At 41.5% G+C, this 69,590-nt stretch overlaps 1 protein-coding gene across 3 annotated transcripts; it reads left to right on the forward strand.

Annotated features, from left to right (window-relative positions):
- The first annotated feature begins 1,959 nt into the window (after positions 1-1,959).
- On the forward strand, positions 1,960-55,485 carry EEA1 (early endosome antigen 1). Of its 3 annotated transcripts, XM_075274479.1 has the most exons (30): positions 1,960-2,130; positions 11,495-11,581; positions 13,340-13,468; positions 22,854-22,981; positions 25,083-25,137; positions 25,672-25,737; positions 26,486-26,525; positions 27,818-27,931; positions 28,748-28,869; positions 30,895-31,050; positions 34,408-34,524; positions 34,981-35,319; positions 36,219-36,368; positions 37,223-37,342; positions 38,626-38,829; positions 39,223-39,423; positions 39,654-39,767; positions 39,883-40,038; positions 40,447-40,586; positions 40,839-41,157; positions 41,982-42,083; positions 42,893-43,078; positions 44,019-44,201; positions 46,755-46,940; positions 47,255-47,386; positions 47,803-47,988; positions 48,861-49,099; positions 50,336-50,456; positions 51,459-51,557; positions 53,047-55,485. In XM_075274479.1, exons 1-30 carry the CDS (start codon positions 2,107-2,109, stop codon positions 53,167-53,169), a joined length of 4,338 nt encoding a protein of 1,445 aa, XP_075130580.1. In that variant the 5' UTR covers positions 1,960-2,106; the 3' UTR covers positions 53,170-55,485. The 3 variants fall into 3 exon arrangements, with proteins under 3 accessions (XP_075130580.1, XP_075130578.1, XP_075130579.1); XM_075274477.1 differs by lacking the exon at positions 13,340-13,468; XM_075274478.1 differs by lacking the exons at positions 1,960-2,130; positions 11,495-11,581; positions 13,340-13,468; ... (5 more) ...; positions 28,748-28,869; positions 30,895-31,050 and adding an exon at positions 32,964-33,153.
- The last annotated feature ends 14,105 nt before the right edge of the window (positions 55,486-69,590 follow it).

Raw genomic sequence — 69,590 nt, forward strand, 5'->3', positions numbered from 1 at the left:
AGATGTGGGTTATGCAGGCGTCATTGTGCTTCAAGACGCCTGCCTGGCTCCAATATGGGTCTTCAGGCCTCTTCTGATCTTAGAGAGATCACGAATGACATTAGAGACCGCGAAGGCCTGTAATTGGGCCTCAGCAGTCACACTGGCATCATGACGCAAAAGACACTAATGTGACCCACATGGAATTACATTGGCATCGTTCAGGATGCTTCAAAGACATGAAAATGTCAGAAGAAGGAGGCCGGAGCCAGGAGGGGTAGGTAACACTAAACAGACCCCAGAGTATAATGATGGGTTATGGGTGGTGAACCCACATAAATTTGGGGTGAACGTCCGAAATTTTGGAACATTCATAAAGAAAACTGCATGGGCCACTATAGGACATTATAGGAGGTGCCATTATAGTGCATTATAGTTTGTGGAGGGGCCACTATAGGGCATTATAGTGTGTGGAGGGGACAAAATGGGACATTTTACTAAGTGGTGGGTTCACTATAAGACAATATACTGTGTGGAGGGGCCACAACGGGACCTTTTACTATGTGGAGGGGCCACTATGGGACATTATACTATGTGGAGGGGCCACTATGGGACTTTATACTGGGCCATGATAGGGCATTATAGTCTGTGTGGGGGCCACTATGAGACATTATACTGTGTGCAGGGGCTACCCTGAGACATTATATTGTGTGGAGGGGCCATTATGGGACATTATTTTGTGCAAAGGGGCCACAATAGAGCATTATAATGAGTAATGGGACATTATACTCCTCATCAGGAGCATGCCCAGGCATTGTAGGGAGGTCATACAGGCACATGGAGGCCACACACACTACTCAGCCTCATTTTGACATGTTTTAAGGACATTACTTCAAAGTTGGATCAGCCTGTAGTGTGTTTTTCCACTTTAATTTCGGGGGTGACTCCAAATCCAGGGCTCTATTGGTTAATAAACTTGATTTCCATTGATGATTTTTGTGGGATTTTGTTGTCATCAGATTCAATTTTGAACAGAACAAAGTATTCAATGAGAATATTTCATTCAATCAGATCTAAGATGTTATTTGAGTGTTCTCTGTACGGACCCTAACAGTTAATAATAATAATCATAATAATACATTTTATTTATATAGCACCAACATATTCCGCAGCGCTGTACAATGTGTAGGGTTCAAATACAGACAGAAAGATGCATTACAAAGAAAGTCATTTCACGTAATGGGACTGAGGGCCCTGCTCGCAAGAGCTTACAATCTACGAGGTAGAGGGGGTGACACAAGAGGTAGCAGGGGCGGCATTGCTTATGCAGTGGTCAGACACTTTTGTAATAGAGGTGATTGTGAGCTGTGTGAGCCGTCACCAGTCGTGTCCTTTAACATGTGGATGGAGCTTGGACCTATAAAGTTAGCCTGAGATGGCATCATATCATGTGTGGAAATGTGGGAGCGGGGACAGAGGAGGGTTACATTTTGGGGATTCTAATTATAGTACCTAGGAGGGGGGTTCTCAGTTAGACTGCCAGAAACGCCCTTCTGACACTGAAGAGCTACAGTAACGGCACCGATTGCTCTTCACCAGGGACACAAAGCCAATACTGCGCTGAATTCAGCGCACTGTCAGATTTCTAGTGGTATATAAAACCGCATGTGCCCGAGGACATGAAAGGACTCCTGCCTATGTGGTATGTTTTGTGTGTATTATCTGGGTTCTGTAACATAACAGTACTGTGCATTAGCAGGGAATATGAGCTTCAACCTTTGACAGGATTCATTTATTGGAAGTATTGCAGCAGGTTTATAGCTTTTGGCTTTGGACATTTAGTAGCTTTCCATTTGTGTATAGATAAGCTCACCCTCCCATTCCCTCCTAGACAATCCTGTATGTGAAGGAAGAGACGTGGAGGACTGCTAGGTGGCGCCAGAGAGCCCAGGCTCGGCGTTTGACAGAACAGCAGGTTTGGAGTGTAAACATTGTCGTTGGTTTGAATGATCGAGAAGAGGAGACGATCTCTATGCCTGTGCGACTTCTCCGGTAAAGAATAGAAGAGAGAAGGTCGGAGCTTGTGTCAGAGCCGCCTCCAGCCCTCGCAGTGCGCACACAGGAGCCATGTTCCGGAGGATACTGCAGCTGGTGAGGAGCTCTATGGCCGCTGCACGTGAATGACAGGCACTTCCTAGTGTTGGGTGTAGACGTGCGGCGGCTGTCCGTGTCATGTATGTGCTGGGCCCGGGTGTGGACTGTGCGGCTGTGCTACACTCAGGGTCACATGACCTGTGGGGCCTAACTCCTGTGGCCACATCTGCCTCATTGTGTGCCCACCGTGCAGGCCTTCACTCCTAGGTGGGCCCTAGGAAGCCTTTCACAGCTGATGTGCTTTGCTGGGGCCACTTTACGGCTCACTTTGCTTTGAAGTGACAGTGTTTAGTCCTAGCAAGTTTCTATTCTGGAACATGGATTACAATGTAGTGATCTGATGTCTGTATCTATAAGATTGCTGGAGAAACATGAGCTGACAACCCACTGATTGCTAGAAGAGTCCCCAGAAAATGAATGAAGCTAGGGGGAACTCCAACCGTAGGAACTAACCTTTACTTACAGTGTGCACTCTGTCTGTGCCATACACTATAGATGCATTAGGGCACATCAGTCTATAAGGCTCTGCTTTCCAAGTTTTGGATCAACAGCTGTTGTAGTTATAACTCTGCATGCTGGGAGTTGTAGTTCTGCAACAGATGGAACACCGCAGGGTGTCATCTACTGCTGTAAAGATGTAACCTAATAAAGCTAGACAGTAAATCCCACCAGTCACATTCACTGCAGGGTCTCCAAGTCTAAGGAAGTTCTGTCCAGGGTGTGAAGGACTCACATGTCACGTAGTGTACTAGGCCGTAACTTTTTACATTGATGGACTGATCATGTTGCAGGAAGAGGAAACGCAACATGGCTCCACTGATGATGATGATGATGGTGATTTTTTTCTTTTTTTACAAAGTCAGTCATAAAAGATATGCAGGATATAGAAATCTTTTCAGCTTTTTCTGTTAGTGATAAACGTTCTGCTTTGCATTTAAAGTACATTATGAAGCTCAACCATTATATCCTATCTAAAATGTGGAGTGACTGCTATTTCCTTATCTTGTGCTGACTGAGTTTTCTCCAGTCACATCTAAAGCTGGACTGGAAATTCTGGTGTCTTGTTGCTATAGACAGTCTGTGGGAATTAGTTGTTTGACATTTGACTGTAGTTTATCCTATCCCTTTTTTTTTTTTAACTAAATCTTGTCTGAAAAGCTCTCCAATAAACTGATATCAGATTCCTCAGCCAGCTACAACCTGGAAGCCGCACCTGGTTATACAAATGTAGTATTGTATGATGACCTGACATATGAGTGACTGATCTTATAAGACACAGATGTGGTGGGGCTGATTTAGGATTACTTTGACTGAGCCAGAAATGAGAGTTTATGTATTACATAAGATAAGATAATCGTTTAATAGTCCCACAGTGGGGGAATTTCAGCATGTTACAGCAGCATAGTAATACAGGTACAGGATAATACACAGTAATATAATACAGACGTAAGTAAAAGAGCTCCACACACAAAAATTGTGTTGAAATCAAACGATTTATTCGTAGGGTATGAGTAAGTACTTTCGGCCTTATTGACCTTCCTCAGACTCACCCGTCTGTCCGGGCCCGCAAAGAAAAGAATGCTGGAAACAGTTGATTTGCAGACAAATGGGCAGCAAAAGTATAAGCCACAGGCTGTGTGTATGGACAGATGGATGAGTCTGAGGAAGGTCAATAAGACCGAAAGTACTTACTCATACCCTACGAATAAATCGTTTGATTTCAACACAATTTTTGTGTGTGGAGCTCTTTTACTTACTTGTATGATGGGGTGGGACCCTATCTCCACGAAATAGAATATCTGCTGTATCCCTGAATCCATAATACAGACGTAGGCACGCATATGCTGAGAAGAGAAGATATACTAGGAGTCCATAGCATCTAAGGAACGGAAGAGAAAGAAGGAAGACTTCATAGTCATCGTCATAATCATTAGTTCTCTGTGCGAAGTGATCTTCGCTTGGTTTGATTATACAGCCTGGTTGCGGTTGGAAGGAAGGACCTGCGATAGCGCTCCTTCTCACACTTGGGGTGAAGCAGACGGTCATTCAATGGCTGACATGACATTTCTCATGCTATAGCTGGTTGTGGCTACCACATTGAGTATTGGCCTAAATCCAGAAGGGGGTGTCTATGATAAAATTGCCCCTACAAAAGATTAATTTCATTTCAATATAAAACCTACAGTTGTAGGTTAGTAGTGGATCAGTTCTGACAGTCAAGAATTAGAAGAAGGGACTTGAAAGATCGGACATGCTGTATTATACCTCTATAATATCTGCCAATTCACCTATACACAGCTCCCAGGTATTTGGGTTAGCAATCATATTTACAATATGCCTGGACAAACTGCAGGAGACGTGTAGTCGTGGAGGGAAGATTTACTATGTAATTTGCACCAAAAATGTTTAACATGCCTTGCATCACGTCCATGAAGTGTTTTTAGACCCTTACAACTTTTGTGTGTGGTTAGGGGAAAGACATTGTCTTGGTCACAACACCATATGCCAAATATGCCAAAATTTAGTTACACTCTGTTACACCTCTTATTAGCTGTCCAAGGCCAGGTTCAAATCTGTGTTTGGTATTACATTAGGGAAGTCTGCTTTTGGACCCACGAACGGAATACCGAATGAATTAAAAAGCGGTTAGCTAAGAAACCACATGGACCTCTTAGACTCTAATGGGATCCATATATTTTCCGCGTGGTGTCTGCACGAATCCTGCAGAGCAAAAAGTGCTGCTTGTAGTACTTTTCTCTTCGCATGATTCGTGCTGGAAACCATGCAGACCTCATTATAGTCTATGGCAGTGATTTTCAACCAGTGTGCCGCGGCACACTAGTGTGCCGTGACACATGGTCGGGTGTGCCGCGGGGAAAGTTCCCCAGACGCGTGCTAAGATTGGCACGGGAGACCTATTTTGCTGGCACAGCAGCCAGTGCCCTTGTAAATGTAGACGGAGCGTCCCTTCACTGCTCTGCTAGCTAGAGCTGAGGTGTAGGAGACGCCCCCTTCTCTCCCTGCCCACCAATCAGAGGTGAGCCTCTCACTGCACAGGATAAGGGCTCCCTGGACCTGCTGCTACATGTGAGGAGGAGCTCCTGCCGTCTGCAGCCCTGAATAGGAGAGGAGGAGAGGAAGCTGAACAAAGTGAAAGTAAAAGAAAACACCAGGTTAGTAACTATTCTTATGAATGTCAGGCATTTGGGGTTATTACTTTAGTTTTAGTAACTCCATGTGCCTCACATTAATAGCAATTAACCCCATCGTGTCCCTCATATTAACTCCTGTGTGGCTCACATAAGAGTTAATAACATGTGTGACATATGGGGGTACTATATAATGAAGATATTTACTTAATTATCACCTCCATATGTCTCACATATCAGTATCCCTTATGTAAAGCACACAGGGGTTAATGTGAGGGACATGATGGGGTTCACTGCTATTAATATGAGGCATATTGAGTTGTAACCTGTAATATACATGACCAGACTTTTTATATACAACTGTGGATAAAAGTACAGACCTATACATTTCTAAGGACCCATATATACAGCCATTCTTTTTGTGGCTGTGTATCTGGGCCAAATTGAAGAGCTGAAAATTATAGAGCAGGTCCTATATCTGTCCTATACCTACCCTATATCTGTCCTATATATACCCTATATCTGTCCTATACCTACCCTATATCTGTCCTATACCTACCCTATATCTGTCCTATACATACCCTATATCTGTCTGCATTTGTGGCCCTGTCAATTAATTTTTAATGTTTATATCAGTGAAAACCACATGCGTGCCACTTGTATGCAGAAGGCGTAAGGCTGAGGCCCCACGTTGCATAAACGCAGCGTTTTTGTTGCAGATTTTGCGGCAGTTTATTTCAACCAAAGAATCAACCATTTAGAATCTATATTATTAACTATATGTATAATATGTACTGTTTTAGTGTCATTTTGTGCCATTTTGGTTGGTGGTGTGCCCCAGGATTTTTTAAGTGTAAAAAGTGTGCCGCGGCTCAAAAAAGGTTGAAAATCACTGGTCTATGGGGTCCGTGTGGTTTCTTAACTAACCGCTTTTTAATTCATTCGGAATTTTCTTCGGGGGTCCCCAAACAGAATACTAAACGCATATGTGAACCAGGCCTTACTTTATTCCAGATAAGTAAAGTAAGCTGGCTAATAGGAGGTGTAACATTAGACTAGACAGGCTAATGTTCAGCATCAGACACATTTTAGGGTTATTTATTTAATTAATTTAGCAGTTTTATAAATGTGTAACAAAGATGAAGAAACAAATAACAACAAAATAAAGAAAACAGTTTCCCTCTTATGTTAAGTTCACACTAGCTTCTTTTAGCCCTTTGCACTGATGAGTTATAGGATCAGAACAATGGACCAAAAATCTGACAGGATGACAATTTCAGATGGAGTAGATTCTGTCTGCATTCATTATCATTCACTGTAATGTTTGTCCATTACAGTGAATGGAGACTGATGCAGTCAGAATGTGTCCTATATGTCACTTTTTTAGTAACGGGTTGACCTTTGTTCTGCACAGTGATGATGATTGACCCTGTATTTCTCCTATCTGTCCCTGTTACTCCCCAAAATAAGGCAGTTGTTACATGTTGGTATAAAATGGGTCTTCCAGCTTGGCAACCCCTCTCTTTAGGAATAGGAATTTATTGTATGATTCTCTCTATATTTCCACCTACCAGACCTTCTAGGAGTTCAGTATTTTCCCTTTGGAAAGCTTGGTAGAAATTGAATTTTGGGCTGTGTACTATGGGCTCCTATGATTCATGGTATTTTGTCCATTCCTCTTTTATATGCCAGTATAAAATTTGCTCTGTGATATATATTCACAGTATGTTGTTTATTCCTCTTTTGCATGCCAACTTTAAAATTTGGCTATTTTTTTGTCGTTATAAATTTTCATAAAAATGAATGAGAGTTTTGTGTTGGGACAGAATGACACTGCAGTGACATCATGAAATGGACAGTGAAGTGGAGTATACAGATTCCATCACTGGGATTGCTATTATTGAGGCTAATTTGTTGCGGTATATTTGTGGCAATTCCCTATTATTTTGTATAATAATTCTGCATAAAAGTCAGAGAGACTCATGCCTGGTGGATATGTAGTTTAAAGTGGAAGTCCTATTTCCTCCCATCCGTCCCTTAAATCTCACTAATATACATTTGGAAGGTTAAAAGTAAAGCTCACTTGTCGTCTCTTTTTTTTTTTTCCATCTACAGACCTACATCTAATTCATGAAACTAAAATAAAGTTCCCAGCTCTTATATTACTTTGTGTGCCTGTTTCTCTCCATTACAAAAATGAGAATATACAGAAACTTCCATACCACCCATGTGGCTTTCCCCTTTCCTAGTACATGTACTTGGTCACCTCTTAAGATTAGTGGGGATCCAGCCATGGAACTTGCGTTGTTCATGGCATATCTTAGCAATGTAATAAATCTCTTTGGTTTAAAAAAACAAACATTTAACTGTCCAGCAATTATTTTTACCTAGTCTGATCATCTGGAATTTAGTTTTTCCGCCTATTACTGGAATAATGGCATTGGTAACCACTTGGGGAATACCTCTTTTTAAAATGAAGGCCCTCTTATTCAGTACATTGAAGATAAATGCCCCGTGGACTCCTCATGTACACCTTGATAAAAACTGCAATGTATCCCTCTGTGTAAGTATACAGTGGGAAACGTCATCTCACTACTCAGGTCCGCTTTTGCCTGAGTCTTCTGTGTGTATATCGCTAAACATTCATGCCAGCATGGCCTCTACCAACTTGTACACCACCATAAACTAGGGAACTCTGGTCCCCGTCCTTGATGATGCTTTAGTAGCCAACTGGTGCAGTGGCATAGAGGGTCCTGCCTGTAAAGGCTTACTCCTAGCGTGAGAGAGAGTCTGTGGCAACGTGTCGGAGATGGCACAGAAGAATACCCAAAATTTTGGCTGTACCTCATCATTGTACATTCAGACCATTTGTTGCCAAGGAAGGTTGGGGTAACGCCTAACCCTCAGTAGTTGGTTCTGTTGAAATTCCTTTCTCACATCACTTACAACATTTGGCCGTCTCAGAGGTTGAATCAAATTCTGAACAACCCCTTTAATATTTATTTTAATATTATTGATACTTGATTAAAATCTTTTGCTTGCCAACCCCTCTGGCCACTAGAGATGAGCTAGTACTGTTCGGATCAGCCGATCTGAACAGCTCGCACCATAGAAATGAATGGAAGCACCTGGTACTTCCGCTTTGACGCCAGCCAGCCGCTTAACCCCCCCGCGTGCCGGCTACGTCCATTCATTTCTATGCGAGCGTGCTGTTCGGATCGGCTGATCAATACTGTGAAATGTAATTTTTTTTTTTTTTTTTTTTTTTTTTGAGAAACCCCAGATCTACTCTGAACTCTATCAAGATCCTAAATGAATAAGTCCCCTGCTCCCAGGATACAGAGTGTCTGTAGAGATGAGTGGTTCAGTAGAGGGCCACGCCTGTTTATGGCTGCTCTGTATTGTATGACTAACAAGTGGACTTTAGATGCTGGATTCTTGCAGGGAAATGCCATTCACTGCTTGAATTGCTGACTTGTTGCTGATCTCTGACCCAGCCTTTTTAGTTCGGCAAGATTTTGTACATTATTCCTGTTACACAATACATTTACACTTCCTAGAGCTACAACACAGTATCAAAATCCAAGTCCATGTGTCAGGAAAGATAAACAGTGGGTTGCATGTTTTTAAAAAAAAAAAAAAAAAATTAAAATAGGACAAATACTGGTATTGGGTGAGTCAGTTAGCGAGCATTGTAGCATTTTTATCTGCCATGGGTGGGGCGTTTCATATTAGTTAACTGATTTTCAGAGCTAAATCTGAAATGTTTCAATAGGAGGGATGGATTGCATTTACTACCATATCCCATTCTTTCCCTTTCATTTACCCCTAGCAGTTCATGCAGAGATGCTTGTTGGATTCTCATACTGGTGGCTACTGGGGGACTTGTGCTATTTGACCATCAAAATAGCAGAGCCATAATTTTGTTTGTCAGGGAAAGACATTTGTTGGTGACCACCATCATACTTACCGTATATGACAGCTCTACCAAACAGCTTCCTTTACTGGGATGAACTGCAGCAAATTAAGCCAGCACTCTTCCAAGCATGGCGGATTTAAGGGATTGTAATTGTCTGATGACAATGATCTGTCCATGGTCTGATGACCTGTTCTGTGGATAGGTAATCCATATGGAAATCCATCCTATGATGGGTGAGAGCAATAAACATCAAAGGGATTGTCCTGGAATTATCCTCTTCAGCCAGAGGGAGGAAGGGGGAAGACAAATACATCAAGTGAGAAGCAGACACTTTAGGTAGCGTACTGAGATGGGAAAACCCCTTTAATCAAAATTGACAGTTTCCTAATTTTAAACATGCCGTGAAAAAGATAATCTAATTTGTCGCACAATTTGAAAAAAAATGAGAGCTATGAAGGTAGTCAGAAGTTAACAGACTTCTCCTCAAGTGGAGCTGAGGAGGATTGAGCAAGCAAGGCATCAAGTGGCTCTTAGAGCAGGCGGATCATTAATGTCAACAACATGCTCATTATATGGCGTCCCTGCGAACTGCTGAGATGCTGGAACAATCACAGGCATGGCGCAAGGAACAAGTTCAGCAGCAGGACAGCTTGACATCTGCTGAAACACTGCAGCAGGCGAACCATTGACGGCAGCAATTTTCTGAATATAGGTGGATCATCGATGCCAACAACACACAGACAAAGTCGCGGCCAGAGACTAGTATCAAAAGTAAATCAATCCTACTTTCATGTCCCTGGAGCTCTTTACTTCCAATGTCCAATCTCGTGCCCTGCCCTTGTTGCTAGAAGTCTTGTTTCCCACATGAGCAGTGGCATCACGGTCTCTGGAGAGGGCTGATAAATTCACTCCTATAAGTTTCCAGTTTCTTACCAGTGACTGATGAGTCCTGAATTGCTGAGAATTACTGTTGGCCCAACATGCATATGTATTCACTCGTGGCTTCAAGGAAAGCCAAAAAGATTAGCTACAACCCTTGTTTCCCCAACTACTGCTGTAAGGTCTGGGTGAGGCCTTTCAGTAGACAGTGAGAGAAGTGCTAGTGTTTGGAGGGCGTCATTGGTTGAATATTCATGTCCATTGTGACAATGTATTGTTTCTCAGAGTTGTTTGTGAACTTGTGTGGTCCACATCTGCCAAAGATAACTCATGACTCGCTCTTCACTTTTTGCGACAGTGCCAGCAGCACATAACAACTCGAAAACTCGTCACATTTTTAGCATTTCTTGTTGGGGCTTTGTAAAGCTGAGTAGCCGATGTGATTAAAAGAATTTCGTTGCCCAATGCAGATACATTCTTGTGGAAATCAGTGGACGCTAATCCTTTAATCCAGAGAGTAAACCCTTGAATTATCCCACAGGCTTCTAGATTTGTCTAGTTCTCCTCTTAACTTCTAGTTTTGTCTGGCTTTTGGATTGCCAGATTAGGTGTGTTTTTTTTTTTTTTTTTCTTGTTTTGTTTTTTTTCTCCATTTTGAGGATATTTATTATTTGAAAAGAAGTTGTCTGGAGACTTACATACAGGCATTAATTATTTATTTTTTCTTTTTTTTAAGACACTGCCTGATACTTACCAAACTCACCAAATCTGGATGCTGTTACCATTCTTAGACCTGAGCTTATCCACGTTTTAAGCCGCATGTGCAAGATTTATTGTGTTTATGTCTATTTTGAAGGCTTTTACACAAGACTCAAAACTTTACTTTTTTGTTTGGGAAAGTGGGCGTGGTTTATCCTTAGTAACGTTTTAGGGTGCATTCGTGATATAACCTTTCTTAGTCATGGCGGGCCCCCTCTGACAGTATAGCGCTGCAGACAGAGCTACCAGTAAATGCAAAGATATTTCTTCTCCCGGGGCACATAACGGGAAAGCTGACAGTGCGCTGAATTCAGCGCACTGTTGGCTTTCTAGCGATATATAAAACCGTATGTGCCCGAAGACATGAAGGTCCTCTTCAAGGATTCTGGTAGCAGACAGCTTTCATATCTATGGTCCAATATGTAGTCTCTGATACTAAAAACAAATAACCCACACCTATCTGCAGACAGGGGAGCCCCCAACAACCCTTAACCCATCTGGGGAGCCCAGTTCCTTTCTTAACTGGCTTCTGTTTGTTACTTTATTCTGTTTGTTACTTTATTGTGTATAATTTAATTAAAAAAGTCCTCATTTGAATCTTTTTTTCATCTAATAATGTTACTATTTTCTTTTTTTTTAATCACCTTTATTTTAGACCCCTGGGAGAGTTGGAGCTCAGAATTCTGAATCCGAATCTTCTGCAACTCCTGGGAACACTGTTAACAATGAAAGTACTTCGGAGGTAAATTACAGATCTGTTATATGCTGATAGATGTTACTGTTAAAAATAAAAACCAATACAACTAAGGCAAAGTGTAAAAAGAGTTGTATAGTCATACATACCTTATCTTCCTAAACAGTGAAAATGGTGGGTGCCAAAACTTTTAGCAGACTTATTTAATGTCATTTAACTTACAAAATTCACTGACTTAAAGGGAGTCTGTCAGCAATAAAATAGTTATAATGCTAATCCCAGTACCTTGTAGAGGTGTTTCTAAAGTTTCCAAATATGCCTCTGTTATTCAGCCCTCAGAGCCCTATTTTCATGCAAATTGTTGCTTTATTTGTATACAAATGAGGTGAAAAGTGCTTTGTTTGAGAATCTAGAGCTGATCCTGGACAAGCTAAGACACACTCCCCTCATTTTTATAACCACTATTTACATGAAAATGGAGCTCCAGGGTTAAAGGGAGTCTACCATTAAAACCCTAAGACATCGGAATAGCCTTTAGAGAGGATATTCGTCTCTTACCTTTAGACGTGGTCTCCGCTGCGCCGTTCCTTAGAAATACCGTTTTTTACTGGTATGAAAATGAGTTCTCTTGCAGTGTTGGGGGCGGTCCTCAGCGCTCAAAAAGTGATGGGGGCGTCCCCACCGCTGCCAGAGAAGTGCCTCCTTCTTCGTCCGCCGCAGGCTCGTAACTTCTAGCAGAGCAGGCGCACAGGCCACGGGAAAATGGCCGCTAACAATACTGTACAAGCGGCCATTTTCCTGTGACCTGTGCGCCTGCGCAGTCTGCTCTGCTCAAGGCCAGAGGCCTAGGAGTTACGAGCCTACGTCGGAAGAAGACATTGAAGATGACGCTGCGGACGAAGGAGGAGGCAGCACTTGGAGACACTTCTCTGGCAGCGGTGGGGACGCCCCTATCGCTTTTTGAGCACTGGGGACTGCCCCCATCGCTGTGAGAGAACTCATTTGCATACCGGTAAAAACCGGTATTTATAAGGAACGGCGCAGCGGAGACCACGTCTACGGGTAAGAGACGAATAGCCTTTCTAAAGGCTATTCCGACGGCTTATCCACAAAAAAAAGGGTTTTAATGGTAGAATCCCTTTAAATAAAAAAGGCATACTTACTGTAGAATAACCAATTTACTGCTGACAGACTCCCTTGAACAAGAGCCATAGCGTTTATTTAAAGAGAATGTGTAGCCAAACTTTTTTTTTTTTTTTTTTTTAAATGAAGGATTAAAGTAGTTTTATGAAAGTAATTTCGCTTCCATCTGACTACTATGTAACTATTCACAGATGGTACTGCATATTCTTGCTTATGACTGATCACTGTTCAGTGACTTCCTATGGCGGGTATGCAGGACATTTGTAGCCCATGTTTTGTCACTCATTATGGATGTGGGGTGTTTTTCACAAATATGTCTTTACTTGGTGTCTGACTCTAGATTCCAAAGGCTGCCAAACAGTAAATGGTAGAAATTTGTCATTGTGCACAAAAATCATGAATGTGCGCCTGGTTATAATTCATGTATGTTATGAAATGTCTGGATAAGTTGTTCAGTACTCATATTTTTTCAGCTAAGGTTTAACTAAATTACTGTATTTCAGAATGTCTTTTTGCCCCCAAATCATGTGCTGTTTATTTGTGGTCCGCACCAACCTATAATTTCTTCCTGCTAATATATGCTCTTAGTATAAAATACGATCCCTTTTGGTATGAACAGTTTTATGTATTGAGTATGGAGTTTTATATATATGTATTTCACAGGGGTTCATCTGTCCTGTATGCATGAAAATGTATATTACGGCCCCTGAACTCGCTCAGCATTACCAGAGCGAGCATGAGGAGTCAGGAGCAAGGGGACAGCAGCCTTCCAGTCATCTTCCTGATACAACCGTGGGTCTTTATATTTCAGCATTTGTATAGCCCAGCTTCCTTGCTTTTGGTGTGTTTGGTTCCACTATTATTAAATCAAAGCTCCTTTAAAATCCCTAAGCTTTGTCCTTATAAAAATGATGAAAGCCTATCCAGTTTCTCCAGATCTGCATGTTGCAGTCTTGTACATCTCGCTGTATATTTCTTGGTGAGTTGCCTTTTACTCTCTTGCTCCTCTGAATATTCTAGCAGATATTTACTTTTGGTGCTGCATTGCAAAGTGTGATATCTAATGTTTTAATTGAGTTTGGAATAAAATATTTTATGGTTCATGGTTAATAAATTCCACTTTTGTCTGAGCTGTTGGGCCATTGAAGGCTAAATAGGTTACTGGAACATATGTACGCATACAGTATAGGTTTACTGGCTTCTTAAAAGCTCGAGTTTGTGAGTAGTTAAAGAACAACTCCTTTTCCTGAGGCCCCTGAATGAGTTGAATCGTCACATGGACACAAGTTTTGTACCACTAAAAACTGATAATTTTTTAGCACCACAGACAAAACTATCGTATAACATAAAATGGTTTCAATTGAAAATAACGTCTTGGGATAGGTCTTCAACCAGATTTATTAGAAAACAATAGACAATTCACTTTTATTTCACTTTGATTATAGTTTTCATCTAAATGTGACCATATAATTTGGTTATATCTATCAAAACGGTCTTTTGTGTTATGGACTTGTATTGTTAGAGAGGTCCACTGTATAGAACTGTGATGACAAACCTTTTAGAGACAGAGTTCCCAGACTGCAACGCAAAACCCACTAATTTATCGCAAAGTGCCAACACACCAATTTAATATTAATACTCTGCGGATCCACAGTTGCAGACCGTTATGGACCCGCAAATAGCTGTTGTGCGAATGGGGCTTTACAAAGTTTTCAATGATACAAGCAACTTTGTATTGAAAGATAAAAGTTAGCATTTGGTATAATTTTGAACAATTAATGTTCACTATTTATATTGCACAGGATCTGTTTTATAATAACCGTTCTATTTTATTACAGCCTGTACTAATATCACATGTCTGATATAAAACAAATATGGTGTGATATAAATAGTATAGGCCCCCATACAGTACAATCTGCTCAACAGTGGCCCCCACACAGTACAATCTTGTCTACAATAGCCTACACAGGGTACAATTTGCTCCATTGTGGTCCCATACAGTATAATTTGTTCCACAGAGGCCCACACACAGTACCATATGCTCCCCAGTGGCCCCTACACAGTATAATCTGCTTCACAGTAGTACCCACACAGCATAATATGCTCCCAAATGGTTCACACACAGTATAATCTGTTCCTCAGTGGTTCCCCCCCCCCCCCTGTATAATCTCTCACACAGTATAATCTGCTCCACAGATACCACCACACAGTATAATATACTCCACAGTGTCCCCCACACCGTATGATATGCTCCTGTTCGTACCTGCACTCCCACGAAGAGCTGCCAGATGACCTACTTGTTCCACTGCAGTGCAGGCACTGATAAATGACATCATTGCGCCTGCTTGGATGCTAAGGTCACAATCTGCTATCAGTGTAAGTCGGAAAACTGCAAACCTGTGGCCTACACTGACAGTTTTCAGTTGTACAGTATGAGCATTTACACATACACCTGAAAGAAGCGCTCACTTGCAGGGAGATATTGGACAGTTGTCCCAGATTCCCTGTTAGCGATTGTGGAGCCTGGCTGTGGTGACAGCACAAGTGACCAGAGAGAGAGCTCTCAGTGCCACAGGGTCATCACTGTAAGGCTATGTCTGTGAAGCAGACTACATGACTGAATAATAGTTGAAGAAACAACCATCAACCTACTTCTATACTATACAAGATGGCTGATGGTTGTTTCTTCAACTATTATTCAGTCATGTAGTCTGCTTTACAGACATAGCCTTACAGTCTGTATGGGAATGTTCTTTGCCACAAATATTGTTTTTGGGCCATCATTCTGTGACAGTCTGTCTGTTTTTGATGGCTGAGTGTTATCTAATTTGCATCTGTATTTATCTAGTAAATATTGGAGGCATTTCATTGGCAATTATTTTTAAGCCAACCAACTGATTCATTTTTAATGGTCTTAACCTCTGTTAAGAATGAGCCATTGCTATCCATATGTCCATCAGAGAAAAACAGACTTGTACATAAATACCGTACCATATTGATATTGTATTATTAATTATATGCATAGTTTGTTGTATATATTACCTTCATAGGGACTTAATTTAATGCATTAGAGGATCTTTACTGCTTCAGCCAGACCATGCCTGTCAAACGTTTATGAAAGAATTGGAGTAGTGGAGAAATAGAGGAGTTGGAGTTGATGGTTTGGCCTACTGACTCCAAAGACCTGGTCACAGGACTGTCGTACCAAAGATTTAGGCCTTATTCACACAGTCCTGGATTCATTGTATGATGGGCCACATTAACTTACAATATGGTCCAAAATATTTCACTGAGGCGTCTGTCTTGTGAAAGGAAAGTAGGCACAAATAAGTATTTTAACCCTTAATGAAAGTGGTTACTCTAAATTTGATGTTGATTCACTATGAAAGTCACATTTCGATCCATATATATATATATATATATATATATATATATATATATATATATATATATATATATATATATATTTGTATAAATCTCTTCGTTTGTCCTCTGGCACAGATCCCTGGAATATTACTAAGCTGGGTTTAGGCATCAACACCACAGTTTGGTTTCCAAGATTCTAATGCAGTATCATAGCAATAATGTGTTTTACATGCATACATTCTGTGAATAATTGACTTTCACGGCCAATTAAATGCATCCACTTTGATATTCAGTCATGCCTCTGAGCGCAGCATTCTTATCACTTCTTGTGGATGCAGTCATGTCACGTGAAATGTTCTTTTTTTGCCTTTGTGGAGTTCTAGATCTATTTCAGATCAAGTCTGTGGTGTTTATTAGGTTAAATAATAATGATTAAATATGTTGAATTGACTATTACATAGTATGTAGGATTAAAATCACCATTAAAGGGGTTGTGCAGGATTAGAGAGCATGACTGCAATGCTATAGATCAGTCCAATTAAAATGAATGAAAAGACTGAAAAGCATCATGGCCATGTGACCAATAGCCATGATGTTACTTACTGAGAAACAGAAATTAGCCAAGGGATTGTCCTTTTTTTTTTTTTTTTTTTTTTTTTCTATTGATGACCTAGGATAGGTTATCATTAAGAGAACAGTGGGGGTCTGGCAAATGTGACCCCTGCTTATTAATTGTGTGAAGAGGTCATGTCACTTACAGTGGGGCAAAAAAGTATTTAGTCAGTCACCAATAGTGCAAGTTCCACCACTTAAAAAGATGAGAGGGGTCTGTAATTTACATCATAGGTAGACCTCAACTATGGGAGACAAAATGAGAAAACAAATCCAGAAAATTACATTGTCTGATTTTGTAAGAATTTATTTCCAGATTATGGTGGAAAATAAGTATTTGGTCAGTAACAAAATTTCATCTCAATACTTTGTTATATATCCTTTGTTGGCAATGACAGAGGTCAAACGTTTTCTGTAAGTCTTCACAAGGTTGGCACACACTGTTGTTGGTATGTTGGCCCATTCCTCCATGCAGATCTCCTCTAGAGCAGTGATGTTTTGGGGCTGTCGCTAGGCAACACGGACTTTCAACTCCCTCCAAAGGTTTTCTATAGGGTTGAGATCTGGAGACTGGCTAGGCCACTCCAGGACCTTGAAATGCTTCTTACAAAGCCACTCCTTCGTTGCCCTGGCGGTGTGCTTTGGATCATTGTCATGTTGAAAGACCCAGCCACGTTTCATCTTCAATGCCCTTGCTGATGGAAGGAGGTTTGCACTCAAAATCTCACGATACATGGCCCCATTCATTCTTTCATGTACCCGGATCAGTCGTCCTGGCCCCTTTGCAGAGAAACAGCCCCAAAGCATGATGTTTCCACCCCCATGCTTTACAGTTGGTATGGTGTTTGATGGATGCAACTCAGTATTCTTTTTCCTCCAAACACGAAAAGTTGTGTTTCTACCAAACAGTTCCAGTTTGGTTTAATTAGATCATAGGACATTCTCCCAATACTCTTCTGGATCATCCAAATGCTCTCTAGCAAACTTCAGATGGGCCCGGACATGTACTAGCTTAAGCAGTGGGACATGTCTGGCACTGCAGGATCTGAGTCCCTGGCGGCGTAGTGTGTTACTGATGGTAGGCTTTGTTACATTGGTCCCAGCTCTCTGCAGTTCATTCACTAGGTCCCCCCGCGTGGTTCTGGGATTTTTGCTCACCGTTCTTGTGATCATTTTGACCCCACGGGGTGAGATTTTGCGTGGATCCCCAGATCGAGGGAGATTATCAGTGGTCTTGTATGTCTTCCATTTTCTAATTATTGCTCCCACAGTTGATTTCTTCAATCCAAGCTGGTTGCCTATTGCAGATTCAGTCTTCCCAGCCTGGTGCAGGGCTACAATTTTGTTTCTGGTGTCCTTTGACAGCTCTTTGGTCTTCACCATAGTGGAGTTTGGAGTCTGACTGTTTGAGGGTGTGCACAGGTGTCTTTTTATACTGATAACAAGTTTAAACAGGTGCCATTACTATAGGTAATGAGTGGAGGAAAGAGGAGACTCTTAAAGAAGAAGTTACAGGTCTATGAGAGCCAGAAATCTGGATTGTTTGTAGGTGACCAAATACTTATTTTACACCATAATTTGAAAATAAATTCTTACAAAATCAGACTGTCACGGGATGGTTAGAGTCTATACTATAGGCAATGTGTAATATATATTTCATGTGGAATGTATTCTCTAACCTGTTGTAAACATCAGTGTGTAGTTGGCTGATTCGGGTCTAGTGTGTTAGCACATTGTATGCAAATACCTCTAACTAGTGAGGACAATGGGTGGAGATAATCTGATCAGTGTCTCCAAGAAGATGTTGGATGGTGCATTGTCCATAGTAGACAGGGAGTCTGCTCTCCTTGGCATAGGTGAGGGGGGAAGGATCTGTGACTCAGCCCTTCCCACCCACAGATATAGGTGTAACAGTTTTAGTATATAGTTATAGCTAGCAGTTAGTATGTGTTAGCCGGCCTGTGCACAGCTCTGCAGAGAGCCAGAATTTAGTTACAGGACCAAGGAACCAAAGCTATCATTGGATTGTGACTTCTGTGGACTTATTGTTATTACGGTTGATGTGACCGCCGCCGGCTACTAACTTTGTGGATTACAATAAATTGCTGTTGTCTCCCGACCTCTTGCGTCCCTGTTGATTCAAAAGACCATCCGGAGGAAGACGTATACCTTTGCTCCGTGACAACTGGTTGGCAGCGGTGGGATCAACAGCGGACAGCGAGATGGACTACAGCAGCCCAGCGATTAATGGAGCCACAACCTCAGAATACAGGAACTGGACTATGGCAAGTCTACAAGTAAGGGCCCGGGAACTAAACCTGAGTTACCAGGGAAGAACGAAAGATCAACTGATCGAGGCACTGGAGGAGATGACCCTGCAAAGCGACCATGAGGAGGGCTGCCCCCAGGAGACAGTAGAGATACAGGAGTGGCAGGTACAGACCCAAAAGAGCAGATGGGTTGTTTTGTATGAGGAGGAGTTGGCAGTGCTGGGGCTAGGAGCAACTGCAGAGCAAAGGAGTAGAGCATTACAGAGGGCTCAGGAAACGGAGAAGGAGGAACAGAGAATGGCGCATGAAAAGGAAAGAATGGCGCATGAAATGCGAATGGCTGAGATAACTATGAGGAATTATAATCAAACGTCGACCCCCAGCCCAACAGTGAGAGAACCACCATATGTCTCCCATAAACACTTCAAGACCTTTGAGGAAGCGGCTGGGGATGTTGATGGATATTTTCAGGACTTCGAACACCAGTGCCGCCTGATGGAAGTCCCAGAGAAGGATTGGGTCCGGTATCTGGTGGGGCACCTACGGGATGGGGCTGCGGAAGCTCTCAGAGCCATGGACCCTAGTGATCAGCGGGACTATGAGGCCATTAAAAGAGCGGTGCAGAAGTATTATGCAGTCACTCCAGAGACCTACCGAGTTCAGTTCCGCTCTTTGTCTTACAATGGGGGAAGCTCCTTCCACATGTTCGCCCACAAGTTGAAGCAAGCATGCAAGCGCTGGCTAGAAGGAGAGGAGGCTGTCACAGTCGATAAGATCCTCCAAGTCATACTTAAGGAACAGTTCTTTTCCCAGTGCCCCGCTGAGATCCGTGAGTGGGTGCTGGAACGGAACCCAGCCACAGTTGAGCAAGCTGCTTCTCTTGCAGATGAGGGCCTGACCATCAAGCCGCAGTGGAAGAGGTTGTTTGCAGAGGAGCGGAAAACTACCACAGTCCGCCAGACACCCTTCAGCCAGCCAACCACCTTTCGTGCCCGGCCTCAGGATTACAATTCCCCCTCTACCCCTGCCCCAGCCCATCGGCCTCCAGCTATGAACAACCCTGTCCCTAGACAACGACCTACTGGAAGAATGCTAGAGCGCAGATGTTTTGGGTGCGGGCGGCCTGGACATTTGCAAGCTAGTTGCCCTGTTAACATGGGGGCACGGGCCACCGTGGCATCCCGGCCTATTCACTACCTGGGAACCACTCCTAGGACAGAAAGTTTGGCCCCATTTCCAGATGACTCCATGAATGACACATCTGTTCCACCTCCAGGGGTCTATGGGATTCAGCCTTCCGCCACACATCCCGCAAACCTTCAGAGGAAGCACTTGCAGGAGGTCCTACTGGATGGCCGAACAGTTGTTGGATTCCGGGACTCGGGAGCTTTCCTAACGGTAGCGGACCCCCGAGTTGTGCGACCCGAGGCCCTAGAGGAGGGTCCTGGCATTTCTATCAAGTTGGCAGGGGGTACTCAAAGACGTATTCCTAAAGCTACCGTGGAACTCGACTATGGTTATGGACCAAAACGATGCACAATTGGTGTGATGAGCGGGCTGCCGGCCGATGTTCTGTTAGGCAACGATGTTGGAAATCTACAGTGCCACTTTGTGGGAGCAGTGACCCGAAGCCAAGCTCAGGGAGAAGCCAACATGGATCCACCGGATTTTCTGACAGATGCCAGCCCTTCAACCCTACAACTTTACCATTCAGTACCGCCGAGGGAACCAACACCAGAACGCGGATGGGTTATCCCGGCAGGAGGACATATGAGCTATAGAGACTGATGTGCATTCCCCAATTTACCTGTGTAGGCCAATTGTGTCATGCACATGTTTTGAGAGGGGGAGGGGTTGTCACGGGATGGTTAGAGTCTATACTATAGGCAATGTGTAATATATATTTCATGTGGAATGTATTCTCTAACCTGTTGTAAACATCAGTGTGTAGTTGGCTGATTCGGGTCTAGTGTGTTAGCACATTGTATGCAAATACCTCTAACTAGTGAGGACAATGGGTGGAGATAATCTGATCAGTGTCTCCAAGAAGATGTTGGATGGTGCATTGTCCATAGTAGACAGGGAGTCTGCTCTCCTTGGCATAGGTGAGGGGGGAAGGATCTGTGACTCAGCCCTTCCCACCCACAGATATAGGTGTAACAGTTTTAGTATATAGTTATAGCTAGCAGTTAGTATGTGTTAGCCGGCCTGTGCACAGCTCTGCAGAGAGCCAGAATTTAGTTACAGGACCAAGGAACCAAAGCTATCATTGGATTGTGACTTCTGTGGACTTATTGTTATTACGGTTGATGTGACCGCCGCCGGCTACTAACTTTGTGGATTACAATAAATTGCTGTTGTCTCCCGACCTCTTGCGTCCCTGTTGATTCAAAAGACCATCCGGAGGAAGACGTATACCTTTGCTCCGTGACACAGACAATGTGATTTTCTGGATTTGTTTTCTCATTTTGTCTCTCATAGTTGAGGTCTACTTTCTTCGCCTGAAGAAAGGTCATGTCTCTATAGACCACCATTGTATGGAGGCAGATTTTGAGGCGAAATCTGTCAAAATCTGCCTCATTGCCCCCGTGTGAACTAGCCCTTACAGCGTTGTCCCATTCAAGTGCCACTAGTACCCATAGGACTGCCACTACTTGGGATTGGACCCTTAGACTGACCATACACTTTAGATTTCAGAAGGCTGTCCAATTGTTGATGGGATTGTTTGAAATGGACAATCGCACCATCAAAAGTAAAACTAAACTGACTAAATAGAGGGCACTTTAGTGTTTTTCTTTGTAAAAAGAAGTGGAGTGAATCTGTGCAAGTTTGCTGACAGTTGGCCAAAAGTGGATGATCATGTTAAACACTGTTGTTTTTGTTTGACAGCTGACCATAAATGGCTATCTGTTTTTGTCACATCTGTTTTCACGACATCTACGTAGTTGTCAGACAACAATCTAATGTAAATGGCTGACTTTAAATGCTGATAAAATGCAGCTTCCCTTGGTGGCAAAAGCTGGTATTTTTAAATTTATTTTTTATGTAGATCGTGAGCCCCATATAGGGATCACAATGTACTTTCTTTTCTTTTTTTTTTTTTTTTCCATTTAACTATGTCTTAGACAAGGGGTGCGAGCTTGAAGATGAATCCTGTTCTAGTAATCCTACTGTTTGGTGTCCCATTATTTGCATATTGCACTGAAACCAACGTATTAGAAGGGAAATGCAGCTGCACTTTGGTTCTTGTGTACAAGTAAATCACGATTTGTTTCATTTTTTTTTTTCTTTCTCTGGAAAAAACCTAATGGGAGCATTTTATGTATAAAACCTCTTGTTGGATACCCTTGTAGGGAAGTTGTAGTTAGAGGAGAATCCCCATCTTGGCCGCCCTCTCTTAGTCGGGGTACTGAGTGACTTCTCCATAGCTATGTAATTCTTCAGTTCTCTTGTGGCAGCAATGTAGGGGTATTATGCACTGGTTCCCCCATAGATTACAGCTGAATACTGAGGTTCCCAGCCCTAGGGCACAGCTTATTGTTGGGGATCCCTCTAACAAATTAAAGGTGAGATACATCAGCAACTTCTTTTTTTGAGGAATATTGGTCGGGGCTTTATGTGAATAGATCATTGTCTTCCATAAGCAGCGTCCACCAGATTTGGCATGTTGATAAACCTAACCTGGTTGAACACAGTGTTTTCCACCATTTTGTACGTGTTTGAAGAAATGGCACGAAGTCCAAATGAGTCCTCAATATGGCATAGGACATTACTAAATCTACCCCCTACCGCTCTCGTGGTTGGAGTGAACGCTATTGTTTTTTTTTTATTCATAATGGTGATGGTCCTTTTACTTTTTTTTTTTCTTCCTCTTATCTTGAGATTAAATGCATACCATTGTATCATGGAAAATTGTTTTTTTCTTGTAGGGCTTCATATGTCCTCTTTGCATGAAATCCCATGGAACTGCTGAAGAACTTTTTAAACATTATGAAGCTTCTCACGAGCCATGTAGTGACCCTGGTCATGGAGCAGACGTCCGTTCTTCTACAGACAGGTATTTTGGTTGCAAAGTTTTGTACTTTTTAATGTGTTTTTTTTTTTTTTTTTTGTCTCTTTTATTTTCCATTCAAATTTATGTTGCAAATGCAGTGCTTTTCTGATATACAGCTCCAAATCTTCACATAGCCATATAGAATAATGTTGAATACTGAAACTGTGGTGTTCAATTAAAGCTGTATAAACCTGTCTGTGGTAAGTTCCTCCTAGTGATGTGGTACAGCCTGGTTTTTATCATTAAAAAGCGATGATGTATGTTCAAATCTTTATATCTTGGACTTTTGGGGGCCATTCTACTTTATCTGCATATGAATCAGTTACAGGGAACTTGTTAAAATGATTTGGAACAATGAGGCCGGGGCCCCAAGAGCTGGAAACGCCGCAATTTGCCCGTGGAGGAAACGGAAAAATTACAGCGTTTTATTGCATCTGCAAAGTCGATGGGATTCATGTGAATCCCATGCCCACTTTGCGTTTAAAACCGCAGAGCGGACACACTGCGATTTCCAAAACTGGTGCACATGTACTGTGCTAGTGGAAAAATGTCCTTGACCACTACTGCATGTGGAAAGGCAGTGTAAGTGTCCCTTGCAGTTGAGGTACAGGGGGCTTCGCTTCTCTTCCACCACAAGTACAGACATAGCAGCAGGTAGCAAGTAGAGAGAGGAGAATAAATCATTGGCATTAACCATTTAGATGCAGTATGACTATAGGTAAGAGTGGCTTGGTCATTATGGTCCATAACAGGCCAATCACTAAGGGGTTTGCCTGCAGGCTTGGCCCTATCTTCTGGTGCCGACTTAATTATTTGGCAATAGTTACGAGACAGAGCATGGGATGTAGAGAGAGATCCTCATGTCAAAACAAGTGTTTTTTTTTTTGTTTTTTTTTTGTTATAGTAAATGTGCTTGACAAAATCATTATAGTTACATTGTCTAACATTTTTAGTAGCGTTGCTGAGATAAGAGTGCCCCTTTAGTTCTGTAGCTGTGTGGATGGAAACATGGGATATGTACCTGAGATGCCATACCAGACACAAACCATGGAGGCACCGTTATGGAGATCCTTTTTTCTTATCACATCTTAGGGTAAGTTCACACGTTCACAGTCCCGCGCAGGTTTTGACACCGAGAGAGACGCGGCGAGCCATCGCGGTCGCGGCTTTCCCCTCCTATGTCGGCTCAAATGAATGAGCTGACACAGGAGGGTGCTGCCGCTAGGCGGAAGCCGCGGTCCAGCGCGCCGTGGTTTCCGCCTGAAGATAGGACATGTCGCTTCTTTTCTCCGCTAGCAGCAGCCCGCCGCTAGCGGAAATAAGAAGCCCGGCGGTCTGCATAGACCACCATTGTAATGGGGCGGATTTTGAAGCGAAATCCGCTGTCAAAATCCGCCCCTTTGCCCACGTGTGAACGAGCCCTTAGGCTACAAACTAATTAAAGAGATTCTCAAGGAATTGGACAAAAGAGGCTGGAGGAGGCATAACATAAAAAGACCAATTAGCGGTCACTATTTTTATATTACACTTTTGGTAGCTGCCTTCATGTTTTGTCCAGTTTCTTGGACAACACCTTCAGCTATGGAAATTTGCTAGACTTATTCTTAGGGTCAGTTCACGGCGGAACATCAAGACAAAATTTCTCTTCATTTTCCGCCGCTGGCTTTTTCACATGGCTAGCCACGATGGGATGCCGATGTAATGTATCAGCATTCAGTCGCGCCATTCTGCTTCTTACTAGGCCTGGATGAATGGGTCTAATCAGGTAGGAGTCTCGAGCGGCAGACCCCGCTGCTGGAATCCGTGGCAAGATCAAGCAGGACGCTTCTTTTTTCCGTGTCCTGCTGCAATCTCTGCTTCCCATCGAAAACAATCTGAGGCGGATTCGGGAGGAATCTGCTCCGTATTCGGGGGCGGAATCTGCCCTCAAATCCTCTGAAAATTCCTCCGTGTGAACTGACCTTCAATCAACTATACCATGACTGGACTTTTGTGATCCAAAATCTGTTATATACAAATATTGTTGTTAGAAAAAAAATATTGTTCCCAGACTGATAATACAAATAAAATAGAAAATTCATAATATGTTTTTTTCTTACCTCAGAGAGGAGTTATTGCTGCTTCGGCAGGAAGTTCAGGACTTACAAGCATCACTTAAGGTAACATTATTTTGATATATATTATTTTTTCTTAAAAAAAAGACATTTACTTACAAAGGGCTCAGAAAAACCACAGCTCTAACTTTGTTACAATTGTTATAGAAACAGCCAAACATGTTTTTGCTACACTGTTTATGTATCTATTTACTTCTATGGGACTCATGGAAACAACTTAGAACAGACATATTTGGTTGCCTCAGGCAATCGGATACAGAGGTATACTCTTGATGTCAGAAGGCTGGGATGTGCAGCGCACTGCACTGTATGGTACCATGCTCAGCAGCAATCCCAAATCGGTCAGTGCAGGGGCTGGATATCTGCCTGTCACGGATCAGATATTGATGTCCGTAGGCCACAACAAAAAAGCCTGGGTTTCTCCTTTACTGTTCTGTGTAATTTGTTACTACACCACAGTCTTTAATTGGCTCATAAGTAAAGATCATGTGCGCGTGGCCAGTCCAGGAAACTATTCTCTATACATGATGACTTTACATTCCTTTATAGAATCTCATATCTTCTCTTTTTATGATTTAGGAAGAGAAATGGTATGCAGAAGAACTGAAGAAGGAGTTGGAAAATGTTCAAGAGCAACTGAAGCAAGTAATTCCTTTAAGATTTTTGAAGTAGGATCTAAAAAGTCTGTTTAATGGCAGGAATTAAAACATTGTTATGCAGGTTTAGAGATTTCTAGCATTTTGCTTTTCTAAACTTAGTACCATCTGCTGCAGGAGTGGTCTAGATGAAAAAAACAGTGAGGTGATTCACTGTAATCCTATTCTCTTCTGATGTATTGATAGCCATGGATTACACTGCATTCAGCCATTTTCTAAGATCCTCACCAAGATGTTGTACGATCATTGGCTGCAGACAGACTCTAGCTCAGTAGTTTAGTAGACTTAGCAGGTAGCATTCGAGTACTATACCATCCATAAAAACACTTGCTCCTACACACTATAATAAATGGTATGTGTTAATGTAGCCTTCTGCTTTTTCCATATTTACAGTAGATGACACTTAGGATGTATATTTTTCTATCTTGCCGCTAAGGCTTCATGCACATGACCGAGTGTACAATCTGAACGTCTTCCGTTTGACATACATTAAGAATACTCTCGATTACACACTTAGTAGTGTGTATAAAGCCTTAGGCTTATTGTTAATTTTTTGTTGTATTTGCAGATTTGTTTACATCTCTCTGTATACAGAGGGTTTTTTTTTCTTTCTCTTAACAATGTCTATTAATTACCGTATGGGAAATCCTTGCATAAAAAACCTTGCTAGTTGATAGTGTTTGTATATAGCTGTGAAGTCTGAACAGAAGACAGTCATTTTATTTTGTTTTTTTTAGAACGCAATACCTGATGGTGTCACCACAGTCTCATCTACAGGTGGGTATCATCGTCATCGTCTTCCTTCCCAGAGAGTGTCAGAATTTCTTAATTCATGAATAGTGGACATAGTTAAAATGTTCTTGTTTCATGCAAGACAATTGTATAACATGTATGTATAATGCCAGTGAGATTTGGTGTTATATATTGTGTTCTGTGCTTGTTGTTCTGTATATACCTATTGTCTCAGCTAAGAAGTGGGTACTTATAAATTGATGGTTAAAGGGGCTCTATCAGCAAATTCATGCTGATAGAGCCCCACATATGCGTGAATAGCCTTTAAAAAGGCTATTCAGGCACCGTATTATTTTAAAACGGGGGGGGGGGGGGGGGTAGTATAATATAACTTTTACGGTGCCTGAATAGCCTTTTTAAAGGCTATTCACGCATATGTGGGGCTCTATCAGCATGAATTTTGCTGATAGAGCCCCTTTAAACCAGCACTGTGTCCCTTATATTCCTAGGATCATTATAAAGTGAAGGCATATCATTTATTATTAATATAAAGCGGGAAATCCTGTATAAAGATATTATCTGTTTTAAAGACCCGCTCTGAAGTACTGGGTAAAATTCTCACTTAGGCTCCATGCACACAAACATCTGCTGTGTTCTAGCCATGTTTTTTGCATCTAGCATCCTAATTATTTTCTGTGGCTCCATACACACACCCTTGTGTTATCACGAATCCATGTTTGGGGCCAGGAGCCTGTGGAAAAACTGAGGATAGGTCCTATACCTGTACATTTTGCAGCACTGGCTCACTGAAGCAAATCAGTAGGTCTGTGGAGGCTCGGGAGGCACATGGATGTTCCTTGTGCCATCTATGCCATTTTATCGCAGACCTTGGCATACGTTCTCAGACATGTAGCCTAAATAGAGTGGATCACCCATTCAAGACCCCCCCCAAAACCGAGAATGACTGTAAAGTATATATCTCATTCTGTACAAGCCAAAACAAGCATTTGTTAATTTGAGTGAATCTGTGTAATGCTTAATTTATGCTATGGTGACGCTACAGAGCAGTTGCAGGCTTGGTAATTGTTTCCCCCACAGATTACAAATGTAACTTGTGGTCCCAACAACAGGAAATCCTTGCAATCTCTCTTTTTCAGAGGGTGATACAAATAACCCATTTGTTTGTGACTTTGGATGGCCTTTCAGTTGGTACATTCAGATCAGGACACATAACTTTTAGATCACAATACATATCCTAGGTTTGTGGTATGTAACAGACAAGTCACTGACAGCTTTATTTTGAGTACAAAAATAACCAAAATATCTTCACCTTGCAGAACTTCAGTCCCTGGAACAGAAGCTGGAAGAAGCCAGAACTGAGATCTTTAACATTAAGCAGATGAAGGACTTATTTGAGCAGAAAGCAGCACAGCTCGCTACTGAATTGGTCGGTAAGTGTTGTCTGTAATGTATGGTAAGATTTGGTTTTCTTACTGAATTTGTACCCTAGAGAGATGGGATGCCAGTCAGAATACATCCGAACATCTGACTGCAAGCTGTCCTTTCGTCTAAATATTATTGTACTGTATTATATTAACGGTAGATGTAATGTAAACCTATCCATACTTTAGTCATTTAAATAACCACTTGTCATTCATGGTTTCACTGTGAAGATTGTCATCTTGAATGACAGTGCTATAAGTTACCATTTGATTTCTACTGTGACCTGTGTCCTAGTCTGGGTTTACATTGATGGAATGCAGATCTGTCATTTGGCATGAATGACTTTGCTCCTATAATGCACAACAAAGACCCTAAAACTCCAAAACGGCAGATCAACTTTTCAGCAGATATCTGTCATCAGCTGGCATTGTTCTTGTCATAAAAAGTCACTGATAGTTTTTAGTGTGCCAATATATGTACAAAAGACCAGCACCAATATTAAGCTCCAGCGTGCCTGTGGCCACATGGATTGCCAATCCAAAGTCTAAACATTATACAAGAAGGTCACAGCACTACAGAGGCTTGTATCACATGAAAAAAGGCTTTTTGTTATTGGATCAAAGCAGGTATATCATAACGTGCTTATTGTATGATGTTTCAACAGGAATACCTGGCAAAACGTTTGCACAATATGCTTTGTTCCAATAAAAAGCCTTCCCGTCCGTGGCCAACTTTACGCACATGCCTCTTGTTTCTGATGTATTCATAGTAATTTTATGTAAATTCCTGCACTTGGTTTAGTTGTTGTTAATGTTTCAATATAGACTTAAAGGCTTCATATGATGAAGAGAAAGGTCATCTTGCTGCGGCTGAGGAGAAAGTGAAAAGTCTAAACCAGGAACTACAGATAAGGTCACGGGTAATAGACGATCTGAAGACTGAGCTGGTAAGTGCTGTCATTTGTCATTATTAGTAACTATTATGCGGTCAAGATCAGAACATTTATATCACAGTCAGTAGGGTGTATGTTAAGGATGGGTTCACACGGAATCCGCCTCAAAATCCTCCACCAAAAAATGCCTCACAATAGAGTCTATGCAATCCGCTAGCTTTTTTTTCTTCTAGCGGAAAAAAGAAGCGACCATGACCTTTCTTCAGGCGGATTCCGCCTGAAAAAAAAACAACGGCAGTCAATGGGAGGCGGAAAACCCCATTTTTTGCCAAAAACCACTTCAAAAAACGCTAACCGTTTTTTTCAAGGTCCATACACTAAGCTGGAGGAAAAAAATTGTTATTGTTATTAATGTCCGTTGCTCTCATCTCTCATTGGATGAGAGCAACGAAAATTATATGTACATTGCAGATGGACAACCCTCCATCTAGTGTCCATCAGGAAACACACTCATGTTAACAAAACATGATGAAATAAAGCTTCAATGGGAAAGGGCACAGACAGAGGGTGTTTAGTCTGTGTCTGTCACTATATCAATTTAACAGTCTGTTGCTTTCCTCCTATGAGGGATAAGAGCAATGCACATAAACGTCCCCTAATCTAGTAGTAACTATATATCCTTTTTCTGAAGATCGGTCATCTTCCTATGATGCCTTACGTAAGTAGAGTATATTTATAGCTACAGGTCTACTTGTAGCCAAAATGCACTTTAAATCTTTATACTGTGCTGTCCACTAGGACCGCAGAAAGAATATACTGGACTCCTAGTTTAACCCTGGGAAAGTGATGGACAGGCTACTTGGTGTGCACATACACATTTTTTTGTGCCGATTAAGCATATTAAGCAGACACGTCAGCTTTATTGTTTCCTTCCCACTTGGTTGTATTTGATAGTTTTTCTGATATTCAGGATGTACAGTTCTCTAACGTTAACAGGTCAGTTGGGTAGGCTCTGTATTTATCATTAGTATTGACAGCGTAAGGCCTAATGCACATGAATGAATGCGCAACTCAAGGCATTCCCGAGAGGGTGTTCGAGGCTCTATTCCATTGAATAATAGAGCAGGTCCTATCCTGCTTTGTGCTATTGGAACAGAGATGAGTACATCACGGGAGGCACTCAAGTTACAGTTGGATGTCACTTCGAGTGTCATCTGAGTGCATTTGCTGGAAAATCAGCCCCCCACCACCATGGACAGCACACTCAGTCATTTACAGTCGGCCTTAGGAATGAAATTAGAAACCTCATTGTGTAGTATTACACTGCATACACTACAGCATTTAATATTTAGTAACTAATTCACAATTTGTTCTTTTATATACAGATTTTGTGTAGCCTGTATTTATTTGATGTGGTCTGTTTCAGAAGAAGTAGTTGGGGTGCCAGTATTGACCTAATGTTGTAGAAATACAACCCTTAAGAAATGGGAAGAATACTGACTTGGCAAAATCCCGCATCATTGCAGCAAAGGCTTGTGGGAAAGTCGGGCATGATGTTCAAGGGAGTTTATCCTAGAGGGCAGCAGGCAGAGGGACTGTTTCCCTATTTACATCTTGGAAGACAGATTTGCATATTCTTCCCATAATCCCCTACAATGGAGCGAAAATGCCTTTGTAAGACTCCACACACCTGACAAGGTGGTCTCTCTTCAAGGAGTGACATTATCCCCATAACCTTAAGAAATGGACAGCGACCTCTTAAATATTGCATCTTTCCCAGAGATTGTTTATTGTTTTCAGATAAAAAAATTAGCCTACATTTTAGGCATTGCCATTTCAACAAACTTTGCTTAAATCAGTAGTACAAGACAAGATAAGAAATGATGTAATGTATCTTATTAGAGAAAAATTTCCCTCTCATTCTCAATATCTCATTCTTCTCATTTGCTATATCTTAGCTACTTATCTATTATACAAAGAAATTCAATGTATTTCCTTATAAAGAGAAATATGGGTAGAAGATTGATTTCACGATAACCTTCTAGCCTTATGTATAGTTATAGTCTTTGTGCCTCTCAGTTACAACGGCCTGGTATTGAAGATGTGGCAGTGCTGAAAAAGGAGCTTATCCAAGTTCAGACGCTGATGGACAAAACCACTCTGGAACGTGAAGAAGAATCGGAGAGGTTGAAAGATGAGTGCAAGCAACTGCAAATGCAAAATGCTAACTCCGAGGTACTGGGAAATGACATCTTAGAACCGAGTCATCTGCGTTATTATATAGTAGTTCATAGGTATAATATGTTGGGGCCTATTAGTGCAGAGAATCTGGAATGTATTTTGGAAGCATGTCGCTGCAGCCTACATTTGAGATTCATGAGTGTATGTTCTTTCGTGCTCTCTTTATTCCATGTCATCTCCATTATTGTCTCTTCTGGAGCTTGTGCTATTTGCATTCATTATGTTTGTGAGTGACTTCTAATATCAAGCAATATTCACTTTCAATGAACAATTCCATACGCTTCCATAAGCAGCGCAAAATGTGAAGGGGGAGATATGACAGGAAATTACTTCAGTTGAAGGCATATTAACACTTCAGCTGCACAATGTAGAAAATGGTGATAAAGGTTATGGAATGATCACCGTATGTTATCACTAACCAAATTAAATGATGCAGGAAAGCTTAGCGTAAAAGGTCTATTTAATTTCTTACATTATATGATGATTTCTTGGTACTTTTTCTCTTGCTGTCTGCTTCTTTGCAAAAAAAAGGCTATGCAGCTATGTCAGAAAAGTGCTGTAGTTTTGGGCATGTTTGACATATTCCATGTTTCATAATTTTTTTTATACTTTATGATCTCTCTTCTCAGTCACTTTACTACTCTGTTTGAGAAATGAGAATGGGTATTAGTATAAGGACCTTAAAAAGCATCTTTTACCACCTTCACCAAATCCAACTCTTCGCATCCTGTAGTAGGTATTGGTCCAGAGATTCTAACACAGTTGGATTTTCTTCTAGCACCGTTCTTCCATTCCTCATGTATGTTACCCTTCATTCACATCTGCATGTGGATTCCATCCAGGGGAGTCTGCATGAGGACCACCCCCCCCACACCCCGAACAGAATACCGAACGCAACTGCAAGTGGTGTGCAGTAAAAGCACACATACCTTATAGACTATAATGGGGTCCGTGAGCTTGCCATGTGCTGCCCGCACGAATCATGTGTACAGGAAAGCAGATTGTGGACTCCGTTCGGAGGGTTCCTCATGCGGACTCCCCTGGACGGAATACCAATGCTGATGTGAACGAGGCTTTAGGGCTAGTTCACACGTGTGCAAAGGGGCGGATTTTGACAGCGGATTTCGCTTCAAAATCCGCCCCTTTACAATGGTGGTCTATGTAGACCGCCAGGCTTTTTTTTTTTCCGCTAGCGGCGGGCTGCCGCTAGCGGAGAAAAGAAAGGACATGCCCTTTCTTCAGGCGGAAGCTGTGCGGTCTCAGCCGCGCGGCTTCCGCCCCCGGCAGCTCCCTCCTATGTCGGCTCATTCATTTGAGCCGACAGCGGAGGGGAAAGCCGCGACCGCGATGATCGCGGCAGGCGGGTTTTGACAAGAGAGAGACGCGGCTCACCGCTTCTCTCTCGGTGTCAAAACCCGCGCGGGCAGTTCACGTGTGAACTGACCCTTAGTTCTAGCACCAAATATGCTAATTAAGCTCTTTCAGGTGGGCAGTTCTGGGCAGGAGCTGACATCTTGGCACCGTGTACCTGACATTATGGAGCCTAATTAGCATATGGGGTGCAAAGATCGCTTAGGAACGGATGGGCTATAGAAAAATTTCCAATTGCTCCAGAACCAGTGGAGCAGCACTTACTACATAATGCAAATATAGTTGGTGCAGGTGATGAAAGGTCCTAGAGATTTTTAATTTAAGAATTTAAATTGTCTTAAGGTTTTTTTTTTTTGTTTTTTTTTAAATAACAAAATTCTTATATACATTAATTTAGATAGTAACCATCTTTGCAGTCATATTGTTGTTTTTTTGCAGACCGCAGAACTACATCATTTTTACTGTAAGAAAAATTGCATTATGAATTCAGTATGTTAACTCCGCCTTGGAAGTACAGTGGATCCTGGAGATATCCACTCTGTAATGTATCATAAGTGATATACCTATAGCATATACATATAGTACATATACTGCTACCGGTAGTATCCATTTTCTGCTTCCCAATGATACATTTCTGCCCTTCGTTTGCTGTCCATCACATTCCATCCATCATCTTTGTAATTTTCTCTCTTTGTCTGCTTGCTAATGGAGATAATCCAATTCAAGGTAATACGTTAAAGTCCTGTTATTCATTATATCATTGTAAACCTGCGGCACAGAAGGGACCATCTGACATTGACATACATTGAATTCCTGTCCTGATAATATTGGTCGGTCTTTGGATTTGGACATGGGTCACATGTAAACACCACAGCCCCAATCTTCCCTGATGTGGTTATACCGCAGATTGTGTTTCTTCCACATTGCTTGTTGATGGCTGTGCTATTTGGCAGTATTATGTGTGATGTGGTGTCAGTACCCTAATTGGGCTATTCTGTATCTGGGTTTATGATAAAGGTTGCAGTTATGCATCATGCTTTTGTTGGCTTATCCTGAGCTTAACTATAAAGCTGTTTTACTCTTTGATCAACTATACTTGAAATCCAAATCCATTCTTCTATAATAACTTCTGTTCTATTCACACTGCTGCTGTTTTCTTTTTCATAGCGACTATGAACTTGAATAGGCTTTAAAGGGAACTTGTCAACAAGATCATGTTGTTCAAACCAAGGGCAGCATGGCTTACAGTCCTTATGAGTTACGTTCTCTCTAAAACATGACTGCTCTTTACAGTTCAACAAAGGGTTGTCCAGGAGATTAATATTTTTGAAAGCGGACTCAGAAAGGTGTAAAATAATAAAGCGTCTCACCTCACTGATGCAGCCATCATCTGACTCAACCAGTGTCTGAGGGGGTGCTTTTTCTGTGTATAGTGAGGGGTGGTCCCTTGCTATACACTATATGGTAATTTAGAGATTGTCAGAGGACCTGTGACGCATGAGGAGTAGCAGGGTTTGGACTGATATGACTTCTTTTATTCATAACCTGTTTTAAAAAATTTTTAAATAAACCAAAACACCCCTTTCTAAAGTGGTTTTTCGGACCTTATATATTGATAACCTATCCTTTGGTAATCAATATGTAAGGTGCAGTAGGACATGCCGAATCTCACTTGAATCGCTACTTAGCAGAGCTTCTTATCCCTCATTGACATCTTCAAGCCATGACACCGCTATAAAAACAGATATGAACCAGGGAAGTGCTAGGCATTGATTCAGCTTGGTTCTGGCACAGCCGTTGCACTTCATTCTACACCTAAAAACCTATGTATAACTGAGATTAGCATTTCTTTTTTGTCTAGTACTGTCCTCGGGGTTGTTATGAGGTCTGACAAATGCACTTTAATGATGTTTAACTTCATTGCACCATCATCACAAATGCCTATCGGTATAAAACACTCCTATTTTTCATCTTTCTTAGGCTACTATTAACCAATTAAAATCTGAGCTTGAAAAGGGACCCCAGGAAGTTGCAGTGTATGTCCAAGAACTGCAGCAACTTAAAAGTTCCTTGAATGAACTGTCACAGAAAAATGAGGTTTGTGTTGTGCTCGCCACCTTTATAAGCATTTATAATGTAATTTGATTCTTTATAAATTCTTCGTTTTACATTTTAATATTGTATTAGTAAAGACGTATGCATTCCAATGTACACTCCAATCTGGTCCAGGCTTATTGGTCTTCATCATTGCAGTCGTCAGTTTGTTTTGTTGTTTTTTTTTAATCCACCCTCAGTTATTGTTACATGTTTTTTGTTCACGTTTGGTGTCTTGGCTGTAGTTGAACACCATATATAATCTCTGATTTTTGTCATCCAGAGAAGTGGTTGTTTTACGGGACAGAATGGCTAATAGGTTTAAAAAAAAACAAAAAACCCCCCACAAAAGCGCATAATATTTTTCTTGTACGTTCTTGAACAATTTGATATATTTTAGTTTCCAAAATTGATGAAAGTTCAATAATAATCAAAATCTTGGGTTTCTAAATTTCCTAGACCTTGGTAGAGAAACTCTTAAAGAAGGAGCTAGAGTACACTCAGTTGGAAGAAAAGCAAAGTGAAGAGATGATGTCCAAGAAAAACCTGCAAGTTAATCTCAACCATAAAGATGTGGAGTGCCAACAGCTTCAGGCACGGTTGTCAGCCAGTGAAGCCTTGCTGCAGACCCTCAAAACGGAGGTGGCCGAGAAGGGAGAAGCCAACCAGAAAGTGAAAGAAGAGCTATCTGAGGTGGAGATTAAACATCAGAATCTCAAGGCTGAGTTCAAGCAGCTCCAACAACAACGGGAAGAGAAGGAGCAACATAGTTTACAACAGCAGAGTGAGATTAACCAGGTGACACATGTCATTCATTCTGTCCTCCAGGGTTTAGTTAGCACATTAGGATATTTTCCTTAAAGGTGTTTTTCAAGCTTATTATTTGATTAGGATATGTCATCAACTGAAGATCTGCGGAGGTCTGACACCTGAGACACCGCTCCCCACTACCCCGTTAGTGGTTCACATAACTGGTGCCCACAGAGGGGTCACGCAAGGGCTTGTGCAATTTTGATACTTTTGAGACTAGGGTGTGTAATAGACCCTTAAAGGGGTGTTATGCATCTGATCAGTGGGGGTCACACTTCACAGGTGCAATGTTACCAATTTTTAAATTTTTTACATAATGAGCAAAGCTAAATAAAAATGTTTCAGCGCCCCGGTGTAGCCTATACCTCTTTTCTACTGAAAGGTAGCTGCCCCTCAGTAGATCTGTATGGTTTCTCATCCTACAGTAGTTTGGAAATTGCTAGATTACATCAAATTGCTGTGACATATAAAAATCTCTTGCATCTGAATAAAACTTATCTGTATTAAAAAGGGTCTTTTTTCCTGTTCCTCACTCTCTGTGGGAATTTGCAAAAGACAGCAGCATATAAAAAATACACAAAGTGTGTAGGTAACACATAATAAATATCTCTGTAAAATAAATTGTTGGTGCTTAGATCGCTGTAATACACCGACTGTCAGAGAGAGCTTTATACTACAATATTGTGTTTTATATATATCAATCCTAAAGTAATTCTGTCGTTATTCAATTTTTGCTTATTCTGTTAATATGTTTGCAAACAAATAGACATTTACAGCTACCTGTTCTATAAATGCCGGGGTATTGTGTTTCAGTGAAAGTCAGGTTGTAGGCAAAGCTGATGATTGGAAAGTACCTGGCAGTCAACTTTTAGTTTATGTCTTCTTAGCTCCACAGCAAATTACTGGAGACAGAGCGCCAACTAGGGGAAGCACATGGGAGGCTCAAAGAGCAGAGACAGCTGTCTGCGGAGAAGCTGATGGACAAGGAACAGCAGGTGGCAGATTTACAGCTGAAGCTTTCACGTGCTGAGGAGCAGGTCTGAATGTTTGCTCTGCACTTATATTTCTAGCTACTGACAGTCTCTGAAGATCTGAACCTTTCACCTTGTGTAAACTAGTTTATGTTCTACTCAACATATTAGAATATTTTCTGCTATGTCTGTGCTGTCACCAATCTGTCTTCATTTTTAGTTATTTTTAGCATGATATAATAATTGCCTTTTAAACACTTCTAAAAACTGCAGAAAATGATGTTCCCCAGGCTACTTGGTAAACTTGTGTTTATTATTTTTCTGGTGAGGCTTTTTAGTGCACATTTAACATTTTCCAACAAAGATACTCTACATGGATTGGGGCACCTACAGGAGCTTCCCATTCAAAATCCCTATGCATTAATATGGGTATTGTTACCCTCCAGTTGGCATTGCCATTCCTAGATTTATCCATCAGAATTCCAGATATTGAAATGCAATATAATAATTCACAGAGTACATTTTGTAGCATAATCATTTTTCATGGAATAGCCCCTGTATACTACAGTATCTTCAGGACACCAACTCCATAAGCAGAAATTCATCCCTAAGGCTAAGGCCCCATGTTGCGGAAACGCAGCTTTTTTTGTTGCAGATTTTGCTGCGGTTTTTTGAGTCAAAGCCAAGAATGGCTACAAAAGGAATGGGAAATATATAGGAAGTTCTTATATTTCTACCTTCTATTCAATCCACTCCTGGCTTTGGCACAAAAAAAAACGCAGCGAAATCTGCAACCAAAGAAGCTGCATTTCCACAACGTGGGGCTTTAGCCTAAATCTTCCGCTTTCCAAAGAGTCTTGGAAATAGGACGTGTTGTAGGGGTAGCAGAATTGAAATGTGGTCTCTTGTTTTATTCTCAGCTTAAAGAAAACGCCTCTGCCTCAGCCGATCTACAGCACCAGCTGGAGAAAATTCGACAGCAACATCAGGAACAGCAAACTCTTCAGCAAACCACTACATCCAAGCTGAGGGAGGCCCAGGTAAATCAATCTCCTCCAGTCTAGTATGTCAAACTATGGAGTAAAATGACAAAATATGACAAAATAACAAAATATGGAGTGAAATGATCAAAAATGCTGACTCCCAGCCAAACTGGGATGCTGGGATGCAGTTAAACACAGGGAGCTGTAAAGCCATGGGCATTGTGTTTTATTCCCAGGTCTCTACTTATCAGACCAGGCCAAATTCTTAGGACTACAAAGTAATTTTACCCACTGTGTGAAATCTGCCATACCTTACTAAATGACAGTTGTGGAAGTTTGACAATAAGGTTTATTTACTTCCAGATTGTTCACATAGTGACAACAGAAAGTACAGTAATATTGGTTATCTTTGAAGTACCAAACTTTAAAAGAAGCATCTTGTATACCAATCTTTTATACAGGATATGGCATAGATGTGTCATGGATTTGGAAGTCATTCCACCCCATCCAGTCAGCATCTGGCCTTAGAGCATCCTCCTGTTAGGGCATATGGACATCATAGAAGGGGATCTCTTACTTGAACCCAGCCCTATGAGCCCAAACTAAGGTGCTTTAAGTATTAAATTCATCTGTATGACCATGTCGTAATACAAAATTTTCCTCCATTAGCCATCAATTAGCTGATCACTTCCTGAAAAGGATAATCTCTTATAAAACTACACCCATTGGTCTGGACCAAACCCTGTTATTTAAAAAAAAAAAAAAAAAAAAAAAAAAAAGATTAAAATTAATGATTTTTGCAATTGTCTAGTTTGTGTATTTTGCAATAGACATATCTACTACGAAGGTCACACAATTCTCATGGAATTGCATTCAGATTCACAGTTGACATATTGCTCTAAGGATAGAACTATGTGCATGTGCCAGGTCTGTTGTTGGATGCCACATGGATGATATCAGCGTGCCAATCGTGACTTGACGCCATGGCTCCATTCACTGTCTTCAGCAAGCTCGGGATGCAAAACAAACAGGTCCTGAGTTTTGCTCGGCGCTCATAGCCACACTTATAAGGGCGCACAATAATACATACTTGTGTGTATGAGGCAATAGAAACAAATGTATCAATGTGCTAATAATGAAAAATATGACTAGCACATTGACAGTCCATGTGCTCATGGAGCTGTAGTTAAACAATGTAACCAGTGTTTTTTATATCTATTACATATATTTGTGTATTAAGGGAACTGTGTACACATTCATTTGTATTTCTTTACAAGATTTTACTATCAAAAAGTAATCGCATTATATTTCTCTCTATTTTTCCTAATCTTTTTCTTCAGAATGACCTTGAGCAAGTGTTAAGGCAGATTGGGGACAAAGACCAAAAAATTCAAAACCTTGAAGCCTTGCTGGAAAAAAGCAAAAAAAATATTTCCTTGCTTGAGAAAGAGAGGGAAGACCTGTGTGCCAAAATTCAAGCTGGTGAAGGAGAAACTGCTGTCCTCAACCAGCTACAAGAGAAAAACCACACACTGCAGGAACAGGTACGAAGCTGTCATGTAACAGTTATCACATGTCACTAGATATGTTAAAAAAAATAAATAAATGGGATTTGACCATTATTAAAGGGGTTGTCCAGACAATATTAAAAAAAAAATCAGCATGCTGTAAAAAAATTGTAAGAACATCGTACCAGCCTCACAATCCCTGCCACTCCAGTTTAGACCTTTCCAGACTGGTCCCTTTCGACACATTGAATCGCTCTTGAATTCACTCATTTAGTCATTGAGAAGGGACATTGCTTCAGTCTGTGGATGACTGAGCGATTTTGTCCTGTATGTTGAAAAGAACTGCCCCCGACAGATTTAAAAGTTAAAGGAGTTGTCCATTTTAACTTTTATGGTAACTATCTGTAAAATCTTGGACTTATGTTACAGTTAGCACAGATCACAGAGAAATTAAAGAACCAATCAGAAAGCCACAAACAAGCACAAGAGGATTTGCATGAGCAAGTTCAGGAACAGAAGTCACAGCTTCGAGCAGCTCAAGACCGTGTTCTGTCTCTTGAGACCACCGTTGGGGAACTAACTAGTCAACTAAATGAAAGTAAAGAGAAAATGGCGCAGCTCGATCTGCAGGTACTGGTTTACTTTTCTTTCCTTTTTAATTAAAAAAAAAACAAAATCAAAACACAATTCTTGCAGTGGTCAGTCTTGACGTGTCATTGGTGGCTGTAACGTTTTCTAGGATCACTGTTGGTAAGCAGACAACTAATAGAGTGTTATGTCTGGGAATAGGTGACTTTTTTCCTCTGTCATTTGCTTTTAGTATACTTTTATAATGGAGGTCTGATTTCACTTAATTTTAGATCAAAGCAAAGACGGAGCTTTTACTATCAGCTGAAGCTGCAAAGACTGCACAGAGGGTTGACTTACAAAATCATTTAGATACAGCTCAAAATGCATTGCAAGACAAACAACAGGTAAGCATTGCTTCGATATGGCTAAGCATGTCAAAGTATGTACAAAGAGTATTTGATCTATTTATTTTTTTTGTGTCATGTATTTTTCCATTGATCCTCTTCTTTTTCTAAGTAGGAGTTAAATAAAGTCAATACTCAACTTGAGCAAGTGACAACAAAATTGCAAGAAAAACAGGATCATTGTACACAACTGGAGCAAACACTCAAAGAGTACAAAGAAAAGCATCTGAACCTAGAGCAAAAAGCAGAAGCACTTGAGGGGCAAATTAAGGTGAGTACAGTTATTTGTACATACAAGGGGATAGTGGGGGAAACTGCTTCTCTGGACTTCCTACCAGAACTCCTATTAAAAATATACTACATCCAACTCTCCCCAGTACTAAAATACATCTGCTGCCCTGACAGAAAATTGTGAACTAAGGGTGCGTTCACACTACCGTCGGTGTCAGACAGGTAGTGTCCGCTCCTAGTGCCCGCTCAAAATCTGTCACGGACATTAGGAGCGGACACTAGCTGTGTCCGTGACACCTGTCATTCATTTCAATGGGCATCGGGTGCGTTCTTTTGCACTCCGTGCCTGTCCTTCCCTGTCCGCAAGTGAAGATGTCCGACTTCTCAAGCGGACAGAAAAACCCTGCATGTTAATAAGACAAGGATTTGTACATGTTGTTATCCTCAGAAACTGGAAACTGATCTAACAAGTGTGAAAGCAAGTCGTGAGCAATGTGTGCAAGATCTTCAGCAACAGAAGCAGCAGAGCTCCCAACTAGAGTTAAAAGTGACAGAGCTAGTAAAACAGCTTGAAGATGAGAAGATATTGTAAGTGATTAATGTACTGATGTAAATCTAATATACTATTCTAAGTTAAAGATGCCATTTATTACTCCTGGGGGTGTAATGGAAGAAAATACATATGTAGCAATTGTTTTCCCATGCTTTGTATGTAACCAGTGCTGATTATACATGGGTTATCGCTACTGTCACTTGCATTGGGCAATGTATATACATTTATGTGAGTAATGACTTCTATCCATTACCTTTGGAATAAAATAACTGTGAAATTGTTCACAGAGTGGTTAATGTGAAGCAAGAACTACAGAAAAAGTCAGATGCCCTGCTCCAGGCAAAGGAGCTGACTTCAAAACAAGAGAAAGAGTTGACCAGTCTTAAGGAATCAGCAGGAAAGTTGAAGCAAGACCTGGAAAAAATATCAACACACAAGCAAGAAGCTGTCAGCAACCTGGAGAAACTGAAGCTGGAGAGAGACACGTTGCAGAAAGAAGTTCTAGATACGAAAGACAAGTTAACGAAAAGCACAGAATCTCTAGAGAAGTCAAGAGAAGCACTGGAAAAGGAAAGACAGACTGGGAAAGAACTGATCCAGGTTATGGTTAGTATATTGACATGCTTGTGTTTCATGGGAACCTATCATCAGTTATTGGCCACCAAACTGGGTCCATAGCATTATAAAGCTTGTATATAGTATAACATCTATGCATTTGTTCATATCTTTAGGAGCTATATTTAATAAGAAACAGAAACATAATAATACTAACACTGTCTGCATTGTAACAGAATGCCTGGAGTCATTCAATAGAACATGTAGAAAATTTACACTATTAAAGCGATATAACAGCCCTTCACCCTTCCATGTATCAATCCTGACCCAGTTCGGGGAGGCAAATGGAAAAAAAATACAAAGAACATCCTCATTTGACATTATTCACAGATAAAACACTCAATTGAAGATCTACTGGAAATAAAATTGGAGTTCCTGTTTAATTTTTTATTTTTTGCTATTATGTTGGGGGCTGTTTGCTGAAATTTTTTTGTAATACTCTTAATTAACCTAACTAACTTCCTTAATAGAGGGCAGGCTCTAAAATTCATCCTAGCAGCCCTCTAACAAACCTGGAAAATCCATATGCTTCTGTATTGCCAGGTTGAAGAGCTGTAGCATTTGTAGTAGCTTTCTACAGCCATTTAAAGTGACCATTGTCCGTTTGGCAATTGCTTCAGCTCTACACATGGGATACTTTACAGCCTGATTTCTTTTAAAATAAGATTAGATTGGTGAAAGTACTTCTAATATACTTAAATAACTTGACGAGAGAAGTCTGAGAGTGGAGTTTCAGTCCGAAGCCCTGCGGTTTTGTAATTAATCCTGAAAAGTCTTACCATTAAGATGTACATGCTGTGTTATTGTTTCACTAGGAAAAATCACGTGATGATTTGAAAGTTAAGCTGAAAGCCCAGACAGACTCTGCATCTAAAGAGGTCCAGGAACTGAAGACTCATCTGACAGCAAAAGAGGAGGTAAGACTTGAGTCTGTTTTCCGTATGTTACTGAAAGCAAATAAGTAGATCAATAAGGCTCTGAGGCACATCCAGTTTCAGCAAATAAACGTTATTGTTATATTATACCATTTTCCAGTATACTTTCTGTATCAATCCCTCATTTTTCTAGATCTGGGCTTTTTGAACTTTTTTTTTTTTTTTTTTTTTTTAAACTCTGGCTTAACCAGCCAATCTGGTGTAATGCCAGGGCCTCACCAGCAAAGAAATACTGTCACCGCCATGCTAGACTCACCAGTGACATCGAAATACTACAGTACAGCAAACCTAATGCCCCTAGTAATGCCAAACGCCACATTGCAGCAGAATATACCTCCCAGAAGAACCAAGCACCTGAGTGCGCACATTTCACCCCAGCAGCGCCAAACAAATATCACAGTACAGGGCAAAATACTTCAGCAAGAAATTTCATTTACCACGATATAGCAACACTCCTAGCAGCATTGTCCCCAAACTGTCTCCTATCCTAAGGACAGGTACAGACTCCTTCTTTTCACCTATAGCCCATTAGCCGATGAATGGCTGAGGTGTTTAAACCCCATCCAGAATGTAGCAGAAGTTACAAAATTCATCTTACTGCAGTCTTTTCAGTGACCGCACTGGAGATTGCAGATCGCTGTACTTTGGCTATTTCTGTGTCCATTGCTACTTTCTGAACTGGATGTTATGGACAAAGGATAAATTTTCATTACATAATCCCTTTAAAGATGTCTTAGTTGGGCTGTAGTTTATTAGCCATATATTAACACTTTATAAACTTTTTGTTATAGGAATCTACAAAGTTAAAGACTGAAATACAAGCCATTAATGAAAAGCTGCAGAGTTCTACAAAAGAAAAAGAAAAACTACAGCAAGAACTTCAGACACAGCTGAAAAAGGTCAAAGCCTCTTCTGAGGAAGATAAGAAGAAACTCCAAAAGGATATGCAGGCTCTTGGTGCACAGCTAAAGGATAAGGTATTTGATGTTTGCTTGTACTACCTGCTTTAAAGAAAATAAGTGTCCTCCAGGCATCTTTAGTCACATACTTTCCTCTACTGACCTCTGCTTGTACTCTCAGGCACCTGCCCCCCTCCTCAATCACATGCTGCTTTAGGGTTCGTTCACACTGGGCAAGAGGGGGCGGATTCTGACGCTGAATCCACCTCAGAATCTGCCCCCTCACAATAGAGGTCTATGTAGACCGCTACCTTCCTTTTTTCTGTGAGCGGTATGCTCCGGCTCACGTAAAAAAGAAACGAGCTGTCCTTTCTTCAGGTGGATTCCACAGCTGAGTCAGCCCCAGCGTCTGCCTTGCGACAGCACCCTCCGGACAAGGCCCATTCATTTGAACCTACTCTGAGGGGGAAACCTTGACTGTCGGAAGCCGTGACAGTCGTGGCAGGTGCATTTTGGTCCATTTCTGATGCGGCTTCCCGCATCAGAATCAGGACCAAAATATGCCATTCCGTGCCCCGTGTAGACTAGCCCTTACTCTACGGAGTTCTGCTTGTACTCCCAGGTATCTGCTCCTCTCCTCAGTCACGTGTTGCTTTCTTTATGCTCTAGGTGGAGATGCAATGCCCCATAGTAAGTACTTGAAGGGAAGTATTTCACATTATACTACTGGCACCCTCATGCTCAGAGAAGTAGAATTGTGGTGCTGGCAAAAAAAAAAAAGTCTGTTATCTCCAGAATAATGGGTTATAAGTAACTGCAGGTCTTGCTACTCCTATTCAGTATTTCTAGCTAGACTCAGCATGACTTGTGGGTTTTGGCAAAATCAGGTACCCTTTAAATGTTTCCTGAACTGCTGCTCGTCCCATTTCTGAAGTTCTATTTTAAAAAAGCAGCAAGTTTGTAAACGAGGGAAGTACAATGTATTTTATGTTGTATTTTTATACATTTTTTATTTCAGGTACAACAAGAGGAGAAGCTCCAGCAGCAGATTACATTGCTTACTGGGGAGCTGACATCCGAAAAAGGGAAGCTGTCTGATTTGCAGAAGGCCAATGAAGGCCTCCAGGAAAAACTGGGGAACCTCCAGTCAGATATGTATGGAAAAGAGTCTGAAGTTTCTGCTCTTCGACAAGATCTTAAGGTATGTCCATAGTGAAATAATTTCTCTTGTGCATAAAGACTGTGGGGGAGGTAGAGGGAGTCATGAGTCGCAAATAGGTAGGGGGGTTACTGTGGTGCATTATATAGCATGGAGACATTGTGGAGCATTTTATACTGTGTGGGAAGCACCGAGGGACATTATATATACTTTGTGGGGGCTGCAGGACAGCAAACTGTAAGATACATAGATACATTGGTTGCAATTTTGGCGGCACACAAATTTTTCCAGTATGGATCCTCAAAATTTCTTATGGCAGAATACAGTGCTAAAAGGCAGATTAATTTTTCAACATTTATTTTTCAAATGCCGCCAAGTACAGCAGAAGGAGCTCCCCGGCAAAATTCTCCTCCAAAAATGGTTGCCGCCTTCAGAAAGTTTGGGAACCACTGCTGTACTATATTGTGCAAATTCAGTAGCTACATTTTTACATACACATGCATGCATTTGTTCTCGGTAAGTTGCTAGACACAGCTGGTGGCAGTTTATCTCCCTGGAGAACAAATCAATCTTGCGTGTTATAATTCAACATGCCAGATCCTTTCTTTCTCCCATCTTCCATCTGCTATCATACACCCCCCCATGCACAATAAATGATCAGCTGGCCCTGCAAAAATAGATGAGTTGGACTGTGGTAAATGTGTTGCCTTCACTTTGGCCAATAGCTAAATGTGCTCTCCTTTCAGCATCCACTTGTCTGGGATGCCATTACATCGTATGTATCTGTCCCTTGAAGTACCTAGGACAATTATGCATTTAACAACTGGACTATTTAATTTAATGGATTCCACCTACTGCTTCTGTAATCGATATGATTTTTCTGCAGTGAAAATGAACATTGACTGACAGTTCTCAATGGTTTTGATCACACCATGATCAGACAGACGTTGAAAACCTCCTCTAATTCATGAAAAAAAGACTGAATTCCTACAAACACAAATATGCAAGAAACTCTGCGTCTAATTATATAATGTTCATAATTTTAGAATATAATTGATTAATCATCTTACTCTACTGTAAAGCCAGAGTCAGTAACTATTTTATGACTCTGCAGCCCTGCTTCTGCTGGACATCCATTTTAGCCTATCAAATGCTTAGCATAGCATTACAGGACTTTATTCATGATAACATTGAAGACTAGGCTCACACTACTGTTAGTGAAGTCTATTGGCCTCATCCGTGATGAGATAGGAGGACTGATGCAGATGAAGCCCTCACTATCTTCGTCTGTTCCTGTTCATTCTAATGTAAAAACCATGATGGAAGTCTGTTTACCTCCTGCATTTATGACTTTATGTTGTATTTAGGTATTATTATTATTATTATGATTACTTGTATGGCGCCATCATATTTTGCAGCATTATACAGTCAATGACAGTCACTGTCCCATGTAGGGCTCACAATGTACATTCCCTATCAGTATGTATGGGAGTAAATCCACGCAAACATGAGGAGAACTTACAAACACCTTGCAGATGTTGTCCTTGTCAGGATTTGAACCCAGGACTCCAGTGTGGCAAGGCTGTAGTGTTAAACTCTGAGCCACTGTGTTCCATTAGGAAAGTGAGCAAACATGATGGAAGAAACAATGGGAACAGACACATATGGGGGGTCTCAGTCTACATCAGTCACTCTATCGGGGTTTGTCTGTCGCTGTGATCCTATTAGAAATTAGAGCGATGGACTTTAACTCATCATAGTGTGAATGTAGTCTAGCATATAATTATAAACACTGAATAAGGGCGGGTTCACATCTGCGTCCGGTCTCCGCTTTCAGGTTTCCATCTTCTGCAGACAGGAGAAACCTGGCAGACAGTGTCCTCCCATGAGCGTTTTGGGGTCTGATCGATGAAACCATTTTTTTTTTTAACCGGACACAAAGTCCTGCATGTCCGACATTGTGTCCAGTTAAAAAAAAACCCAAAAAATGGTTTTGCAGTGGAGACCACAAAACGCTCACGGGTGGACACTTTGCAAACCCATTCATATGAATGGGTTTGACAAGTGACTGCCGGTTTCTGTCTCCTGTCCAGTTTCTCAGGCAGAAGATGGGAAATCTGAAAGAGGAGACCGGGCGCAGGTGTGAACCAGCCCTGAATCTAAGCTAAGTAGCGAAGCGAGGTAATGGTGGAATTTGTTATTTACAACTCTTCTACTTCTAACGTTGCTTTATCGTTTAACATTTGGGTAATGCTACGATAAAAGGGAAAAGTATAGTTTTAATCCAGCCAAACTTTCTCATCCCTCTTTTGCCATTACTTAGGCAGCAATTCTGCCTTTAGTAGGAGCCCACAGTACACAGTGCAGCTTTCTGTGTCCCGGACTCCCACCTGCTAAGTATGTTTTCTGAAATGATATCTTTCACTTTTGGGACTGTTATGCACTAATGAAAAAAATATGACGGACTGATACCTAAAACAAAACCGACTCTGCTTTCCAAAACAAGTAACAAGCAACTGTTTATAAGGTTATGAGTGGTCAGCTGTGTTTGCTATGGAGTTGTGCATGATAATAATCCATAAACATATATTTTAGTCTTTAGAGGAGAAGTTAGTCTTGGCCCAAGAGGAACTGAAGTCTAACAGGAATGAAATAAATAGTCAGTTGAAACAGATTAAGGAGTTATCCACAATGAACACTACCATGGAGCAGGAAATATCAACCAAGACAAACCAACTGAAGGAACATGAGCACAGTCTCCAGGAGTTGAAAAATCAGAAGGTAAATCACAATATCCTTGTAACTTTCTTATTTTTTATCTTCATTTTTTTTTTTAACTTTCATTATCACACAACATTACTGTAAGATATTTCAGGTTGCCATTTTGGACTGTATTATACCACTGTGTGCTTCTTTTGGGCCGTATGTTTTATTGAGATTTTTGTTTAATTTTTTCTTAAAGTGAATTTTTTCTTTTAGAGTAGTAATTTGAAATAGATTTAAAACATATATGTATTTTGAACCCTATTGTTCAGAAACTCCCAAAAAGTAGGCAATATGCTTAAACCACAACAACTTTTTTTTTCTGTTTTCAGGATCTCATAGACAAAGATTTGAGTGATGAAAAAATGAAAGCAAATAATCTAACTGCCCTTAAGGGTAAGTTAGAAGAAGAACTGACAAAGAAGAAACAAGAACTAAAGAATGTCAGAGAAGATTATCAAAAGGTATATTATAATTATTACTAAGTATACTAGATCGGAGACAATACTCTACATGCTCGAGTACTACTGTAAGTCATGTAAATGACAAGTGTAGCAATAAAAACTATCAAATACACATGTAACGAGGTAACCCAAACTTCTGCAATTAGCTAAACTGCTGCAGCGTGATATCTTATCACAGATAGCAACAACAACAGTGAAAAGTCATTGAAACATGTATTTGATGCAGCATTGTGGAGTTCTTTATAGAGAGCAGTAGGAATGGTTTGCAGTAAAATAAGCAGTGCAATGAGTGACAGATAGGAACGGATATCTTTTTTTTATTTTCATTAGATTTTAACTTAAAAAAGACCAGTTTTGACAATGTCTTCAAGCTGGTATCCGGACAATAAAATGAACTATCTGTGATTTCTTGACAGAAAACAAGCAGTCTAGAAGAAGCCAAGCAGCTTCTGATCCAGCAGAAGCTGGAGATCCAGGGTAAGATGGAGAGTTCAGTGGCAGCCCTCAAGCAGGAGAAGGACCAGCAGCAGACTCTGAAGGATGAACTGAAAAAAAAGGAAGTAGAATGGAAGAAGCAGCATACAGAGCTGAGAGAAAAACTGGTAACTAATCTTTTTTAGGAACTACCGTATATACTCGAGTATAAGCCGGGGCCCCTAATTTTACCATAAAAAACTGGGAAAACTTATTGACTCGAGTATAAGCCTCATAGTAATAGCAGTTAACCCCATCATGTCTCTCATATTAACCCCCTGTGTGCCTCACATAAGAGTTACTGATATGCGGGACATATGGAGGTAATAATTAGGTGTCTTCATAATTAAGGTCCTTTATTAGTACCCTCATGTGTCTGACATATTATTAACCCTTATATGGTGCTCACAGCGGTTAATATGAGGTACATGATGGGGTTAACTGCTATTAATGTGAGGCACATGGAGTTACTGAAATTAAATTAATAACCCCAAATGCCTGACATTAATAGCCATAACCCCAGTATGTACCTTTGTGTTTTACTTTCACTTTACTGTAGCTTCCTCTCCTCCATACGACAGACATCTTCTATAAGACACAATGCATCCTGCACACAATGGCCACTGACTTATCTGCAGATGTTACATTCTAGTGGCTACAGGACCTTTGATAACATCAGTCACGTTACCTTACATGACAAGCCAATCGCTGAGCAGTAGCACTAAAGGACCTCCCCTTCATTTAATTTATGCAGGTCCTTCCAGTTTTCTGTGCTCCGTGGACCTTGACTCGAGTATAAGCCGAGGGGGGCTTTTTCGGCATAAAAACTGTGCTGAAAAAGTCGGCTTATACTCGAATGTATATGGTAATAGGTACATATACTTACGGTACATACGGTACAAATAGTAATATATCATCCCATAAATTAAATTGATTCTAAATATGTTTAGATCTGAAATATTAGAGCATTTATGTGCGTCTTTTGTATGTCTCTCATCAGACGGCAGAAGGAAAGGAAAAAGAGGAGCAAAAGAAGAAACATGAAGAGAATGAGTCTAAGCTGACCATGCAGATCACAGCTTTGAATGAAAACTTGGCAACCCTGAAGAAGGAATGGCAGAGCAGCCAGCGAAGGGTTGGCGAGCTGGAAAAGCAAACAGATGATTTGCGAGGGGAGATTGCAGTACTGGAAGCAACAGTTCAAAATAACCAGGAGGACAGACGGGCACTTCTGGAAAGGCAGGTTTTACATGCATTTTATTTCCAGATGGTTCTCACACTCAATGGTTGAGCAGATGAAATAACCACTGAGTCTCTGCTGTTTTACACAGCAGGGACCAAGTGGCAGTGCCTGTGAACAGTGTCATCTCTGACTGCAGAAGGCTTCAATAAAAAGTTATGGGTATCGCAATTTGGCTATGCAGATAAAAAAAAATTGTTTTTTGTTTTTTTTTGTTGTTGTTGTTCCTCAAAACTTTTTTTCTTAGAAAAAAAAAGGGAAAAAAAACATTACTATACTAAATTTGGTATCACAGTGACCTTACTGACCCATCTTAAAGGGGTTTCCCATCTCCCTGTCTTGGCAGCTTTGCCTCTTCTTCTTACTTCTTGTAAACTTGGGGGAATGATTTGACTGTTTGATGAACATGACACTATAAAGTGTCAAAATAGACTTAGACTGCCTTTACCATGAGAGATTATTTATTATAATTATTAGAAATCTAACATAAATGCAGATCAAATAATTTGCACATTAAATGTATATTACATTACACATGCTTACTTAGAGAATGGACTCCATGTTGAATTTTTGTTTACATAGAGAGTTAAAACACCCGGCCCTCAGAGCCTTTATTAGCAAACTGTACATAACAGAACTGATTGTCTTGACTCCAGAGGTGTACATAACAGTGACAGCAATCAGCCCCACCAGAGTAATAGTTCAAGTTATCCGTCCTCTCTATCAGATACAGGCTGTACACCATGGAAACGATGTGTAAACAAATGGGAGGAACAATCTAACATAGCAGGCAAACAAAGCAGCATTGCTAAAGGGAATACTCTTGAATTTAAGTTGTCATTGTATTTAAAAGCACATTGATATATCAGCATTGTCAAAAAGACAAAAATGACTTATTGTAGACATGTTATAGCCAACATTTTTGTATGCTTGTTTTTTTCAGCTGAAATTATAAAGGTTATAAAAGCAGAATTCACACTTATCATTAAGTATTCTTTTAGGAGCCTATTAGTTTTCTCTAGAAATGCCATTTTCCATCCAGAAGTTGAAGTGTGACTTTGTAGGACTGCAGCACATGCTCAGGATCATGCTCTGATTAAGGTCCCAGGTACACATATACATCAGGACGGTAGTTTTGACATTGACATTGTTACACATTTTTGGTCTGCACATGACTTGTGATTCTTTTTGTTGCAAAGTGCATTTTGCTAGTATTTCTTACTGTTGTCTTTCAGATATCTCAAGAGTGAAGGAGAAATTGAAAAGCTACAAGCCAAAGTAGTTGAATTACGTAAAAAAGTAGATGAAACCACATATGCCATGGAGGAGCTTGGCAGAGAAAATCAGTCACTACAGGTGATTGCAGCATACCTTTTCTTTATGCTCTGAACATTGTGAGAACATCGTGAGAATCTAAAATTTGTCCTATAAATAAAAGCAACAAGCATCCATGTGTATAGTGGACTAGCAAAATCATTTATAGTCAGCTGAATCTGCTAATGTCAGTTGGAACAACAGCCGAGAATCTGATGTGTATGAAGACAGTACTACAGTCCAGAAATATTTACGCAAAAAAAAAAAAAAAATTTTACGCAAAAAAGTAAACACTGAAACTCACCATATATTCACCATAATTCCCAAGGGTGCACGACCTAGAAGCTTCTGGACTCACGAAGCAAGACTTCAATAGTAAGATGCAAACAGTAAAATAGGTCCGCAGTCCTTTTCGGATATATTTAAAATTTAACTTTTAATTCATGGTTTAAAAAGTACAGATTTCCAGATAGAAGTCAAAAAAATGAAGTTCCAAAGTGAAGAAAAAGTTAGGAAAATACACACATAGTGATTAAAAAGTATGGAACGCCGACACGTTTCGAGGTAGAACTACCTCTTACTCATGGCAGGAGACCTGCCATGAGTAAGAGGTAGTTCTACCTCGAAACGCGTCGGCGTTCCATACTTTTTAATCACTATGTGTGTATTTTCCTAACTTTTTCTTCACTTTGGAACTTCATTTTTTTGACTTCTATCTGGAAATCTGTACTTTTTAAACCATGAATTAAAAGTTAAATTTTAAATATATCCGAAAAGTACTACAGTCCACTAATAATCGGCACTGTAGGACAGATGGATTAGGCATGTTGTGTTGAAACCTGCCTGATCCTTTGTTCCCCAGGAAAGAAGTAACTTTAAGAGGGTTGTGAAGTTGACCTAAGCTTGCATGTTTATGGGTCGGCAAGAAAGATAGTTATGAAATGTATATGTATATTCAGAACTGTGGTTTTTTTGCATAATAAAATACATACAGAGGGCCGTTGTTTAGTTTTTCTATCTCACCTTAACTATTTTACCTTACAGATAAAACACAGTCAGGCACTAAATAGAAAGTGGACTGAAGACCATGAAGTACAAAACTGCATGGAGTGTGGGAAAGGATTTTCAGTAACAATAAGAAGGGTAAGCTATGAAATGACTTTATAGAGATTGGCTGTTCTATAGGCACAGCGTTAATATCAGTTCACTTGTTCGCAGCTTTCTTTGTTGACTTGTGGGTGCACAGTTTACCTACACAACATAATGTGATCATACTGGCATCTAGTATTTTAGACAAGGTTTTATACAGTACATAACTTTGTTAGATCATGCAAAACGTAATTTAGAATTATTTTTTTTAAAAAAAGTTTTTGTGTATTTTCCAGTAGTTTATAGCCTTATTTTGTCACCCTTCAAGGCAGGGGGACATGAAATACAGCTACTGTAGGTGAATAGTACTGTAAGTTCATAGGTGAAAGTGTACCATCTGCACTGTACATGTGCCCTCAATTTCAAGATTTGCACCCCTGTAGCCCAATTATATTTTTAGCTGCCCATGGCCAAGGTGGGAGGTCCATAATGTGGACTGTATTTCCTAGGTTCACCTTGCTAATTGTCCATTCCTCCTCCAAAATCATTCATGCACTGCACATGCTCAGTCTGTTAGGGTGGCACATGCATGCTTATGTAGACCTGAGCTAATAGAGAAGTCAAAGACTAAACTGAGCATGAACATGGGCTACAATGGCAAGAGTGCTCTAACATTGGTAGGGAAAGTAGGATTTTTTTTTTTTTTTTTTCTTTTTGTATTGATAAATACACTTTTGCTAATTATGTTTCTAGATGACAAAGATAATATTTAAAGGTATTGTCCGGGATAACTTGAAGTCCCTACACTACTCTAAACACCCCCCCCCCTACTTTCTAAATAACATCAATTATAAAAAATGAATAGCTACCTATATCCTTGAGGCGGTCATGTGACCGCCCGAGGGACATTTTCTGATTATTCGGTGATGATCTGTTTCCCCATTTCTGGAAATGGATCGTCACTACTCCCATCCACTCCGTTATACTTACCATTCAGGCTTCATCTGGCGAGACGGCTCCTCCCTCTGTAAAGATTTTGGTTGTGTGCGCTCTTCATCACTGTAAATGCCGCCACTAGTAATTCACCTGTACTGCGCTTCCACGCATGCGTAGTAGAGGTGATTCATTGCCGCTGAGAAGTAGGAGTACGGAAGCAGTACAGGCGGAGGGGCCATCTCGCCAGAAGAAGCTTGGAGGGGTAAGTATACAACATGGGTCGGGGTTCGGAAGAGTGGGATAGCTATAGAGACGAGGGGAGGAGTGAGGAAGTTACATAGCAGGAAGCAGAAGCATTTAAACAAAAGCAGAGATACCAGGAGCCCCCAAAGACACCCAGAAATCACTCAAAACATGCTAAAAGGTATATGGGTGTATTTATTAGTAGCAATGACATTTAAAAAAAACAAAAAAAAGCTTCTTTTTTTTTTTTGCCCGGAAAACTGCTTTAATTGTGAAAAGGCAAGGCAGTGTATACTGTGTATGTTAGTGTCATTTGTGGTAACTTTTTACCAATGTTGTATTTTTTTTTTTTTTTTCTTTGCAGCACCACTGTAGACATTGTGGAAATATCTTCTGTGCAGAATGTTCCTCAAAGAATGCCTTAACTCCCTCCTCCAAAAAACCAGTCCGCGTTTGTAATACATGTTATAGTGATTTGCAAGGATAGTAAAGGATCTGTAGAGAAATCCCTGCAAATTACATCTAGTATTTTTGTTATTGCACTTCATAAAGCACTCAAAGTACTTATTCCTTTGGATGAAGATTGTAAAATTTAAGAACACATAATGACCTTTTCAATTGTTTTATTGCTACAAAGTAAAATATTGTATTTTTCATGACACAAGCTTAGGAGAGCATCCTGCCCCATGCCCCACACATCTGTGCTGTCTGCTGCCATCTTTGTTTGCCAGCTGCCTGTAAATAGTAGCCTAACAGAAAAGTAACAATGTATTTTTTATACATATCTTGACAGTAAACAAGGAAACACATGAGTCTGAAATGTAGTTTTGCTGCCTGGGAGTAAGACTGTAAGTCTTTTTTCAGTACTGATCCGCCTTCTGAGGTGTTTTTGGCTCTGCATGCTCTCACTCACTGCAGACCGTTGAAGACCATATCTTCCTGGCAATGAAAATTAGTATTTCACCATCCTCTTGTTATTTGCACATCCAGATATCTGGACTGAATCGGTTGTGTAATGCAGGCTCTCCAGTGATTATTTTAGTGTGTACACGTGTGTACTTGTGTGTAATGATGAATATGATTGAATGCGCAGTATTCCTGACCTGTACTTTGTCCCAAGGCATGACTACATACTTTGTTCATTTGGGTGATATTTTCTGTGTATGTGGCCTTGGTCTCCCATAATGCTATTGGTGCTGACTAGAAAATAAGACTTTGTACTTGGTTACTGTTGTCTAGCATCTGGTTTTCTATCTTCCCACTAGATCGTACAATATCCAGATATCCCACTAGTGACAGGTTCGGTTTTGTTTTTAAGCAAATTAGGTGCTTTGTTTAGAATCCTATCTGATATTGAGGTGAGGAGGTAAACCATTACCTTACGCATGTCACGTCCAATACTGTGACATAGCTGCAGAACAAATCGATTTGACTTTATTCTAGCAGAAGGGTACCTGTGGATGTTACCACTATAATGCGGGATTCACACTTGCGTTGGAGTCTCTGTAATCTGCCGCAGAATCTGCTTAAAATTGGCGGAGAGAAAAGTTCTGCAAGGAGGACTTTTCTCTCTGCTGATCTCTGTATAAAACTGGCGGAAATTCGGCAGACCCATTCTAGTCTATGGGGATTGCAGGTTTCCACTTGTAACCCAAAGGAAGGAATCCCAAACACTTGTGTGAAACTAGTCATGCTCTCTTAATATTGGCACAGAGTTGCATTTTTAGTGGCTTCTCATTGGATTACATAGTTCTGTTAAGTGGCTGCCCCCACTGACTCGTACTATCAGTTTTACATCAGGGGCAACTAAAACTTGGTGGAATGACCAGAGTCTAATTTATACAATATTCTGTTAGAGCGTAACGCTATTGTAGAAATACAGTAATCGCAGAGTTTTTCCAGGTTTCTTTTTGCAAATAAAGCAGAATCCTTGTATTATGTAACGTTTACTGTCTGTGAATGGAAACTTTAAAAAAAAAAAAACCTCCAGACCCTGAAAACTGTTATGGACCTAGTCCTGCTCTCAACTGAGAAAGCTAAAGTTGTTGTCTAGTCTAGGAAGTGCAGTGCCATCTGAAACCACTAGGATCCAAAATGACACACTTATATTGTAGATGAGCAAAACAATTGTGCTACTGATATACGCAGTCGTATTCGCTTCTCAACTGCGGGAACTTTAATTCTAGCCATGCATATTTGGGGCTGTTCACATGGAAGTATATGGAGCTCGTTTTGAGGTGAATACCGCCTCAAAGTTGGCTTCAGGTTCCAGTCTGTGGTGGATGCATGCTGAAAAATAGAAGTATCTTCCCATATTTGTTGCAGATTTCACATCTGATTCAGCTCCATGGGGCCAGAATTTGGAGAGTGAATTTGGGGTGGTTAAATTTCTCTTCAAATTCCTCCATGTGAATGGTCCTTGAGGTGAATGCTTCCTGAAGTAGACAACAATGTTGTATGGATTGAGATTTCCGACTTTCCCCAACGGCAGGTATTGGGAGAGAAAATCAGATTTGGGATTTTAACATCCTTTGTTCCCAAGGCAGATAAGCTGGAGCTGGTAGTGCCTGGCAGTGGCTTTCTCCTCTCTTCTTTTTGATAACATGAGCATGCTCAGCTGATGATGAGAATAATGGCTTCTAGCTGAGTCATCTGAAAAGTGGCCATGTACATTATACCTATTTGGGGCACCTAAAGTCAATTGAACTAGCGTTTTGATGTGTATGGCCGGCCTACATCTGTGGATTGAAACCAGTGATTTCCCATTTGCTTACGCTAGGTTCACACCTGCGTTCTACTCTCCATTCTGTGCTTTCCGTCTTCTGCATGCCAGGAGACGGAAAGCACAGACCGGATCCGGCCATGAGCGGCGGTGAGCGTTTTATGCTCTCTGCAGCGAAACCGGATTTTTTAATCCGGACACAGAGTACTGCATGTCCGACTCTGTGTCCGAATTAAAAAAACGGTTTCGCAGCAGAGAGCGCAAAACGCTCACCACCGCTCACGGCCGGACAGCTTTCTCACCCATTCAAATGAATGGGTGAGAGACTCCTGCAGGTTTCCGTCTCCTGCGCTGTTTTATGCAGGAAACGGAAACCTGCAGTACGGAGAGCACAACGCAGATGTGAAGGAGCCCTGAGAAATAGTGAGACATGATAACACAAAGTATTACAAAGTTGCAGAATGTCATTCTTCATTTTACAGTATCTAACCTTTGTTTACATCTAAAAAGCTCCTCCGCTAAGTCATAAAGAGGTTCCGCATCACCCGAAGGTAAAGAGGAATCTTTATGCCAACCAAACGTTTTAGTCTGTAAGGCTATGTAGCATACCTTTTAACATCACTTAATACTTAAGTCTCTGCTATATGTTGTCACATGTGGACATTTTAGTATTTTAACCGTTCTGTTCTGCCAAAAGAATATTTCTTTTTTTTTTTTTTTTAACTGTTTTGTAACATTTGTAATTTTAGTAGAAAACTCCTGGTATTACGTGGACTTGTTACTATGTCATGTATTTGAGTGTAACTCCTCTCCCTTGTGCAGATAAGAACAAGCATGTGGTATGAAATCTGCTTCTGTTTTCTGGCTTTAGTGTCTCTCATTCTTCACAACCGTATCACTGGGCGGAGGGTATGAAAATTTCACATCAAAGTAATGTACACTGTAAATGAATGTGATTTTTAGCAAACCCCATTTACTAGCTGCATTGAAAATCATCTTTGGGCTTCTGCAGGATTTAACACCACGACACATCCCATCTTATGTGGCTATAGATTTCTCCTATTACAATGTGAAGTAAATCTCAGTCATTTGTACAACATTGCACATTAGATATCTCTCCCTTTACCAGTCATGCCATGAACATGTGTAAATGTAGAAGACTGTGTCATAAAGTACATGGGTGGTCTTATAGGAAACGATTTTTATACTTTCCAAGGGGCTCTGTGCCCTTATTGCTTGAAACCACTGTCACTTAATGTATGGGCTGGGATGAAGCTAACAATCTATAGATTTGATCTACCTGTTGATACGTTTATTCATTTACATTGCTATATCCACTACTATTAGTACTTTAGGGTCCTTGGTAGAGATGAGCGAACACTATTCGAAACAGCCGTTTCAAATAGCACGCTCCCATAGAAATGAATGGAAGCGGCCGACACGCAGACTTTGTCGGCTGCCAGCTACGTCCATTCATTTCTATGGGAGCGTGTTATTCGAAACGGCTGTTTCGAATAGTGTTCGCTCATCTCTAGTCCTTGGCTTAGGTCTTTTGGATGTGCGCCCTTTTCTATATGATAGTGCGGCTAGTTTTTTGTATATTCTTAACACGTCCTGCCATTCTATACCAGTTTGCAGAATAGCCACAATACACCGTCTCCAGGTATTCATGGTCTTCAATTTCTTAGTGATCAGAAAATAGTCTCAATTCAGAAATTTTAAAGAAAGATAAAACTTAGGAGTGAATGCTAAAAGTATACCAGTATACCACTGCTAGTCAGGCCGCAACTCTGTAACACAACAGTTTTATAGAAATTCTGCCAAAGAACAAATCTGTTAATATCCTGCTGATCTCCATTATTGCCTGAAGACTTGACTAAGACATAGTACAGTGAGGAGGAGGGGGACGGCTCCCTAGGACACAAAGGGAATATTTCATTATGTATTTCTTAGTTATAATTCTATGTGACAAAGTAGGATCAACATTAAAACAAGAGATTTATGAAGGAAGTGCTGGATTTAGTGTGCATTTTGTATGTTTAGTGTCCTTTTAATAGTGTGTGCTCATATAGGGTTGTCAACATGATGGTTACATAAATATTATCCACCCTATTGTTGTAAGGTATGGATATTACTGATCCAATAGTGCCAGTAGATATCCACATACTCAGTACATAGTAAGAGAAATGTATAGGGACAAGTGCAGAGAAAAACCAGTGTCTTTGCTATATTGTACGACACATTTTAATGTTATTTGGCTATGCACAGGATTGAATATGGTCAATGTTTCAGTTTAAGGGCAGTGATGAGAGATGTTTGGATGTTGCTACAGAGTCGGCTCAAGTTTCTCAATATGATGTGATGCAAAGCTGAAAAACTTTTGAGCCATTGCCAAACTTTCCAGAAAGGATTACCTTCAGTTATACATGGTGGTGGACGTCTTACCTGTTAGGTATCTACACAGGGCTCACTCCAGGTGCTCACTTTGCATTACCTTTTATCAGCAAAATGAATACTTTTTGTGTTTTTTAGTTTAAATTAATTTCCTTTTGTGAACAATGTGCCATATGTGCTGGTTAAACATGGCTCCATGGGCAATGTCTTGTGGATTTTGTGTAAATCTTATTACTTATCCAGCAATCGCATCAGTATAACTTGTGCTTAGCTGCTGTGTGATACTGAGAGCTGTGCAACTTCTACCTCTACTACACTTCTGCATAAAACATGGCAGCACTGCATTACCCTGTGGCTTCTCCTCACATATTCACAAGACCTTAGATTCTGCAAGGTGTTTAATACATGTGCAAAATTTCTTTGACTACCTCTTCAGTATGTGCATTCAGTTAAGTGACCATCTTTGCATGTTATATGTATATTGGGATATACACAGAAAATGTTACTATCTCTCACGCCTGCACCTAGAGTGTGGCGGACACCGGGAGATACAATTCCCTGCATTTAATAGACTTAAAGATGGTTCTGGGTCTGATCCGATGACATGACTGAAAAATTCACTGTTCCCTAATCCCCAAATAAAATTAGGTACATGTATCATGTATAACTTGTACAAGTAAAGCAGAATGGTTACCAAGTTACTACATATTTATAGACCTCCTGCAACTATTTTTACATTTTTTTACAGTGAAAAATGAAGTGATTTTTCAGCATCTTATTTGCCAAATACGTTGTTTTGTGTCTGCAGTAGACCTGTGCATGTCATGGAAACCATCCTTAAGCAAACCCTCCCTCCTACTTACTGATATACATGTTTTTAGCACAGAATAGGGGACGAGTATATGGCAGCATGACTGCACAATTCGGGTATATTAGGGAATTAGATATGATACATTTTTTGACTTGTACCTGTGTACATAGCCTACATGGTCAGACATACTCTTAGACTGCAGAATTATTCATGTGCATTGTTTTCTCAGCATTTTTGCTGGTAAATGGAAGAGGACTTGCTTCTTTTTACGTTTTTCTATTCTTCTCAGAGTGCCAACTGTGTGTGCCCTACTGCTGATGTGAATGGCAATGGCTTTTGTTCTGTGTTTATGCCTGAAATCCATTTTCTGTATTCTGTCACCCCAAACACTACGTATACTGAGTCAGTATTAGAAAAACCATGACTGAGGGAAAAATTTAAAACGGTTCCATTTGTTGATTCCCCCCCCCCCCCCCCCCCTGCGAAGTTCAATCCTATTTTGGTGGCCAGACAGAAAATAGCATAAAAAAGGCAACACAAGCAATACATTAATTTATACCTTCTCCACATAAACCTTACATACTAATGTCATTACAGTCTACAATATATGAGTTTCCTTGGAAGCATTAGGTTCAATGACCTGCTGACATACAAGAAGTGCACGTTGTACAGCGCTCCAGTCTCCATCTGTGTAACATGTCATTGTCAGCAATACTATTATACATTTTTGCAGCTATAGCAGAAGGATGTAGTGATTTTTTGCCACAATAGCACTCAATGTACTGCTTATCAAAAACAGATTTCCGGTGACAGACCACAATATATTATTCCTATAGACCATATTCTTTGAGAAGACCACCCCCCTAAAAGACCACTTCTCAATACAAGTTTTGTTTGGCATCTCCAAGAGGTATCACTGCACTATTCTTTAAGGCTTGGAGACACATGCAGTAATACTATCAGGTTAGCTGCTAAAAAAAAAAAAAAAAAGTTCCATAAACATGCCACATGTAAAATCCACAAAAGTGACTTCAGGCTTCAAAGACGCCCCATGTGAATTATTACTGCAGGTTTTGGGCCATGGATTTAACCTTTACAATGCCAAGGTGATTTTGCAGTGTAAACCACTACTGAATGACCCTGCAGACACTTAGCAGTGTTTTCGCTATGTGTGGCCTTAGGCTTAGGGTCCTTTCATACTAATGATTTTTCCACTAACCTATGTTAACGTGCTGTCTGTGATATAACTTGCCATTATAGTGAATGGAGACATTCAGGCATCCACTATTTATCACTGGCCAAGAGAGGCTGAGAAAAAATATAATTTTATTTTTTGTCTAGTCATCTTGGCCTTTCAAATCTACAGGTCCGTGAGAAAAACGGATGTTATCCGTGCGCTCTCTGTGTTTCATCTGTTTTCAGGTATTCATTGTTGAAATGAGGATGCTGGGAAAAAAAAGTGTCCGCAAAAACAATAAAACTGACACATTGTACACAGATCAAAAATGGAAATACACCAGGATATTCAGTGTCTGGGTTTTTGTTTTTTTAAATCTAGCCTGCATTTGTGTGAAAGCAGTCTTAGTCACACACAGCAGAGTTTAAAAAAGCCCATTTTTAAAAAACAAACAAAATCCCCCTCTGCCTCGACTAACAATAAATCAGATGATGATCTGACTTCTACATCTGAACTTGTCCCTAGCCTAGCAAAGATAATCTCCTACGATTTCCCATAATAAGGTGTCCTTGTCAGTCATATTTCCATGACACTACAGTAGGGATCACTGGGATTATATTAAGGATATGCATATGTATTTCAGCTAATAAACCCCTTGATCACTGTGGCTCTTACTACATATTGCACTTATCACTCCGACACTCTCAGTTGGACTGTAGTAAAAGCAAACCGTTGTAAATGAAGCTTTGGTTGTATTTGTCTTTCTGTGGTTATCCAACATCCAGACTACACAATTCCACCTGATACCCAACAGAGATGACACATTATTTGTAACAGAAAATACATAATCAGTAATATTCACAATCTAGATGATAAAACACCTCAATTCAACATCATGGGGCCACGGTGTACCCCATGTTACCGCATCTACTGCACGATCTGTAGGGGAACTGCTCATATATTCTGTCACAAAAGACTTGTTCCTTATTCTGCAGTGAATGTGAGAAGCTGCTTATGGGTTCTTATGCACTTTGTGATGATGAATTTTTTTTGGAACTTTGCAATGCAATTGATGCACATGACACTACATGTAACTGGATCATATGAAATGTATACAGTTTTGCATGAGTATTTGACCTGTTTTCTTTCCAAGCCCTTCTTTCAATGTTGTGTTTACAACTTGTGATCATGTAGTGGTGCCTTACGTTGTGAGAGCTGTTATTCCAGTGTGCACTTCTGTTGGAGATGTATCTGTGACTAGACATACTGCAGGTCTTGGACATAAAATGAATGGAAGGATGCTTGTTGGAACATTATTTGTTTTCTAATCTGTATAGCAAATGTTAAATAAAATAGATCTTTCTAACTAGTTGTGGTTTACTGTCTTCATTATTGGCTCTTCTGCTTCATTGGATTTTAACAATAAACCCTAGCAATAAGGTAGGGTTCACACTACCATTGGATTCCGCTCAGAAGGTGTCCGTTTTGAAAAAAAAAAAAAAAAAAAACCTATAACGGACACAAATGGACAGTAACTGATTGCTATCAGTTACTGTCCGTTAGAAGTCCGTTGCCCATAGACTTCAATGTTAAAAAAAATAATGGACACTTGCTGCGCATTTTTTCAAACGGACAGAAAAGTCCTGCATGTAGGATTTTTTTCCGCGTGAAAAAATGGACATGGTTGTAAATGAACACAAGGTAAAATCCCATTGAAATGGGAATTTCAGATGGACCAGCTAGTGTCCATTGCTAAAATTTTGTACAGACAATAGCCACGGACACTGCTAACGAAATCCAACAATAGTGTGAACGCCCCCTAACTATAAAAGTGTACACTGTCAGTTTCCAGTTCAACAGCAAGTCCCCCTTTGCTTCAGATTTTTACTTTTGTAGCTAGTAAGATGAAAGAACTTCTATGTGGCCTTTCCTTTAGTGTCACTTTTGGGGGAAATGTTTTTGGAGTTAGTATAAATAAAAATTGTAAGGCCCCTGTGAGCAGCAGTTCGTGCTATGACAGAAGAAATACCAGAGTGAATGTCAGTGTAGTAGTGGAGGAAGGAGAAAAATAGCGTGATGAGTGGAGAAAGAAGCATTTTTCTCTGCTAAGATATATTACGAAGTTATTTTTGTGCAAAGTTTAAAAAACTTAATGACTAGAGATGAGCGAACACTAAAATGTTCGAGGTTCGAAATTCGATTCGAACAGCCGCTCAATGTTCGTGTGTTCGAACGGGTTTCGAACCCCATTATAGTCTATGGGGAACATATACTCGTTAAGGGGGAAACCCAAATCCGTGTCTGGAGGGTCACCAAGTCCACTATGACACCACAGGAAATGATGCCAACACCTCTGGAATGACACTGGGACAGCAGGGGAAGCATGTCTGGGGGCATCTGACACACCAAAGACCCTCTATTACCCCAACATCACAGCCTAACAACTACACACTTTACACACTCAATACCACCTCTCTGACAGTAGGAAAACACCTTGAAACATGTGTATTTGGCACTTGGAGTGAGGAGAGCTTGTCACCAGCAGTGAATTTGGCCCTTGTAGTAAGTTGAGGTTGGCACCAACATTTGTTTTGAAAATCGGTGGATTGAGCCTCTAACCAGCAGAGTTTGGGCAAATTCATGGTGGAGGGAGCCTCTAAAAACCCCAGTTTGGACCAATTCATGGTGGAGGGAGCCTCTAAAAACCCCAGTTTGGACCAATTCATGGTGGAGGGAGCCTCTAAAAACCCCAGTTTGGACCAATTCATGGTGGAGGGAGCCTCTAAAACCCCCAGTTAGGCCAAATTCATGGTGGAGGGAGCCTCTAAACAGCCCAGTTTGGACCAATTCATGGTGGAGGGAGCCTCTAAAAATCCCAGTTTGGACCAATTCATGGTGGAGGGAGCCTCTGAACAGCCCAGTTTGGACCAATTCATGGTGGAGGGAGCCTCTAACCAGCAGAGTTGTGGGAAATCAGGGTGGAGGGAGCCTCTAACCAGCAGAGTTGTGGGAAAGCAGGGTGGAGGGAGCCTCTAACCAGCAGAGTTGTGAGAAAGCAGGGTGGAGGGAGCCTCTAACCAGCAGAGTTGTGAGAAAGCAGGGTGGAGGGAGCCTCTAACCAGCAGAGTTGGGGGAAATCAGGGTGGAGGGAGCCTCTAACCAGCAGAGTTGTGGGAAAGCAGGGTGGAGGGAGCCTCTAACCAGCAGAGTTGTGGGAAAGCAGGGTGGAGGGAGCCTCTAACCAGCAGAATTGTGGGAAATCAGGGTGGAGGGAGCCTCTAACCAGCAGAGTTGTGGGAAAGCAGGGTGGAGGGAGCCTCTAACCAGCAGAGTTGGGGGAAATCAGGGTGGAGGGAGCCTCTAACCAGCAGAGTTGGGGGAAATCAGGGTGGAGGGAGCCTCTAACCAGCAGAGTTGGTGGAAATCAGGGTGGAGGGAGCCTCTAACCAGCAGAGTTGGGGGAAATCAGGGTGGAGGGAGCCTAGTATTAGCAGAATTTTGCAACGCTTATGGTGGATGAGTATGAGGATGCGGAGGAATTGGAGAGGTTGAGTACAGACATGGAGTTTCATGTTGGGGTGCTTTACACAGGTGGGCACAAAAATGAAGGCTCTATCCAGTGGTGGTTCATTTTTATCAAAGTGAGCCGGTCGGCACTCTCAGCTGACAGACGGGTGCGCTTGTCAGTGATGATGCCACCGGCTGCACTGAACACCCTCTCAGATAGGACGCTGGCGGCAGGACAGGACAGCACCTCCAAGGCATATAGGGCAAGTTCAAGCCACAGGTCCAACTTCGACACCCAATACGTGTAGGGCGCAGAGGGGTCGGAGAGGACAGGGCTGTGGTCGGAAAGGTATTCCCGCAACATGCGCTTATACTTCTCACGCCTGGTGACACTAGGACCCTCCGTGGCGGCACTTTGGCGAGGGGGTGCCATCAAGGTGTCCCAGACCTTAGACAGTGTGCCCCTCGTTTGTGTGGACCGGTGAAAACTTGGTCGCCTACTGGAGGAACTGCCCTCCCTGCCGCCAACGTCACATGCTGGAAACATCTCCATCATATTCTGCACCAATTGCTTGTGGCAAGCATTGATGCGATTGGCCCTCCCCTCTACCGGAATAAAAGAGGAGATGTTGTTTTTATACCGGGGGTCAAGGATAGCAAAGATCCAGTACTGGTTGTCCTCCATGATTTTGACAATACGCTTGTCGGTTGTAAAGCACCCCAACATGAACTCAGCCATGTCTGCCACAGTGTTAGTTGGCATGACTCCTCTGGCCCCACCGGAAAATTCAATCTCCATTTCCTCCTCATCGTCCATGTCTACCCATCCGCGCTGCAACAATGGGATGATTCGAAGTTGCCCGGAAGCCTCCTGTATCACCATCACATCATCGGACAACTCTTCTTCCTCCTCCTCCTCCTCCATTAAACGCGATGAAGCGGACAGATGTGTGGACCTACTCTCCAGCTGTGACGGATCGGATGCTATCCCTGACTCCTCTGTGTGATCTGAGTTATCCCTGATGTCAATCAGGGATTCTCTCAGAACACACAAGAGCGGGATTGTAAGGCTCACCATCGCATCCTCAGAGCTCACCCTTCTTGTGGACTCCTCAAACACCCGTAGGATGTCACAAAGGTCTCTCATCCATGGCCACTCATGGATGTGAAACTGAGGCAGCTGACTTTGTGGCACCCTAGGGTTTTGTAGCTGGTATTCCATCAAAGGTCTCTGCTGCTCAACCACTCTATTCAACATCTGAAACGTTGAGTTCCAGCGTGTGGGGACGTCGCACAAAAGCCGGTGTTGTGGCACATGCAGGCGTTGCTGGAGAGATTTTAAGCTAGCAGCGGCTACTGTCGACTTGCGAAAGTGGGCGCACATGCGCCGCACTTTCACCAGTAGCTCTGGAACATTGGGGTAGCTCTTTAGGAAACGTTGCACCACTAGGTTGAAGACGTGGGCCAGGCATGGAACATGTTGGAGTCCGGCAAGCTCCAGAGCTGCTACCAGGTTCCGGCCGTTATCACAAACGACCATGCCTGGGCCCAGGTGCAGCGGCTCAAACCATATTGCCGTCTCATCGAGGAGGGCATCCCTCACCTCGGAGGCAGTGTGCTGTCTGTCCCCCAAGCTGATCAGCTTCAGCACGGCCTGCTGACGTCTACCAACGCCAGTGCTGCAACGTTTCCAACTCGTAGCTGGGGTCAATCTAACAGCGGAGGCGGTGGCGGAGGAGGAGGGGGGTGTTCTTCTCGTGTCCCTGCCAGGAATGTTAGGCGGGGAGACGAGGTACACCGGGCCAGTCCCAGCCTCAACTACATTCACCCAGTGTGCCGTCAGTGAAATGTAACGTCCCTGTCCGCATGCACTTGTCCACGCGTCGGTGGTCAAGTGGACCTTTGTGCAAAGCGCGGAACTAAGGGCCCGTCTGATGTTGAGTGACACGTGCTGGTGCAAGGCGGGGACGGCACACCGGGAGAAGTAGTGACGGCTAGGGACGGCATAGCGAGGTGCTGCAGTTGCCATCAGGTCCAGGAAGGCGGGAGTTTCAACAAGCCGGAACGCCAACATCTCCTGGGCCAGCAGTTTAGCGATGTTGGCGTTCAAGGCTTGCGCGTGTGGGTGGTTAGCAGTGTATTTCTGCCGCCGCTCCAATGTCTGAGAGATGGTGGGTTGTTGTAAAGAAGCGCCTGATGGTGCAGGAGAAGGAGATAAGACAGGAACAGGGGAGGATGAGGAAGAAGTCAACAAAGTGGCGGAGGCAGATGAAGTGGTGTCCTGGCTCGTCCTCTGGAGTGCATCGCCAGCACAGTCAGCAGTGGCAGAGGCAGTGGCGTGAACGGCAGGCGGCCTTTGTCCTGCTGTTGCTGCCTGCCACTGATTCCAGTGCTTGGATTCCAAATGACGGCGCATTGAAGTGGTGGACAGGTTGCTCTTCTCAGAGCCCCTAATCAATTTCGAGAGGCAAATTGTGCAAACAACACTATATCTGTCCTCGGCGCATTACTTGAAAAAACTCCACACCTTCGAGAAACGTGCCCTCGAGGTGGGAGTTTTTCGGGGCTGGGTACGAACTGGAACATCTTGGGAGATTCCGGGTGTGGCCTGGCTTCGCCTAAGCTGCTGACCTCTGCCTCTGCCTCTAGCTACCCTTTTTGGTGCTGCACCTGCCTCAACATCCACACTACTTTCCCCGCTTGACATCCCCCCTGTCCAGGTCGGGTCAGTGTCCTCATCATCCACCACTTCCTCTTCCAACTCCTGTCTCATCTCCTCCTCCCGCACAATGCGCAGGTCAACTGGATGCCCTGACGGCAACTGCGTCACATCGTCGTCGATGAGGGTGGGTTGCTGGTCATCCACCACCAAATCGAACGGAGATGGAGGAGACTCTAGTGTTTGAGCATCTTGACACAGATGCTCCTCTGTTAGGTTCGTGGAATCGCAACGTGGAGGGGCAGGTTGAGGGACAATGAAAGGAGCGGAGAACAGCTCTGGGGAGCAGGGACAGTTGGGGTTATTGTTCTGTGAAGCTTGGGAATTTTGGGAGGAAGGAGGACAAGACTGTTGGGTGTATGGAGGAGAGGAGGCAGAGTCTTGACTGGCTGCTGGACAATGTGCTGTAAGCGTTATCCGACAGCCATTGCAAGACCTGTTCCTGGTTCTCGGGCCTACTAAGGTTTGTACCCTGCAGTTTAGTTAATGTGGCAAGCAACCCTGGCACTGTGGAGTGGCGCAATGCTTGCTGCCCCACAGGAGTAGGCACGGGACGCCCTGTGGCTTCACTGCTACCTTGCTCCCCAGAACCATTCCCCCGACCTCGCCCACGGCCTCGTCCACGTCCCTTTCCGGGAGCCTTACGCATTTTGAATTCCCAGTCAGAAACTGGCACTATATAGCAGTAGCAAGAAATGAGGGTATTTGTAACCCCAATATATTCTTTGAATTCCCAGTCAGACAATGGCACTATATGGCAGTAGCAAGAAATGAGGGTATTTGTAACCCCAATATATTCCTGGAATTCCCAGTCAGACAATGGCACTATATGGCAGTAGCAAGAAATGAGGGTATTTGTAACCCCAATATATTCTTTGAATTTCCAGTCAGACAATGGCACTATATGGCAGTAGCAAGAAATGAGGGTATTTGTAACCCCAATATATTCCTGGAATTCCCAGTCAGACAATGGCACTATATGGCAGTAGCAAGAAATGAGGGTATTTGTAAACCCAATATATTCTTTGAATTCCCAGTCAGACAATGGCACTATATGGCAGTAGCAAGAAATGAGGGTATTTGTAACCCCAATATATTCCTGGAATTCCCAGTCAGACAATGGCACTATATGGCAGTAGCAAGAAATGAGGGTATTTGTAAACCCAATATATTATTGGAATTCCCAGTCAGACAATGGCACTATATGGCAGTAGCAAGAAATGAGGGTATTTGTAAACCCAATATATTATTGGAATTCCCAGTCAGACAATGGCACTATATAGCAGTAGCAAGAAATGAGGGTATTTGTAAAACCAATATATTATTGTAATTCCCAGTCAGACAATGGCACTATATGGCAGTAGCAAGAAATGAGGGTATTTGTAAACCCAATATATTCTTGGAATTCCCAGTCAGACAATGGCACTATATGGCAGTAGCAAGAAATGAGGGTATTTGTAACCCCAATATATTATTGGAATTCCAAGTCAGACAATGGCACTATATGGCAGTAGCAAGAAATGAGGGTATTTGTAAACCCAATATATTATTGAAATTCCCAGTCAGACAATGGCACTATATAGCAGTAGCAAGAAATGAGGGTATTTGTAAACCCAATATATTATTGCAATTCCCAGTCAGACAATGGCACTATATAGCAGTAGCAAGAAATGAGGGTATTTGTAAACCCAATATATTCTTGGAATTCCCAGTCAGACAATGGCACTATATGGCAGTAGCAAGAAATGAGGGTATTTGTAACCCCAATATATTCTTTGAATTCCCAGTCAGACAATGGCACTATATGGCAGTAGCAAGAAATGAGGGTATTTGTAAACCCAATATATTCTTGGAATTCCCAGTCAGACAATGGCACTATATGGCAGTAGCAAGAAATGAGGGTATTTATAACCCCAATATATTCTTTGAATTCCCAGTCAGACAATGGCACTATATAGCAGTAGCAAGAAATGAGGGTATTTGTAAACCCAATATATTCTTGGAATTCCCAGTCAGAAACTGGCACTATATGGCAGTAGCAAGAAATGAAGGTATTTGTAAACCCAATATATTCTTTGAATTCCCAGTCAGACAATGGCACTATATGGCAGTAGCAAGAAATGAGGGTATTTGTAAACCCAATATATTCCTGGAATTACCAGTCAGACAATGGCACTATATGGCAGTAGCAAGAAATGAGGGTATTTGTAACCCCAATATATTCTTTGAATTCCCAGTCAGACAATGGCACTATATAGCAGTAGCAAGAAATGAGGGTATTTGTAACCCCAATATATTCTTTGAATTCCCAGTCAGACAATGGCACTATATACCAGTAGCAAGAAATGAGGGTATTTGTAAACCCAATATATTCTTTGAATTCCCAGTCAGACAATGGCACTATATGGCAGTAGCAAAAATAGTGGGTGTATATAGCCCCAATTCTATTGCTAGGGGACTTGCAGGGTATTTCTGGGGTGAAGGTGGGGGGGCACACCGTTGGAACGGGGATTTGGGGTGTATATACGGGGTATACGGGAATACACTGTCAGTGTATTCCATTCAGGATCCTGGGAAAGCTGGGTTGCGGTGATTGAGCCCGTCAGTGCCACGTTACACTGACAAGCTTCTCCCTGGAATTGAAGTTATATGTAACCCCAATATATTCTTTGAATTCCCAGTCAGACAATGGCACTATATGGCAGTAGCAAAAATAGTGGGTTTATATAGCCCCAATTCTATTGCTAGGGGACTTGCAGGGTATTTCTGAGGTGAAGGTGGGGGGGCACACTGTTGGAATGGGGATTTGGGGTGTATATATGGGGTATACGGGAATACACTGTCAGTGTATTCCATTCAGGATCCTGGGAAAGCTGGGTTGCGGCGATTGAGCCCGTCAGTGCCACGTTACACTGACAAGCTTCTCCCTGGAATTTAGCTCTTATAAGAGCTGTTGGTTGTCTTCTCCTTCCTATCCTAGCCTGTCCCTGCCTACCCAGAATCTAACCCCTAGCTAACTGGACGGAAACCTCCGTCCCCGGTGAATTGCAAGCTCAGAATGACGCGAACCTGGGCGGCGCTGTTCTTTTAAATCAGAGGTCACATGTTTTCGGCAGCCAATGGGTTTTTCCTACTTTTTTCAACGTCACCGGTGTCGTAGTTCCTGTCCCACCTACCCTGCGCTGTTATTGGAGCAAAAAAGGCGCCAGGGAAGGTGGGAGGGGAATCGAGTAATGGCGCACTTTACCACGCGGTGTTCGATTCGTTTCGAACATGCCGAACAGCCTAATATCCGATCGAACATGAGTTCGATAGAACACTGTTCGCTCATCTCTATTAATGACCACTTAAGGCTATGTTCACACTTGTGCCATTTAGTCTGTTCTGATCCATCATAGGACCATAGAAGATTCAGAACAATCTGAAAATTTGTTAGAATGAAGGATGCCGATGGAGCACCTTCTATTTGCATTCTTCATCTGTTACATTAATGTTAATACAAAGACAGAAGCTTTATTCCATCTTATTTGTTATTGTTTTAAACAGAAGATAAAATCCATCTTGCAGACTTTATCTTC

This window comes from Leptodactylus fuscus, chromosome 5 (assembly GCF_031893055.1).
Source record: "Leptodactylus fuscus isolate aLepFus1 chromosome 5, aLepFus1.hap2, whole genome shotgun sequence".
Lineage (NCBI taxonomy): Eukaryota > Metazoa > Chordata > Amphibia > Anura > Leptodactylidae > Leptodactylus > Leptodactylus fuscus.

Bases quoted from the DNA above. Each gene is read 5' to 3' on its own strand.
- EEA1 (XM_075274479.1), top strand. From the start codon at position 2,107: ATGTTCCGGAGGATACTGCAGCTG. The intron at 36,369-37,222 runs GTCTGAATGTTT...TTTTATTCTCAG, and splicing joins TTTCACGTGCTGAGGAGCAG to CTTAAAGAAAACGCCTCTGC. The intron at 46,941-47,254 runs GTAAATCACAAT...TTCTGTTTTCAG, and splicing joins AGGAGTTGAAAAATCAGAAG to GATCTCATAGACAAAGATTT.